Consider the following 72,089-nt stretch of genomic DNA (forward strand, 5'->3'; position numbering starts at 1 on the left):
CTTTGATAACCGACTCTAGCATTTTCCCCACCACCGATGTCAGACTAACCGGTCTATAATTCCCCAGTTTCTCTCTCCCTCCTTTTTTAAAAAGTGGGGTTACATTAGACACCCTCCAATCCTCAGGAACTAATCCAGAATCTAAGGAGTTTTGAAAAATTATCACTAATGCATCCACTATTTCTTGGGCTACTTCCTTAAGCACTCTGGGATGCAGACCATCTGGCCCTGGGGATTTATCTGCCTTTAATCCCTTCAATTTACCTAACACCACTTCCCTACTAACATGTATGTCCTTCAGTTCCTCCATCTCACTAGACCCTCGGTACCTTACTGTTTCCGGAAGATTATTTATGTCCTCCTTAGTGAAGACAGAACCAAAGTAGTTATTCAATTGGTCTGCCATGTCTTTGTTCCCTATGATCAATTCACTGTTTCTGACTGTAAAGGACCTGCATTTGTCTTGACCAATCTTTTTCTTTTCACGTATCTATAAAAGCTTTTACAGTCAGTTTTTATGTTCCCTGCCTGCTTTCTCTCATAATCTTTTTTCCCTTTCCTAATTAAGCCCTTTGTCCTCCTCTGCTGGTCTCTGAATTTCTCCCAGTCCTCAGGTGTGCCGCTTTTTTTTGCTAATTAATATGTTTCTTCTTTGGACTTGATACTATCCCTAATTTCCCTTGTCAGCCACGGGTGCACTACCTTCCCTGGTTTATTCTTTTGCCAAACTGGGATGAACTATTGTTGTAGTTCATCCATGCGATCTTTAAATGCTTGCCATTGCATATCCACCGTCAACCCTTTAAGTATCATTTGCTAGTCTATCTTAGCTAATTCACATCTCATACCTTCAAAGTTACCCTTCTTTAAGTTCAGAACCTTTGTTTCTGAATTAACTATGTCATGCTCCATCTTAATGAAGAATTCCACCATATTATGATCACTCTTACCCAAGGGGCCTCGCATGACAAGATTACTAACTAACCCTTCCTCATTGCTCAATACTCAACCTAGAATGGCCTGCTCTCTAGTTGGTTCCTCGACATGTTGGTTCAGAAAACCATCTCGCATACATTCCAAGAAATCTTCTTCCTCGGCACCCTTACCAATTTGGTTCACCCAATCTATATGTAGATTGAAGTCACCCATTATAACTACTGTTCCTTTATTGCACGCATTTCTAATTTCCTGTTTAATGCCATCCCCAACCTCACTACTACTATTAGGTGGCCTGTACACAACTGCCACCAGCGTTTTCTGCCCCTTAGTGTTATGCAGCTCTACCCATATCAATTCCACATCCTCCAGGCTAATGTCCTTCCTTTCTATTGCGTTAATCTCTTCTCTAACCAGCAATAGCCGGAGGTGGTAATGAGGATAAGCTCTCACTACCTGTAAAGTGCTTCCACATGGTTTGCGTCTCAAATAGCCTCTGTCAACCAAGTCCGGCTCCCGGCCTTCACGCGGCGGAACTGTTCCTACCAATGGGAGAAGGGGCAAAGGCGGGTCTCTGGCGCCTCAAAACCAGATACTTCAGGCAGGTGGGGCTCGTTAGTCCTGGTCGACTGCCCACCGAGGAGAAGGAAAACTCTGATTTTAAAACCTCCGCTGCCTTGTGGCCACACCCAATCATGGGAAAGGCTATGGGGGTAAACCCTGAGAAGAAATCCGAAGCCGGAGTCCCGTAGGCGGTCAATAGGGAGGACTTCATCAATCTATTGTCCGGCAACTCCTGCAGCCGAAGAGGCTACCATGTGTAACGATCTTCGTGCCAGCGGATCCTGACCTCCGAGGCCGACAGAGTGGGACTGTCTCCGTGCTAAGGCGTTTTCACCATAATATCTTTCACGCACAGGTCCTTGAGTTGTGCATCTTCGTCTCCTTTCTCTCTTCAGAAGCCCTCCGGCGATGGGAGAGCAGCGAACCAACAGGTGGAGGTGACCACTGAGTTGCAGTTGCAAACCTGCTCGTAGGCGGCCCTTGGACAGATGGTCATTCTCCTCTGAACCCGGGGCAGTAGGGGAGTCCGGCAGCATCCAGGGTGATTGGGCAGCCCTTTTTAGGACAGCGCTACCCACCCTGTAATCAGGGAGGGGCCTAGAAAAGGTGGCCTAAACATCGCCTGCCCTAGATCATCCGGTTAGTTAACCGCGACTGACGGATCACCCAATCATTGCGGTCGAAATCAAAATCAAAAGAAAAAGATTCTCCGTCTAGGAGCATGGAACATTCACACCTTAATGGATAAGGAAAACACTGCAAGACCTGAAAGGAGAACAGCTCTCATTGGTAAAGAACTTGCTAGCTACAACATTGACATCGCAGCGCTGAGCGAAACCAGGGTTGAGATGAGGGATCCATCTCTGAGCTTGCCAGTGGCTCGACTTCTTCTGGAGAGGAAGGGCGCAGAACGAAGACAGGATCCACGGAGTGGGCTTCACCATGAGGAGTACCCTGATGAAACAGCTCCCCGACCTGCCTGTTGGCATCAGCGAAAGATTGATGAAGCTATGTCTGCCCCTCAGCCAAAATCAACATGCAACTATTATTAGTGCCTATGCCCCCACCCTGACCAGCCCTACTGAAACCATAGAGCAGTTTTACGCCGACCTTGACTCCATCCTGCGCTCAGTGCCGGCCAGTGATGAGCTGATCTTGCTGGGAGATTTTAATGCCCGAGTCGGCCAAGACCATGATCAGTGGAGTGGAGTGCTCGGCAGACACAGAGTCAGGAAGATGAACAGCAGTGGCCTTCTGCTTCTCAGCAAATGTGAAGAGTATGACCTCACTATCGCAAACACAGTGTTCAGAATGGCCAACAAATTCAAGACAACATGGATGCACCCTAGATCCAAGCAATGGCATCTGATCGATTATGTCATTGTCCGTCAACGTGACATCCGAGATGTAGTCATCACACGAGCCATGCAAGGACAGAGTGTTGGACGGACCACGGACTCCTCCGCACCACCCTCAAGCTACACATTGTTCAATCTCACAAAAACCGTCCAAAGGCAGTATGGCCATCCTTTAACACCTCCAAACTTCAGCACCCTCCATGTCTACGCGAATTTCAAAATACTCTTAAAAAGAAACTATCAACAAACCAGCCACTCACGGGTAATCCAATCCAGAAATGGAGCCACTTCAAAAATGCTATAACTGAAACGGCAGAATCAACCCTAGGCCGCAGAAAGCGCACCCACCAAGATTGGTTCAAGGAGAATAGCACCATCATCGATGACCTACTCACCAAGAAGAACAAGGCATTCAAAGAATGGCAGGATGACCCGAACTCCACCTGCAAAAAGGACAGATTCAAATTCTATCAGGCACTCGCTCAAAGGGAAATCCGTATAATGCGCGACACATGGTGGAATAAGAAGGCGGATGAGGTTCAGCTCTATGCTAACACAAACAACACCAAGCAGTTCTTCAACGCCATCAAGTTTGTCTTTGGTCCCTCAAAGTCAAGCATAGCTCCTCTGCTTTCTGCAGATGGATCCTCGCTAATCAAGGACAAAATGGGCATCAACACCAGATGGAAGGAACACTTCAGTCAGCTCCTGAACCGCCCCTCCACTGTCGACCAGTCAGTACTCGACCAGATTCCCCAGAGCCCAGTCCATGAGCACCTCAACAACCCCCCCTCCCTGACGGAGGTCAGCACAGCCATCAAACAGATGAGCTGTGGCAAAGCACCAGGCAGGGATGACATTCCCGCAGAACTGTTCAAAGCCCTCAACCAGGAGTCACTCGAAGCATTCCAGGACGTACTGGTCAGTATCTGGGAAGAGGAAGTAATGCCACCCGACCTTCGGGATGCTGCAACAGTCACCCTATACAAAAACAAAGGCCCACACGCAGACCATGGGAACTACCGGGGCATCTCCCTACTTTCCATCGCCGGAAAAACCCTGGCTCGCATCATCCTCAATAGACTTATTTCAACAGTATCCGAAGGAAACCTCCCAGAATCGCAATGTGGGTTTCTGCCTAAACGCAGTACTGTGGATATGATCTTCACTGTTAGACAAATGCAGGAGAACTGCCTGGAGCAGAACATGAACTTGTACTTTGTCTTCATTGATCTGACTAAAGCGTTTGATACTGTCAACAGAGAAGCCTTGTGGATCATCCTCGGGAAACTTGGCTGCCCTCCAAAGTTCATCAACCTCATACGCCTCTTCCATGACAACATGACTGGAGAGATTCTCTCAGCTGACGAACCTAGCGAGAAATTTGACATCTCCAACGGCGTTAAACAGGGCTGTGTGCTTGCACCAGTACTTCTCAACCTTTTCTTCACTCAAGTACTAATGCATGCCGTCAAAGACCTAAACCTGGGCATTTATATCAAATACCGCCTGGACGGGTCACTCTTTGACCTACGTCGCCTTGCAGCACACACAAAGACCCTCCGAAAGCTGTTCATAGAAGCGCTCTTTGCAGATGACTGCGCACTCATGGCGCACCAAGAGGACCACCTACAAACAATGGTCGGCAGATTCTCCGCTGCATCTAAATTGTTCGGCTTGACAATCAGCCTCGGTAAAACAGAGATCCCCCTGCAGCCTGCACCTAACAGCGCCCCACCACAGCCATGCATCACCATCGATGACACACAACTACGGAACGTTGACAACTTCAAATACCTGGGGAGTACCATCTCCAGCGACAGTGCCCTCGATAAAGAAATCACGTCAAGGATCCAGAAAGCAAGCCAGGCACTCGGAAGGCTCCGGGTCAAAGTTCTGCAGCACAAAGACATTCGCCTCTCCACTAAACTGAAGGTTTACAATGCTGTTCTGGTCTCATCACTTTTATATGGCTGTGAAACCTGGACACTGTATCGCAGACACGTCAAACAGCTTGAACAATTCCACAATCGCACTCTGCGATCAATCATGCAAATCCACTGGCAAGACCATATCTCCAACCTGACAGTCCTGGACCGAGCCAATTCCACAGGCATTGAAGCCAAGGTTTTGAAGGCTCAGCTCAGATGAACCGGCCACGTGATCTACATGGATGAGTCCAGAATGCCACGTCAGATGTTCAACGGAGAACTGGAGCAGGGCAATCGTGCCCAAGGTCGCCCAAGGAAGAGGTACAAGGACAACCTCAAGTGGGCCAAACTCCAGCCCCGCGATCTTGAACACACTGCTGCTGATTGGTCCAAGTGGCACAATCTATGCTCCACGGCAGCAAACAACTTCCAAGCCAACTGGCACATGCAACGCCTCAAGGCAAACCAAGAGAGACACAGGAAGGCATCCGCTCCTGCCCCAACAGGCGGTGCTCCTTGTCCAATCTGCAACCGTATCTGCGCTTTGGACTTCGGCCTCAGAAGTCATATGCGTGCCCACAGACGTTGACTGCGCAACACATTCGCCTTCCTCAGACTTCGAGAGACTACTACTATTACTATTATGGTGATCTATTAGGATCACATTCCTCCAAGAGGACCACAATCTTTTTGTAGCGTTTGGAGGCTTGCGTGCCTCAGTGACTCAGTGAGCTATGTTGGCTGGAGTCAGGGCTCTGTGCTTTGACACCAAACAGGTCAAAGGGTTTACACAGAATGATATGTAATGCTTTGACAAACTTTTATAGATTCTATACTTCTATAGGTTCAAAATTCTATCGTGGAGAGTATCCTGACTGGTTACATTATGGCCTAGTATGGAAACACCAATGCCCAAGAACAGACTTGTCTACAAAAAGTGGCAGAAACAGCCCAGCCCATCACAGTTAAAGACCTCCCCACCACTGAGCACATTACAAGGAGCTCTGCCACAGGAAAGCAGATTCCATCATCAAGGAGCCCCCGCAACATTAGGCCACGCTCTCTTCACATCAGGAAGAAGGTAAAGGAGCCTTTAGGTCCCACATCACCAGGTTCAGGGTCAATTATTACCCTTCAACCATCAGGCTCTTGAACCAGAGGGGATAACTTTATTCAGCTTAATGCTGAACTGATTTCGCAACCTGTGAACTCACTTTCCTTTGACACCCTGTCTATTTAGAATCTATCAACTCTGCTTTAATTATAACCAATGACTTGGCTCCACTGCTGCCTGTGGCAATAAATTCCACAGATTCACCACCCTCTGGGTAAAGAAATTGTTCCTCGTCTCTGTTCTAAATGGATGTCCCTCTATCCTGAGGCTGTGCTCTCTGGTCCTAGACTCCCCTAATATAGGAAACATCCTCTCCACATCCACTCTATATGGGTATTTCAATATTAGGCATGTTTTCAATGAAATCCTCCTCACTCTTCTAAACTCTAGTGAGTACAAGCTCAAAGGCATCAAACACACCTCGTTTTTCATTCCCAGGATCATCGTCCTGAACCTCCTTGGTACCCTCTCCAAAGATAGCACATTATCTTAGATAATGGGCCCAAATTTGCTCACAATATTCTAAGTGTGGTCTGACCAATTTTGTAAGGCTGAGAGCTTCTGTCATGTCAGTCTTTGTGAATCACATTCAAAAGATTAATCTGCCCAGTAGCATAACGGTTAGCACAACGCAATTACAGCTCGGGGTGTCAAAGTTCAGAGTTCAATTCCGACATCATCTGTAAGGAGGTTGTACACCCTCCCCATTGAATGTGTGGGTTTCCTCTGGGTGCTCTGGCTTCTTCCCACAGTCCAAAGATGTATCGATTGGTAGGTTAATTGGTCAATGTAAATTGTTGTATGTATAGGCAGAAGTTAAATCGGGGATTGCTGGGCGGCAGGGCTTGAAGGGCCAGAAGGGTTTACTCTGCACTGTATCTCAATAGATAAATAAATAAATAATGTCACCGGCTCCACTGCTCCCCCCCCCCCCCCTTACACAGCATGGTACTATTTCCCTGATGGACAATAGCACCCCATGCAAACAACTCAAGTACGATTAATAGACACATCGAGCAGGACGATTCAAAGTGATTCCCTTGTCCTCCAAAAACAAAGAGATGGGAAGTGGAAGGAAGCAGGCAAGAGAGTACGAATAGGGGAAGAGCAGGTCCAACAGTTTTCGTGTGGCAGCCAAACCCAGATTCTATCTCTTTAAGGAATTCAGAGATCTTTTCAATGATGCAAAAACAACTATTGTTAACCCACTAAGTCCTATGAAACCACATTAAATATTCATGTACACGCTCTGCATCTGAATTATACACTCTGGCAGCATTTAACATTTTAAATATATGATTAATATCAGCTTCAACAGGAAATTAAACTTTTAAGAAAAGAAAAAAATCAATATGTAGATTAAAAGACAAAATTACAAACGTGGGTTTGAGATGATTAATTTTCTCTTGTGAATTCAAGAGTCTCCTGGCAGTCTCGTGTGTGTGTGTGTGTGTGTGTGTGTGTGTGTGTGTGTGTGTGTGTGTGTGTGTGTGTGTGTGTGTGTGTGTGAGTGTGAGTGTGTGTGTGTGTGTGTGTGTGTGTGTGTGTGTGAGTGAGTGTGTGTGTGTGTGTGTCTATGAGCTTGTGGTTATGTGTGTAGATGTGGAAGTCTGCATATGAGCATTTTCTGTGTGCATGTGCATATACAAATCTGTGATACGTGTGCGCATATATACACAGACTGTGTGTACATATGTGGAAATACCTGGCTATATGGAATTTTCTATTTGTATGTGCATGAACGAAATTGTGCATTGTGTGTGTGTGTGTGTGGGTGTGCATACAGTGCGCAAAGATGGAAACATCCGTACATATGGACATTTCTGTTTGTGTGTGCACACGTATGAGTCTGTGTGTGAGTGCGTGTGCATGTATGTGTGTTTGTGTGGGGTGTAAATGTGTATGTACAGTATGTGTGTGTGCAAATGTGGAAATATCTGTACATATGAACCTTTCTGTTTGTGTGTGCACCTGTACAAGACTGTGTATGTGTGTACGTTTGAGTGTGCATGCACACATATGCGAGTCTGTACGTCTGTGCAAATCTTACAAAACTATAATGTCACATTGCAAAATGTGGTCGGACGCTATCTAGTCTGCAAGTTAGCCACCACGGTAGCAAGCACTGGCTGTCAGCGGGATGATGGGTGAATGGTAAGGTCCGCCTGTAAAATAATTGAATTCTCATATCTGAGAGAAACAGAGTCTCGCAGACAATGAAACTGCTGAGTCCCGCACTGTTATTTCCCAATACCCTTTGCCATGTTACTTCGAGTCCAAATGTAAATTTCCGATTTTTTTCTCTCTCTCTCCCCGTGCCACACAACTCTTCAACATACAAGCGTCTGTGCGAGAATAGAGGCTGATAATAAGCAGCCAAATATCGCATTTATTACAATAGCAAATTGCCTGCTGATTCAGACTCAATGCCGCCTCTGTATTTTGCCAATCTGAATATGACTAAGGTTTAATTAAGTTTCTTGAACTCTGACCTTTCTTAAAGGAGAATTTGGCAGCTGTTTGGAGGGTGGAGCCCAGAAATGAGAACGGGCCATTCAGCCCATTGAGACTGTACTGTCATTCTGCAGATCTTAACCGATCGTATCTTTAATTTGATGTTAAATTCACAAGTTCATACATCAGCCTCAGATTGGAAATTTTTGATTGTTGCTGTACCTCATGCATCATAATCATAAAATCAAAAGGATTAGGAATAGAAATAGGCCTTTTGGCCCACCCTGTTCCTGCTGGCCGCTAATCCCATTCACCTGGACTGCGGTCTTCTCTGCCCTGCTATTCAAGTATTCACACAGATACTAAAGGTGCTGGACGTAAGTGATCCAGGACAGAGTCAGGCAAGAAAAGTCAGACTCAGAATCAGAATCAGATTTAGCATCATTGATACATGCTGTGAAATCCGTTGGTTCTCGGCAGCAGTACAGTGTAAAACATAATAATTAAAATATAAGCAACACACACAAAATGCTGGAGGAACTCAGCAGGTTAGGCAGCATCAATGGAAAAGAGTAAACAGCCGACGTTTCAGGAATAATCTCCAATTCCTGCTGAAGTGTCTCGGCCTGAAACATCGACTGTTTATTCTTTACCGAGAGACTGCCTGGCCCACTGAGTTGCTCCAGCATTTTGTGTGTGTTGCTTGGAGTTCCAGCATTGGCAGATTTTCTTTTGTTTGTGAACTAAAAAAATATAAATTACAATAAGAAGTATATATAAAAAAATGAAGTAGTGCAAAAGAGAGAGGAAAAATACTGGGTTCATTATCCATTCAGAAATCACATCACGGGGAGAAAGAAGCTATTCCTGAAGCATTGGGTATGTGTCTTCAAGCTCCTGGACTTCCTCCTCGATGGTAGCAATGGGAAGAGGGTCTGGCCTGGGTGGTGGGGATCAGGACAGGGGTCCTTAATGATGGATGCCACCTTTTGAAAGTGTCCTGGATGCTGGGGTGTCTAGTGCCCATGATGAAGCTGGCTGAGTTTACAACTTTCTGCAGCTTTTTCCGATCCTGTGCAGTGAGTGGCCTCTTCATATGGGATGGTGATGTGACCAGCTGGAATGATCTCCATGGTACACCTGTAGAAATACTCCAGAACGTGCTACCATCAAGGAGGAGGTACAGGAGCCTGAAGACACACTCAACGTTTCAGTAACAGCTTTTTCCCTCTGCCATCAGATTCCTCAATGGACAATAAACTCATGTACACTACCCTACCATTTCTTTTTCTTCTTTTGCTCTCTTTTTGCATTACTTATTTAATTTATATATTGCAGTATATATATTCTTATTGTGATTTGTAGTTTATTTATTATATATTGTACCGTCCTGCTGCTGCGAAACAACAAATTTCACAACATATGCCACGATCCAGTGAGTGTAAGGATAGGATGATTTGGCAGGTGGAACTGGTGCAGGGGACAGCGGTTCGGATTTAAGGATCATTGGAATCTCTTCTGTGGAATGTATGATCTGTACAAAAGGGATGTGTTAAACCAGAATATGAGGGATTCCAAGATCCTTACAGGCAAGGATTGCTAGAGCCGTTCCAGAGGGTTTAGACTAATTTGGCAGTGATAGTGTTGAGAATGAGGCAGCTGGTTTACAAACAGAGGCAGTGTGTAGTGAGACTCCTAGCAAGGAGAGGCTGATGACGGGGCAAAATTGCAGTCAAGGGGATGAGTTACAATGTAAAAGGCATTCAAAGTCAAAATGGGTGAATATAAGACTGAAGGTGTTATGTTTGAATTTATGCAGCATATGGAATAAGGTAGATGAACTTGTAGCACAGTTATAGCATATAAAAAGTATTCACCCACCTTGGAGGTTTTCATGTTTTCTTGTTTTACAACATTGAATCACAGTTGAATTAATTTGGCTGTTTTGATCACTGATCAGAAAAAGACTCTTTCATGTCAAAGTAAAAACAGATCTCTTCAAAGTGATCTAAATAAATCACAAATATAAAACATAAAATAATTGATTGCATAAGTATTCACCCCCTTTAATATGATACACCAAATCATCACTGGTGTAGCCAATTGGTTTTCGAAGTCACATAGTTAGTTAAATTGATTGTGCAGTCAAGGTGTTACAATTGATGGCAGCAAAAATACACCTGTAGCTGAAAGGTCCAACTGCAGGTGAGTCAGTATCCTGGCGAAAACTACATCATGAAGACAAAAGAACACTCCAAGCAACTCTGTGAAAAGTACAAGTCAGAAAATGGATACAAGAAAAATTCCAAGTCACTGATTCTCCTTTGGAGTACAGTTCAGTCAATCATCAAGATATGGAAAGAATATGGCACGCTGTAAATCTGCCTGGAGCAGGCTGTTCTCAAAAAACTGAGTGAGCGTGCAAGTGAGTGAGGCCACCAAAAAAACATAGAAAATAGGTGCAGGAGTAGGCTATTCGGCCCTTCGAGCCTGCACCGCCATTCAGTATGATCATGGCTGATTATCCAACTCAGAACCCTGCACCTGCTATCTCTCCATACCCCCTGATCCCTTTAGCCACAAGGGCCATATCAGTAGCACAGGGGCGCCGCAGGGAACCGTACTCTCTCCGGTCCTGTTCACCCTGTACACATCAGACTTCCAATATAACTCGGAGTCCTGCCATGTGCAGAAGTTCGCTGATGACACGGCCATAGTGGGGTGTGTCAGGAATGGACAGGAGGAGGAGTATAGGAAACTGATACAGGACTTTGTGATATGGTGCAACTCAAACTACCTGCGTCTCAATATCACCAAGACCAAGGAGATGGTGGTGGACTTTAGGAGATCTAGGCCTCATATGGAGCCAGTGATCATTAATGGAGAATGTGTGGAGCAGGTTAAGACCTACAAGTATCTGGGAGTACAGTTAGACGAGAAGCTAGACTGGACTGCCAACACAGATGCCTTGTGCAGGAAGGCACAGAGTCGACTGTACTTCCTAAGAAGGTTGGCGTCATTCAATGTCTGTAGTGAGATGCTGAAGATGTTCTATAGGTCAGTTGTGGAGAGCGCCCTCTTCTTTGTGGTGGCGTGTTGGGGAGGAAGCATTAAGAAGAGGGACGCCTCACGTCTTAATAAGCTGGTAAGGAAGGCGGGCTCTGTCGTGGGCAAAGTACTGGAGAGTTTAACATCGGTAGCTGAGCGAAGGGCGCTGAGTAGGCTACGGTCAATTATGGATAACTCTGAACATCCTCTACATAGCACCATCCAGAGACAGAGAAGCAGTTTCAGCGACAGGTTACTATCGATGCAATGCTCCTCAGACAGGATGAAGAGGTCAATACTCCCCAATGCCATTAGGCTTTACAATTCTACTGCCAGGACTTAAGAACTTTTTAAAAAGCTATTATTAATGCTTTTTGAGATAGTGATTTAGATGCATATCATATTTTTTACTGAGTTAAGTATTGTATGTAATTAGTTTTGCCACAACAAGTGTATGGGACATTGGAAAAAAAGTTGAATTTCCCCATGCTCCTAAAGTATCTATCTATCTATCTATCTATCTATCTATCTATCTATCTATCTATCTATCTATCTATCTATCTATCTATCTATCTATCTATCTATCTAACTTCCTCTTAAATATAGCCAATGAACCGGCCTCAACTGTTTCCTGTGGCAGAGAATTCCACAGATTCACCACTCTCTGTGTGAAGAAGTTTTTCCTCATCTCAGTCCTAAAAGGCTTCCCCATTATCCTTAAACTGTGACCCCTCGTTCTGGACTCCCCCAACATTGGAAACAATCTTCCTGCATCTAGCCTGTCCAATCCCTTTAGAATTTTATACGTTTCAATAAGATCCTCCCCTCAATCTTCTAAATTCCAGTGAGTATAAGCCTAGTCGATCCAGTCTTTCTTCATATGAAAGTCCTGCCATCCCAGGAATCAATCTGGTGAACCTTCTCTGTACTCCCTCTATGGCAAGAATGTCTTTCCTCAGATTAGGGGACCAAAACTGCACACAATATTCTAGGTGCGGTCTCACCAAGAAACCTATGACAGCTCTGGAGGTGTTACAAGCTTCAGTGGCTGAGATGGGAGAGTGTGCTTACAACACTGTCGCTTCCCCAGTCACACCTTTGTGGAAGAGTGGCAAAGGAAAGCCACTGTTAAAAAACACACACATGAAATCTCAGAGTTTGCCAGAAGGCTTATGGGAGACTCTGAAGTCAGCTGGAAGAAGGTTCTATGGTCTGATGAAATGAAAATTGAGCCTTATGGCCATCAGACTAAATGCTATGTTTGGCAAAAGCTGAGCACCATGCATCATCAAAAACACACCACCCCTACAGGTGGTGGCTGCATCGTGCTGTGGGGATGCTTCACTGCAGCAGGCCCTGGAAGGCTTGTGAAGGAGAGGGTAAAATAAATGCAGCAAAATCCAGGGAAATCTTTGAAAAAAATCTGATGCAGTCTGCAAGAGAACTGAGATTTGGGAGAAGATTTGTTTTCCAGCAAGACAATAACCCCAAGCATAAAGCCTAAGCTACACAGGAATGGCTTAAAAACAACAAAGTTAATGTCCTGGAGTGGCCAGTTCAGAGTCCAGATCTCAATCCAATTGAGAATTTGTGGCTAGACTTGAAAGGGTATGTTCACTCATGATCCCCATTCAATATGACAGAGCTTGAGCAGTTTTGTAAAGAAGAATGGGGAAAAATTGCAGAGTCCATTTGTGCAAAGCTGATAGAGATCTACCCACACAGATTCAAGGCTGTAATTGCTGTCAAAAGAGCATCTACTAAATACTGACTTGAAGCTGGTGAATACTTATGTAATCAGTTATGTTGTGTTTTATAGTTGTAATTAAGACCATAAGACAAAGGAGCAGAAGTCGGCCATTCGGCCCATCGAGTCTGCTCCGCCATTTCATCATGAGCTGATCCAATCTCCCCTTTAGTCCCATTCCCCCGCCTTCTCACCATAACCCTTGATGCCCTGACTACTCAGATACCTATCAATCTCTGTCTTAAATACACCCAATGACTTGGCCTCCACTGCTGCCCGTGGCAACAAATTCCATAGATTCACCACCCTCTGGCTAAAAAATTTATTTCGCATCTCTGTTCTGAATGGGCGCCCTGCAATCCTCAAGTCATGTCCTCTGGTACTAGACTCCCCCACCATGGGAAACAACTTCGCCACATCCACTCTGTCCATGCCTTTCAATATTCGAAATGTTTCTATGAGGACCCCCCTCATTCTTCTAAACTCCAAGGAGTACAGTCCAAGAGCGGTCAAACGTTCCTCATATGTTAACCCTCTCATTCCTGGAATCATTCTAGTGAATCTTCTCTGAACCCTCTCCAACGTCAGCACATCCTTTCTTAAATAAAGAGCCCAAAACTGCTCACAGTATTCCAAGTGAGGTCTTACCAGTGCCTTATAGAGCCTCAACATCACATCCCTGCTCCTATACTCTATTCCTCTAGAAATGGATGCCAACATTGCATTCGACTTCTTCACCACTGACTCAACCTGGAGGTTATCTTTAAGGGTATCCTGCACGAGGACTCCCAAGTCCCATTGCATCTTAGAACTTTGAATTCTCTCCCCATTTAGATAATAGTCTGCCCGTTTATTTCTTCTACCAAAGTGCATGACCATACACTTTCCGACATTGTAATTCATTTGCCACTTCTTTGCCCATTCCCCCAATCTATCCAAGTCTCTCTGCAGACTCTGTTTCCTCAGCACTACCGGCCTCTCCACCTACCTTTGTATCATCAGCAAACAGCCACAAAGCCATCTATTCCATAATCCAAATCGTTGATATACAATGTAAAAAGAAGTGGGTCCAACACGGACCCCTGTGGAACACCACTAGTAACCTGCCTGTCCTTCCTGATATCCTTACTGCTCACTACCTTAGATCTATTTCTGTTTTCATTCCAGTTCCCATCTCCCTGCCAAATTAGTTTAAACCCTCCCTAACAGCTCTATTAAACCTTCCCGCCAGGATATTGGTGCTCCTAGAATTCAAGTGTAACCTGTCCATTTTGTACAGGTCGCACCTGCCCCAAAAGAGGTCCTAATGATCCAGAAACTTGAATCCCTGCCTCCTGCTCCAATCCCTCAGCCACGCATTTATCCTCCACCTCATTCCATTCCTACTCTCACTGTCGCGTGGCACAGGCTGTAATCCCGAGGTTACTACCTTTGAGGTCCTTCTTCTCAACTGCCTTCCTAACTCCCTATATTCTCCTTTCAGGACCTCTTCCCTTTTCCTACCTATGCCATTGGTACCTATATGTACCACGACCTCTGGCTCCTCACCCTCCCACTTCAGGATATCTTGGACGTGATCAGAAACATCCCAGACCCTGGCACCAGGGAGGCAAACTACCATCCGGGTCTCCTGATCGCGTCCACAGAATCACCTGTCTGACCCCCTAACTATTGAGTCCCCTATTACTACTGCCTTCCTCTTCCTTTCCCTACCCTTCTGATCTACAGGGCCAGACTCTGTGCCAGAGGCAAGGCTACTGTTGCTTCCCCCAGGTAGGCTGCCCCCCAACAGTACTTCTTGTCAAGGGGTACAGCCACTGGGATACTCTCTAGTACCTGACTCTTCCCTTTCCCCCTCCTAACCGTGACCCACTTGTCTGCCTCCCGTGGCCCTGGTGTGACCACCTGCCTGTAACTCCTCTCTATCAACTCCTCGCTCTCCCTGACCAGACGAAGGTCATCGAGCTGCAGCTCCAGTTCCCTAACACGGTCCCTTAGGAGCTGCAGCTCGGCGCACCTGGCGCAGATGTGGACATCTGGGAGGCTAGGAGACCTCAGGACCTCCTACATCCGACACCGAGAACAACAAGCTGCCCTCACACTCATACTTCCCCTTTCCTCAAATAACAGGAAAAACTGAAACCTGAACCTACTTTGCCTTGCCCGCTTCTGCCTAAGCCTGTTGAGCCAAAGCCCTTAAGCCTACACTCTGCTCCTGGCTCACTCCGCTGCCCGCAAATGATGCTGCCCGCTGTATAAGGCTGTGTTCCTTTTAAATCTTCCCCGCTTCAGTGCCTGACGTCACCTGCCTGCGCAGTCCCACCTCTTAACTCCAATGAGAATAAGAAAAAATCAAAATGGCTCCCACCGCACTCCCGTTCTGATCCTCTGTCTTCCTTCTCCTAATTAATTTAGATCACTTTGAAGAGATCTGTTTTCACTTTGACAAGAAAGATCTGTTGATCAGTGTCAAAAGAGCCAAGTTAAATCTACTGTGATTCATTGTTGTTAAACAGTAAAACATGAAAACATCAAGGGGATGAATACTTTTTATAGGCACTGTACAGAGTGCCGTGTATGATCTTGTAGATATCACTGAATCATGGCTGAAAGAAGTTTATATCTGGGAGCTTAATGTCCAGAGATACATATTGTTTCGAAAGGACAGGCAGGGAGGCAGAGGGGGTGACATGGTTTTGGTGGTAAAAAATGAAATCAAATCATTAGAAAGAGGTGATATAGGGTCAGGAGGTGTTGAATTGTAGCGGGTAGGGGTAAGGAACTGCAGGGATAAAAAGACCCTGATGGGAGTTATTTACAGACCTCCAAACAGTAAAAAGGATGTCATCTACAAATTACAATGCGAGATAGAAAATGCATGCCAAAAGAACAATGTTATAATAGGCATGGGAGACTTTAATATGCAGGTGGATTGGGAAAAATAGGTTGGTGTTGGACTCCAAGAGGGTGAGTTTCCAGAATACCTATGAGACAGCTTTGTAGATAGATAGATAGATAGATAGATACTTTATTCATCCCCATGGGGAAATTCAACATTTTTTCCAATGTCCCATACACTTGTTGTAGCAAAACTAATTACATACAATACTTAACTCAGTAAAAATATGATATGCCTCTAAATCATTCTCTCAAAAAGCATAATAATAGCTTTTAAAAAGTTCTTAAGTAGTTTACTTAAATACATTAAATACAATCAACCCTGGCACTTTAACATATCTTACTCCTGGCGGTTGAATTGTAAAGCCTAATGGCATTGGGGAGTATTGACCTCTTCATCCTGTCTGAGGAGCATTGCATCGATAGCAACCTGTCGCTGAAACTGCTTCTCTGTCTCTGGATGGTGCTATGTAGAGGATGTTCAGGGTTTTCCATAATTGACCGTAGCCTACTCAGCGCCCTTCGCTCAGCTACCGATGTTATACTCTCCAGTACTTTGCCCACGACAGAGCCCGCCTTCCTTACCAGCTTATTAAGACGTGAGGCGTCCCTCTTCTTAATGCTGCCTCCCCAACACGCCACCACAAAGAAGAGGGCGCTCTCCACAACTGACCTATAGAACATCTTCTGCATCTCACTACAGACATTGAATGACGCCAACCTTCTAAGGAAGTACAGTCGACTCTGTGCCTTCCTGCACAAGACATCTGTGTTGGCAGTCCAGTCTAGCTTCTCGTCTAACTGTACTCCCAGATACTTGTAGGTCTTAACCTGCTCCACACATTCTCCATTAATGATCACTGGCTCCATATGAGGCCTAGATCTCCTAAAGTCCACCACCATCTCCTTGGTCTTGGTGATATTGAGACGCAGGTAGTTTGAGTTGCACCATATCACAAAGTCCTGTATCAGTTTCCTATACTCCTCCTCCTGTCCATTCCTGACACACCCCACTATGGCCGTGTCGTCAGCGAACTTCTGCACATGGCAGGACTCCGAGTTATATTGGAAGTCTGATGTGTACAGGGTGAACAGGACCAGAGAGAGTACAGTTCCCTGCGGCGCTCCTGTGCTGCTGACCACCGTGTCAGACCTACAGTCTCCCAACCGCACATACTGAGGTCTATCTGTCAAATAGTCCACTATCCAATCCACCATGTGAGAGTCTACTCCCATCTCTGTTAGTTTGTGCCTTAAGATCTTGGGCTGGATGGTGTTAAAGGCACTAGAGAAGTCCAGGAATGTAATCCTCACAGCACCACTGACCCCATCTAGGTGAGAGAGGGATTTGTGCAGCAAATACGTGATAGCATCCTCCACTCCCACCTTCTCCTTATACGCAAACTGAAGAGGATCCCGGGCGTGCCTGGTTTGTGGCCTCAGATTCTGTATTATCAGCCGCTCCATGGTCTTCATCACGTGCGACGTCAAGGCAACAGGTCTGAAGTCATTCAACTCCTTTGGTTGTGGTTTCTTCGGTACCGGGACAATACAGGATGTTTTCCACTGTCTTGGTACTCTTCTCTGCTCCAGGCTCATAGTTAAGCCCACTGACAGACAGGCTATTCTGGTTTGGGCATTGTGCAACGAACCAGAATTGATTAGAAAGCTTAAGGTAGAAGAAAGCTTAGAGACAAGTGATCATGATATGATAGAATTCAACCTGAAATTTGAGGAGAGTGAAAGTCAGATGTAACAGTATTACATTGGAGTAAAAGAAATTACAGAGCCTTGAGAGAGGATTTGACCAAAATCGATTGGAAAAGAACACTGGCAGTGATGGTGCAGAGTAGCAATGGCTGGGAATTCTGGAAGAAATTCAGAAGGCACAGAACGTATACATCCGAAAGAGGAAGAAGTATTCTAAAGGCAAGTTGACACAACTGTGGCTGACAAGATGAGTCAAAGCCAACATAAAAGCCAAAGAGAGGGCATATAATAGAGCAAAAAATAGTGGTAAGTTAGAGAATTCAGTTTTAAAAACCAAAAGAAGACAACTAATAAAGTCATTAAGAAATTAAAGATGGAATACAAAATTAAGCTAGTTAATAATATCAAAGAGTATACCAAAAGTTTCTTCAGATACATAAAGTGTAAAAGAAAGGTGAGAATAGATATTGGACTGCTGGAAAACAATGCTGGAGAGGTAATAATGTGGTACAAGGAAATGGTGGATGAACTGAATAAGTATTTTGCATCGGTCTTCACTGTGGAAGGTACTAGTAGTATGCTAGAAGTTTGAGAGTGTCAGGGATCAGAAGTAAATGAAGTTGCTATTACTAGAGAGAAATTTCTTGAGAAGCGGAAAGGTCTGAAAATAAATAACTCACTTGGACCAGATGGTGTACACCCCAGGGTTCTGAAAGAGGTGGCTGAAGAGATTGTGGAGGCATTAGTAATGATGTTTGAAGAATCACTAGATTCTAGAATGGTTCTGGAAGACTGGAAAATTGCAAATGTCATTCCACTCTTCAAGAAGGGAGAAAGGCAGATGAAAGGAAATTATAGACCAGTTAGTCTGACCTCAGTGGTTGGGAAGATGTTGGAGTCAATTGTTAATGATGTGATTTTTGGGGTACTTGGAGGCACATGATAAAATGGGGTGTAGTCAGCATGGTTTCCTTAAGGGAAAAGCCTGTCTGGCAAATCTGTTGGAATTCTTTGAAAAATTAGCAAGCAAGATAGACAAAGGAAAATTGGTGGATACTTTGTACTTGGATTTTCAGAAGGTCTTCGGCAAGGTGCTACACATGAGACTGCTTAACAAGTGAAGAGCCCATGGTATTACAGGAAAGATAAAGCAGTAAATGATTGTTAGGAGGCAAGAGCGGGAATAAAGGAAACCACTTCTGGTTGGCTGCTGGTGACTTTTGGTTTTCCACAGGGGTCTGTGTTGAGACTGCTGCATCTTACTTTATATGTCATCGACTTGGATGATGGAATTGATGGCTTTGTTGCAAAGTTTGCAGATGATAGGAAGATAAGTGATGGGACAGGTAGTTGTGAAGAAGTAGAGAGGCTACAGAAGGACTGAGACAGATTAGGACATATATGTCAAACTCAAGGCCCGCGGGCCAAATCCGGCCCGCGGTGGAATTATCTTTGGTCCGCGAGATAATATCTAATTACTATTAAAGCTGGCCCCAGTAATCGAAGCGCCTATGGCGTATGATATGGCTAATGCTGAGTTTATTCAGGTACCAGGTTTTCAGGGTTTTTAGTATTTATTCGGCAGTCTTGCTCGGCAGTCTTCTTCATAAGAAACGGAATTTGTAAAGTGAAACACTTTGTAGTTATAGCAGAGACTGAGACACATGAGAGCAGGCTGAGAAAACGGAGGCACCGAAAGCTGCGTTCGCACGCGTCCGACTGATCCGGCTCGCATGAAGCTGCATTTTGCTCAATCCGGCCCATGACCTAAAATGAGTTTGACACCCCTGGATTAGGAGAATGGGTAAAGAAGTGGCAGATGGAATATAGTGTGCAAAAGTGTATGCTCATACACTTTGGTAGAAGGAATAAAGGAGTGGACTATCTTCTAAATGGAGAGGAAATTCAATAATCTAAGGCACACAAGGACTCAGAATAGGGGGACATCTTTTTAGGACAGAGATGAGGAGGAATTTCTTTAGCCACAGAGTAGTGAATCTACAGAATTCATTGTCACTGATCAACCATTCTAGCTAGCCCCTCCATCCCCCTCTACCTTTTATTCTGCACTGTTAATAATTCAAACCACTGTTTATAATTCTATTTACATTGTAAATACATGCGTGTATTTCTGTATTTATGCACATTTTTATTCATATCTGCCCTCTTGTAACTCTAATTTTTATATAATTCCTTATACTTTATCATTGTTGAATGTTGTTGATTTTTGTTGCATGTAATACCCTTCCCAACACACCACAGCAAATTCCTCATACTCATAAATGTATGTGGTGAATATGGTACATCCTTGATCCTTTAGTGTTGTGATAGACCCTACCTTCCCACAGCCTCGGGTAGTACTGCGGAGAATGAAACCAGCAGGTGGGCGAGTTTCTAATCCTGCTTGACCTGCAGAGTTCCTCCAGTCGATTACTTCATGTTTCTCACAGGAAGTGCATTCCAAGCAACCTCCATGTAAGTTTCAGAATCAGGATCAAAGTTCAAAGTAAAGCAGCTCCACTCCCTCCTCCAAAAGCAAAACTTCCTGGTGACCAAACTTCTAAATTCTGATTCCCATTCCCTTTCTGACATATCGTTCCATGGCCTCCTCTTATACCAAGATGAAACCACCCTCAGGTTGGAGAAGCAACAACTTTATATTTTGTCTAAGAAGCCTCCAAAACAATGGCATGAATATCAAGTTCTCCTTCTGGTAAAGGAAGTTCTCTCCCCCTCCTTTTTATTCCCAACTCTAGCCTCTTACCTCTTCTCACCTGCCAATCACCTCCCCTGAATCCCCTCCTCCATTCCTTTCTCTTAAGGTCCACTCTCCTCTTTTATCAGATTCCTTTCTCTCCAGCCCTGTAGCCTTCCTACCCACCTGGCTTCACCTATCAGCTTCTAGCTATCATCCTTACCCTCCCACCACCTTTTTATTCTGGCATCCTTCCCCCTTCCTTTCCAGTCCTGAGGAAATGTCTTGGCCGAAATGTCGACTGTTTATTCATTTCCACAGGTACTACCTGACCTGCTGAGTTCCTCCAGCATTTTGTGTGTGTTGCTTTGGATTTCCAGCATCTGCAAAATTTCTCATGCAAATAATAATATAGAAACATTAAAAACCTACAGCACAATACAGGCCCCTCGGCCCACAAAGTTGTGCCGAACATGTCTCTACCTTAGAAATTACTAGGCTTACCTACAGCCCTCTATTTTACTCAGCTCCATGTACCTATCTAAAAGCCTCTTAAAAGACCCTATCATATCTGCCTCCACCACCGTTGCTGGCAGCCCATTCCACGCACTCACTACTCTCTGAGTAAAAAACTTACCCCTGACATCTCCTCTGTACCTACTCCTTAAACCTGTGTCCTCTTGTGGCAATCATTTCAGCCCTGGCAAAAATCCTCTGACTATCCACACGATCAATGCCTCAATATATATAAACTACACCCAATACTGCAACATCAGATGAAGTATTGGCACCCCATCTATGAACAGCCATAAAAGAACAACCACCATTATCAAAATACACCAAGGCATTTTCCAAGGCGTCTCTCTAAGTCCACTATGGTTCTGTCTAGCTTTAAACCTGCTCTCTAATTTACTGAATTGGGTGAAATTTGGGTATCATATCAGAAACAGTGAAATGAGCTGTACCTTAACACATCTCCTATACGTGGATGATTTGAAATTATACGCTCCTTCATCAGTTAAGCTAAAGCAATTAATTCCAAGAGTAGAACTACTTTTGGAAGATACAAACATGAACTTTGGACTGGTAAATGGAGAGCATTAAACATAAAGAAAGGTACAATAGAGCCCAAACAGACCTCAACAGTAAAAATATAACAAAAACATTTTAGCTATACCTAGATTAATGTATTCTTTTGACAGTAAAGATCTACACAACAGTCAGATAAAACTTCCAAGAATATATTTTCATCAATGAAAGCAGGAATCAGCATTCCGCACAAGCATATGCAATTCTGATAAGTACTATACTCTACTCAACTTAAATGAGAGCTCAACCCAGAAAAACAAAGTCATTAACTCTACTGAAGAGAACATTAATGAATGGAAAAGTATGACCCTCCATGGAAGACATTCCCACGATCTGAGCAGATCAGATGTCCACAAGGAAGTGTTGAACGTCTGGCTCAGAGTTGGAGACCTTTTCCCGGAAGTCGAAGGGTTTCTGGTGGCAATACAGGATCAAGTAACCTATAGCTTATTAGAGAGAGTGAGCAGGAGATAGAGAGGAGCTACAGGGAGTTAGTACCCCGAGGCTGCAGGAGTCAGATAAGTGGGTGACTGTCATGGAAGGGAAGGGAAGAGCTCAGATAGTAGAGAGCGCCCCCTGTGGCCATCCCCCTCAGTAATCGTTATCTTGACTTGGATGTGGTTGAGGGGGGGTGACCTGACACAGGACGACCACAGCGATCGGGTCTCTGGCGCTGAGCCTGGTTCCATGGTACAGAAGAGAAAGAGGAAGATGAGGAATGCGGTAGTCATAGGGGATTCCATAGTGAGGGGAACAGACAGGAGGTTCTGTCAGCCTGATAGAGATACCCGCATGGTGTGTTGCCTCCCAGGTGCTAGGGTATGGGATGTCTTGGATTGCGTGCAGAGTATTCTGAAGGGAGAGGGTGACCAGCCAGAAGTCTTGGTACACGTTGGTACCAATGACATAAGTAGAAAAAGGGAGGAGGTCCTGAAGAGAGAATTCAGGGAGTTAGGTAGGAAGCTGAAAGGCAGGACCTCTAGGGTAGTAATCTCAGGATTGCTGCCTGTGCCACGTGCTAACGAGCGCAAGAATAGCATGATCAGGCATATTAATGTGTGGCTGAGAGACTGGTGTAGGGGGCAGGGATTCAGATTCCTGAATCACTGGGGCCTCTTCTGGGGGAGGTACAAAAAGGACGGGTTACACCTGAACCCAAAGGGGTCCGATATCCCAGCGGGCACATTTAATAGAGCTGTTAGGGAGGGTTTAAACTAATTTGGCGGGGGGATGGGAACCGGAGTGATAGGGCTGAGGAAAGGGAAAACAGAAATAAACCAAAGATAGAGTGCAACAGAGATTATAGAAGGAACAGACAGGAGATGAGGCTTAATCAAAGCCAGTGGGATGAGTTACAGGGTAATAGAGACATGGTGCAGTTAAAACAGAAAGCAACAAATACTGGACTGAAAGTGTTGTATTTGAATGCACGCAGCATAAGGAATAAAGTGGACGATCTTGAAATTCAGCTACAGATTGACAATATAACGTTGTGACCATCTCTGAGACGTGGCTAAAGGATGACTACCATTGGGAGCTGAACGTTCAAGGATATACGGTGTATCGGGAAGATAGGTTAGTAGGCAGAGGGGGTGGTGTAGCTCTGTGTATAAGAAATAATATTACATCATTGGAAAGAGATGACATAGGATTGGAAGGTATAGAGTTTCTATGGGTTGAGTTAAGAAATGGCAAGAGTTAAAGGACCCTTATGGCAGTTGTATAGAGGCCTCCAAACAGCAGCTAGGATGTGGATTACAAATTACAGCAGGAGACAGAAAAGGTACGTCAGAAAGTCAATGTCATGATAAATCACTGGGGATTTTTAACATGAAAGTGGATTGGGAAAACCAGGTCAGTACTGGACCTCAAGAGAGAGAATTTGTAGAATGCTTTAGAATGTTTTTAGAACAGCTTGATGTTGAGCCCATTAGGGGATTGGCTGTGCTGGATTGGGTGTTGTGCAGTGATTCAGAGGTGATAAGAGAGCTTAACGTTAAGGAACCCTTGGGGAACAGTGATCACAATATGATTGAGCTCACATTGAAATTTGAAAGGGAAAAAATAAAATCCAATGTGTCGGTATTTCAGTGGAATAAAGGAAATTACAATGGCATGAGAGGGGATGACCTACAATGTATGTCAATGATTTGGACTATGGGATTAATGGATTTGTGGCTAAATTTGCCCATGATACAAAGATAGGTGGAGGACTGGGTAGTGTGGAGGAAACAGAGAGCCTGTAGAGAGACTTAAATAGTTTAGGGGAATGGACAAAGAAGTGGCAAATGAAATACAATGTTGGAAAGTGTACGGTCATGCACTTCGGTGCAAGAAATAAATGGGCAGACTATTATTTAGATGGGGAGAGAATTCAAAATGCAGAGATGCAAAGGGACTTGGAAGCCCTTGTGCAAGATACCCTAAAGGTTAACCACCAGGTTGAGTCGGTGGTGAAGAAGGCGAATGCAATGTTGGCATTCATTTCTAGAGGTATAGAATATAAGAGCAGGGATGTGATGTTGAGACTCTACAAGGCACTCGTGAGACCACACTTGGAGTATTGTGTGCAGTTTTGGGCTCCTTATTTTAGAAAGGATATTCTGACGTTGGAGAGGGTTCAGAGAAGATTCACGAGAATGATTCCAGGAATGTAAGGGTTACCGTATGAGGAACATCTGGCAGCTCTTGGGCTGTATTCCCTGGAGTTCAGGAGCATGGGGGGGATCTTATAGAAACATTCAGAATGTTAACAGGCCTGAACAGATTAGATATGGCAAAGTTATTTCCCATGGTAGGGGATTCTAGAACAAGAGGTTACGACTTCAGGATTGAAGGACGTCCTTTTAGAACTGAAACGCGGAGAAATTACTATAGTCAGAGGGTGGTAAATCTGTGGAATTTGTTGCCATGAGCAGCTGTAGAGGCCAAGTCATTGGGTATATTTAAGGCAGAGGTAGATAGGTTCTTGATTAGCCAGGGCATCAAAGGGTATGGGGTGAAAACAGGGGAGTGGGGGGTGACTGAAAGAATTGGATCAGCCCATGATTGAATGGCAGAGCATACTTCTGCTCTTATATCTTATGGTCTTATCAAGGTAGTTAACACAAAAAATTATCAGAAGTACTTAATAAAAGACCAAGATGTTAGACGGAGAAAATGCCAACAAAACCAGAAAAATCCAATACCTTGCAGGATCCTGCAGCGGTGTAACACTATTTGATTACTTACACAGGCACAATCAAGTGACAAACATCATTCCCCAAAATCTTGCTTTAAAATACAAACTCAAATTAAATCACACCTTACTATAAATACAAGCCTGATCTAGTTTTAGAGTCAGAATACCACAAATTATATTATGGCCAGTTCATTATTACAAATAGGACGACCATTCTGATATCATATTGCAGTAAAAACAAGCAAGAGCAACTTACTTAATAGATACAGCCAACCAAACACACATAACTTATAGAAAGCATTGAAAGACTGTGGAACATGAACAGGGTATACATTGTCCTGATAGTAATATCTACAACTGGTATCATCCCAAAGGCACTACACAACAACATTAAACAATTAGGCCTATACAGCAATATCTATGTAAAACTTCAGAAAGCCACAATACTACACACCAGTAGAATAGTTCAAAAGTTCCTAGAAGTTGACAAATGAGCATGCTTGGCTATGCCTTTACCTCAGGTTTTACGAGTTTGAGCTGAGAGGAAAAAAAATAAAAATAATAATAATGAATAAAAAGCAATAAATATTCAGAAAGTCATTTATAGGCTGTGGTTTAATATAACTGAATTTGTTTTGCGGCAGCAGTTCATTGCAGTATATAATAATTTTAAAACAATAAATTACAATAAGAAATATAAAACTTATTAAATTAAATAAGTAGTGGAAAAAGAGGGCTAAACAAATAGTGAGATCGTATTCATGGGTTCATTTTCTGTTTAGAAATCTTAGTGAAGAAGCTGTTTCTGAAAGATTGAGTGTGTGCCTTCATGATCCTGTACCTCCTCCTCCTCGATGGTAACAATGAGGAAACAACATGTCGTGGGTGACGGTGATCCTTAATGATGGATGCCACCTTTTTGAAACATTGCCAAAGCATGGAGGAACCTTCATAAACTCTCACAACCCCGATGACCCTGTGGTTTCAGTCTCTGAGGCTGTTGTGAGAGTATCCTTCAGGAGGGTGAACCCATGGAATGCTTCTGGCCCAGACGGGGTACCTGGCTGAGTACTGAAGACCTGTGCTGACCAACTGCGTGGAGTGTTCACCAATATCGTTAACTTCTCACTTGGGCATTCTGAAGTACCCAACTGCTTCAAGCAGGCTTCAATTATACTGGTGCCCAAGAAGAACAGAATAACCTGCCTCAGTGACTATTGTCCAGTAGCACTTACATCCACTGTGATGAAGTGTTTTAAGAGGTTGGGGATGAAACATTTTAACTCCTGCCTGAGAATTGACTTGGATCTGCTCCAAATGGCTTGCTGGAACAAGAGGTCCACAGCAGATGCCATCTCATTGGCCCTTCATCCAACCCTGGAACATCTGGACAGCGAAGATGCATACATCAGGATGCTCATTATCGACTGCAGCTCAGCAATCCGTACAACTATCCTCTCAAAATTAATCAATAAGCTTCAGGGCCTTGGCCTCAGTAACACCTGTGCAAGTCGATCCTCGATTTCCTCATTTGCAGATCCCAGTCAGTTCAGATTAGCAACATCTCCATCAGCATACATGCACCACAAGTATGCTTAGACCCTGCTCTACTCACTTCACAGTTATGACTGTGTGGCTAAGGACTGCTCCAATGCCATACTTACATTTGCTGATGACACCACTGTCATTGCTGAATTAAAGGTGGTGATGAATCACCATATGAGAGGTAGATTAAAAATCTGGCTGAGCAGTGCCACAACAGCAACCTCTCACTCAATGTTAGCAAGACCAAGCCATTGATTATTGATTTCAGGAGGAGGAAACCAGAGGTCCATGGGCCTGTCCTCATTAGAAGATCAGAGGTAAAAGGGGTCAACAGTTTTAAATTCCTCAGTGTTATCATTTCGGAGGACCTGTCATGGGCCCAGCACGTAAGAGCAATTACGAAGAAAGCATGGCAGCACTTCCACTTCCTTAGGAGTTTACAAACATTCGGCATGACATCTAGAACTTTAACCAACTTCTATAGATGTTTGGTGGCAAGTATGTTGACTGGTTAAATCATGACCTAGTATGGAAACACCAATGCCCCTGAGTGGAAAATCCTACAAAAAGTAGACGATATGGTCCAGTCCATCACAGCAATGTCCTCCCCACTACTGAGCAGATCTATACGGAGTGCTGTCGCAAGAAAACAGCATTCATCATCAGGGACCCCACCACCTAAGGCATGCTCTCCTCTTGCTGCTGCAATAAGGAAGAAGGTACAGGAGCCTCAGGACCCACACTACCAGGTTCAGGAACAGTTATCACCCTTCAACATCAAGCTCTTGAACCAGAGGGGATAACTTCACTCAGCTTCACTCGTCTCATCACTGAACTGTTCCCACTGAACTAGACTCATTTTCATTGATTCTTCATATCATGTTCTCCATATTTATTGCTTATTTTTATTTTATTTGCACAATTTGTTGTTTTTTGCACATTGGTTGTTTATCCTGTTGGGTGTGGTCTTTCACTTATTCTATTGTGTTTCTTGGATTTACCCACAAGAAAAGTTATCTCCGAGTTGTATATGCTGATATATATGTACTGTAATTATAAACTTACTTTGAGCTTTGAATATTGAACTTTTGAAGATGTCCTTGATGCTGGTGAGGCTAGTGCCCATGATGGAGCTGGCTGAGTTTACAACTTTCCAATCATTTTTCCAGCTTTTTCCGATCGTGTGCAGTGGCCCTTTCATACCAGATGGTGATGCAACCACTTTGAAAGCTCTGCATAGTACACCCGTAGAAAATTGTGAGAGTGTTTGGTGACAGACCAAATCTCCTCAAACTCCAAATGAAATCTAGCCATTTCTTGCTTTATATCTGCTGCTCTTTGTGTGTAAGAAATTAACATTGGCCACTGTCCTTAATAGTTTGCAGGTCAACAGTACATAACACAAGGTTGGAGTTTATTACCCATCCCTCACTGCCCTTGCAAAGGTAGTGGTAAACCACCATCTTGAACCCCTACAGGCCAGGTGGTTAAGATGCTCTGTCAGTGCTAACGCAGAATTCCAGGATTTAGACTCATCCACACCAAAGGAATAGCAATGAAATGTCAGGATAATGAGTGACCTGGAAGAGAAGCCTCAGGGGTGACATTCTTATCGAACATCAAGGACACCTGTCAGCTGATGGACCTCTCACTAAAGCTCATCAAGGGGTCAGCGGTGGAAAGGGCGAGCAGCTTCAAGTTCCTGGGTGGCAACATCTCTGAAATTATGAAGGAGGCACACCGTCGGCTCGATTTCATTAGGAGTTTGAGGAGACCTGGTATGTCATCAAAGACTAGCAAATTTTTACAGAGATACCTTGGAGAGCATTTTAACCGTCGCATCACTGTCTGGTATGGAAGGGACACTGCACAGGATCATAAAAAGCTGCAGAAAGTTGTAAACTCAGCCAGCTCTATCATGGGCACCAGACACCCCAGCATCAAAGACACCTTTAAAAGGCGATACCTAAAAATACAGCATCCTTCTCATTGCCACCATCAAGCAGGAGGTGCAAAAACCTGAAGATACACACTCACCATTTTAGGAACAGCTTCTTCTCCTCCATCAAATTTCTGAATGGACATTGAAGTCATGAAGACTACCAAGCAACACACACAAAATGCTGGAGGAACTCAGCAGGTCAGGCAGCATGTAGGAAAACAGTTGACGTTTCGGGCCAAGACCCTTCAGCAGGACTGGTGAAGGTTTTTGGGTTGAAAGGTCGAAACAGTCACTGTACATTTCTCCATAGATGCTGCCTGGCCTGCTGAGTTCCTCCAGCATTTTGTGTGTGTTGCTCGTATTTCCAGCTTCTGTAGATTTTCTCTTGTTTATCATGAAGACTACCTCTCTATTTTCCTTCTATTTTTGCACTACTTATTTATTTTTTATTGTACTGTATATCTGTTATTGAAATTAAGTGCAGATTTTATTTATTGTACTGTGCTGCTGCACAAAACAACAAATTTCATGATATGTAAGACGTCAATGGTAATCGAATAACACACACAAAATGCTGGAGGAACTCAGAATCAGATTTATTATGTGACGTGAAATTTGTTAACTTACATATTCTAGCAGAGAGAGAAAAAAATAGTAAAAAGTAAAATAAACCATAATAATAAATAAACAGGTAAATCAATTACGTGCATTGAATAGATATTAAAAAATGAGCGGAAACTGTATATTAAAAAAAGTGAGGTCATGTCCAAGGGTTCAATGTCTCGTTTAGGAATCGGATAGCAGAGGGGAAGAAGCTGTTCTTGAATCGCTGAGTGTGTGCCTTCAGGCTTCTGTACCTCCTACCTGATGGTGACAGTGAGAAAAGGGCATGCCCTGGGTGCTGGAGGACCTTAATCATGGACGCTGCCGTTCTGAGACACCGCTCCTCAGCAGGTCAGTCAGCATATATGGAAAAGAGTAAACGGTCAACATTTCAGGTTCATCAGGTCATCTCAGAAGTATTTCCCTCTGAGATATCCTCTGGCCTGAAGCAGACAATGGGATCACGTACCTGCCTGAAACAGGTTCTAATTGAGTGACAAGACAGGTCAGAGGAACTCCTCCTCCTGACCTGTTTAAGCCACAGCCATTGTGTGAAGTGTGAACTTGATCACACAGGATGAGCTGTAAAGCTAAACAGACTGACTGCTCGGCTGCAGAAGGAGGTGTGAAATACCACATTGTAAATACCACAGAATGTGGAAATGCCCAGAAAATGTGGCTCCATCAAGAAAATAACTGAATAATTAAAATCAAATGGATCTTAATCTCAGCCATATTCATTTTTAAAGTTGAAAGTTCAAAGTAAAACTTTATTTTTGGGGGGATATCACAGAGTAATAGGCCTGTGCTGCCCACTTGCACCCATGTGACGAATTAACCTATTAGCCCGTATGTCTTTTGGAATGTCAGAGGAGACAGGAGCACTCACCTAATCATGGGGAGAACGTGGAAACTCCTTACAGGCAGCGCAAGAATTGAACCCGGGTCACTGCTCTGCAAAGCATTATGCTAACACTTTCAATAACATGCCATAAATAAAAATTTATCATCAAATTATGTATGTTATCGCAAGAGATTCTGCAGATGATGAAAATACAGAGCAAAACACACAAAATTCTGGAGGAACTCAGCAGGTCAGGCAGCATCTATGGAGAGAATAAGCAGGCAATGATTTGGGCAGAGACTCTTCCTGCATTTTGTGTGTGATGCCCTGCCTTGAAATTTATTTTCTTGCAGGCATTTACAGGTAAATAAACAGCTACTGTAGAATTTATGAAAAACTACACACAAACAGATTGACGAATATCCAACATGCAAAACAGGACAAATTATGCAATTAAAAAACTAATACTGAGAACATGAGTTGTAGAGGCCTAGAAAATGAGACTGTAGATTGTACAATCAGTTCAGAGGTTGATGCTGAGTTGGAGGGACTTGAGGGGCAAGTTTTTTGACACAGAGGGCAATGAAACAAGTTGCCACAGTTATAACCTCTTGAAGCTACTGTATATCAGCAGTTAACATGGACAGGAAAGGTTTAGAGCAGGGGTTCCCAACCTGAGATCCATGGTCCCCTCATTTAATGGTAAAGGCCCATTTGGAAACTCCCCGTTTAGAGAGATAAGACCATAAGATATAGGAGCAGAAGCAGACCTTTATGGCATGTTACTGAAAGTGTTAGCTTCAATTCTTGCCACTGCCCGTAAGGAGTTTCCACGTTCTCCCCATGATTAGGTGAGTGCTCCTGTCTCCTCTGACATTCCAAAAGACATACGGGCTAATAGGTTAATTTGTCACATGGGTGCAAGTGGGCAGCACAGGCCTATTACTCTGTGATATCCCCCCAAAAATAAAGTTTTACTTTGAACTTTCAACTTTAAAAATGAATATGGCTGAGATTAAGATCCATTTGATTTTAATTATTCAGTTATTTTCTTGATGAAGACACATTTTCTGGGCATTTCCACATTCTCTGGTCATTTACAATGTGGTATTTCACACCTCCTTCTGCAGCCGAGCAGTCAGTCTGTTTAGCTTTACAGCTCATCCTGTGTGATCAAGTTCACACTTCACACAATGGCTGTGGCTTAAACAGGACAGGAGGAGGAGTTCCTCTGACCTGTCTTGTCACTCAATTAGCCATATAACAATTACAGCACGGAAACAGGCCATCTCAGCCCTTCTAGTCCATGCTGAACGCTTACTCTCACCTAGTCCCATCGGCCTGCACTCAGCCCATAACCCTCCATTCCTTTCCTGTCCATATACCTATCCAATGTTACTTTAAATGACAATACCAAACCTGCCTCTACCACTTCTACTGGAAGCTCATTCCACACAGCTACCACTCTCTGAGTAAAGAAATTCCACCCCCCCGTGTTACCCTTAAACTTTTGCCCTCTAACTCTCAACTCATGTCCTCTTGTTTGAATCTCTCCTACTCTCAATGGAAAAAGCCTATCCACATCAACTCGATCTATCCCCCTCATTATTTTAAATACCTCTATTAAGTCCCCCCTCAACCTTCTACGCTCCAAAGAATAAAGACCTAACTTGTTCAACCTTTCCCTGTAACTTAGGTGCTGAAACCCAGGTAACATTCTAGTAAATCTTCTCTGTACTCTATTTTGTTGATATCTTTCCTATAATTTGGTGACCAGAACTGTATACAATACTCCAAATTCAGCCTTACCAATGCCTTGTACAATTTTAACATTACATCCCTACTCCTATACTCAATGCTCTGATTTATAAAGGCTAGCATACCAAAAGCTTTCTTCACCACCTTATCCACATGAGATTCCACCTTCAGGGAACTATGCACCATTATTCCTAGATCACTGTGTTCTACTGCATTCTTCAATGTCCTACCATTTACCATGTATGTCCTATTTGGATAATTCCTACCAAAATGTAGCACCTTGTAGCGATGTGCTACACACAGCGCTGAAATAACGACACGCAGTCGGTAAGTCGTTTGGAGACTAGTTTATTCAAACTTCGCGGTGCTGGCATTTAAATCCCTATCGCCCGCCCTCTGCGGGCGGAAATGACATCAGAGATACATTACTAAAGTCTCTCCCCACGCGCTGGCTATTTGTGAGCCGGTTCGCCTGCGCAGAAAGTGGGTCGCCACAACCTCACACTTATCAGCATTAATCTCCATCTGCCATCGTTCAGCCCTCTTCTAACTGGCCTAAATCTCTCTGCAAGCTTTGAAAACCTACTTCATTATCCACAACACCACCTATCTTAGTATTATCTGCATATTTACTAATCCAATTACCACCCCATCATCTAGATCATTAATGTAAATGACAAACAACATTGGACCCAGTACAGATCCCTGAGGCACACCACTAGTCACCGGCCTCCAACCTGACAAACAGTTATCCACCACTACTCTCTGGCATCTCCCATCTAGCCACTGTTGAATCCATTTTACTACTTCAATATTAATACCTAACAATTGAACCTTCCTAACTAACCTTCCGTGCTGAACCTTGTCAAAGGCCTTACTGAAGTCCATATAGACAACATTCACTGCTTTACCCTCGTCAACTTTCTTTGTATCCTCTTCAAAAAATTCAATAAGATTTGTCAAACATGACCTTCCACGCACAAATCCATGCTGACTATTCTTAATCAGACCCTGTCTATTCAGATAATTATATATAATATCTCTAAGAATACTTTCCATTAATTTACCCACCATTGACGTCAAACTGACAGGCCTATAATTGCTAGGTTTACTCTTAGAACCCTTTTTAACCAATGGAACCACATGAGCAATACACCAATCCTCTGGCACCATCCCCTTTTCTAATGACATTTTAAATATTTCTGTCAGAACCCCTGATATTTCTACACCAACTTCCCTCAAGGTCCTAGGAAAATCCTGTCAGGACCTGGAGATTTATCCACTTTTATATTCCTTAAAAGTGCCACTACTTCCTCCTCTTTAATTGTCATAGTTTCCATAACTTCCTACCTGTTTCCCACACCTTAAACAATTCAATAGCCTTCTCCTTAGTGAATACTGAAGAAAAGAAATTGTTCAAAATCTCCCCCATCTCTTTCGGCTTCACACATAGCTGTCCACTCTGATTCTCTAAGTAACCAATTTTATCCCTCACTATCCTTTATAATTAGAACCTGTTTCAGGCAGGTACGTGATCCCATTGTCTGCTTCAGGTCAGAGGATATCTCAGAGGGAAATCCTTTCTGAGATGACCTGATCGAGTCTGCTCCGCCATTCCATCATGGTCTGATCCAATTCTTTCAGTCATCCTCACTCCTCTGCCTTCACCCCATACCCTTTGACGCCCTGGCTAATCAAGAACCTATCTATCTCTGCCTTAAATACACCCAATCATTTGGACTCTACAGCCACTCATGGTAACAAATTCCGCAGATTTACCACCTTCTGACTAAAGTAATTTCTCCACAACTCTGTTCTAAAAGGATGTCCTTCAATCCTGAAATTGTGCCCTCTTGTCCTAGAATCCCCTACCATGGGAAATAACTTTGCCATATCTTATCTGTTCAGGTCTTTTAACATTTGGAGTGTTTCTATGAGATCCCCCCCATGCTCCTGAACTCCAGGGAATACAGCCCAAGAGCTGCCAGACATTCCTCATATGGTAAGCCTTTCATTCCTGGAATCATTCTCGTGAATCTTCTCTGAACCCTCTCCAATGTTAGTACCGGTATATCCTTTCTAAAATAAAGAGCCCAAAACTGTACACAGTACTCCAAGTGTGGTCTCATGAGTGCCTTATAAAGCCTCAACATCACATCCCTGCTCTTATATAATATACCCCTAGAAATGAATACCAACATTGCATTCACCTTCTTCACAACTGGCTCAACCTGGATATTAACCTTTAGTGTATCTTGCACAAGGACTCCCAAGTCCCTTTGCATCTCTGCATTTTGAATACACTCCCCATCTAAATAATAGTTTGCCCATTTATTTCTTCCACCAAAGAGCATAACCATACACTTTCCAACATTGTATTTCACTTGCCACTTCTTTGCCCATTCTCCTAATCTATGTAAGTCTCACTGCAGGCTCTCTGTTTCCTCAACACTACCCATTCCTCCAGCTATCTTTGCATCATCGGTGAATTTAGCCGCAAATCCATTAATACCGTAGTCTAAATCATTGACATACATTGTAAAAAGCAGCGGTCCCAACACTGATCCCTGTGGAACTCCACTGGTAACCGGCAGCCAGCCAGAATAGGATCCTTTTATTTCCACTCTGACCAGCCAATGCTCCACCCATGCTAATAACTTCCATATAATTCCATGGGCTCTTATCTTGCTAAGCAGCCTCACGTGCAGCACCTTGTCAAAGGCCTTCTGAAAATCCAAGTATAGCACATCTACTTCATCTTCTTTGTTTACCCTGCTTGTAATTTCCTCAAAGAATTGCAGTAGGTTTATCAAGCAGGATTTTCCTTTCAGGAAACCATGCTGGCTTTGGGATATGGGTTAAAGGCAGGCAAATGGGATGCAATTGGAATCTGGTCAGTATAGATCAGTTGGGCTGAATGGCCTATTTCCATGCTGTATGATTCTCTGACTCTCAATCACAGTGTTGAAAGGTCTGCACCACCCTACAACAAGGGTCTTAACCTGAAATGTCGACTGTCTATCCATTTCCATAGATGCTGTCTGACCTGCTGAGTTCCTCCAGTATTTTGTGTGTGTTGCTTTGGATTTCCAGCATCTGCAGAGTTTATCATGCTTATGATTCACAGCTTGTCTGTCTCTTGCCTTCTCTGTCCAAGAGTTAACATTCCCATATCAGCTTCATCAGCACCCATACAACCAAGTATTAATTTATTTAGGCATACATCATAGAACCAGTCCTACTGCTCCTACGAGCCTCGCTGCCCAGCAACTTACCGATTAACCCTAGCCTAGTCACAGGACAATATACAATAACCAGTTACCCTACCTGGTATGTCTTTGGAAACAGAAGCACCTGAGGAAAACCCCATGCACTCATGAGAAGGATGTAGAAACTTTCTTAAAGAGGACACCAGAATTGATCTACGAACTCTGATGCCCTGAACTGTAATAGCGTTGTGCTAACCAATACACTGATGTGGCAAACCAGGTAGGAGGTTACTTATCCTTAATCAAGAGAAACTGGAAATGATATTCCAGATGTGACTAGATTTGTATTTGATTCAGTTACTGTGGGATTCTGCTTGTGAATTCTATGTCTCATTGAGTCATGACAAATGTCTTGCCTGCCTTTTTAACCACCCATCTATAAACCATAAGACATAGCGGTAGAATTAGGCCACTTGGCCCATCGAGTTAGCTCCACCATTCCATTGTAGCTGATTTATTTTCCCTCTCAACCACATTCTCCTGCCTTTCCCCCGTAACCTTTGATGATATGACTAATCAAGAATCTATCTTTAAATATACCCAATAACTTGGAGTCAATGGCAATGAATTCCACAAATTTGCTGCCCTCTGGCTGAAGAAATTCCTCCTCATCTTTGTTTTAAAATTATGTGCTTCTATTCTGAGGCTGTGCCCTCTGGTCCTAGACTCCTCCACTTTAGAAAGTACTGGGAGATGTTCTAAAGGCATGCAAGATTTTCCCCATATTCAATGTCCTGATTTCTACAATAAACATCTCTTGATCACTGCCTTCTTTTCAGATAATACCCCTGGATCGAGGGTGATTTCCAATCTACGACAGGCCGTGCTCTCTTTTTGCTATGACCATCAAGCAGGAGGTACAGGAACCTTAGGTCCCACACCACCAGGCTCAGGAATAGTTCAGGCTCCTGAACCAGTGTGGATAACTTCACTCTCCTGTACACTGAACTAATTCTACAAACCAGAAGCTCACCTTCAAGGATTCTTTACAACTCATATTCTCAGTATTTTCAAGTTCAAGTTCAAGATTACTATCACCTGACTGCACATATGTGTTCACATCCATTGCCAGCGATGACATTTTTGGATGGGTGTGTCAATGTCGTGGCTTGCACATGAGATTGATTAAAATGAGGGAGAGTTGTGCAGGTCATCAACCTCAATCTCTTGTCCTAGTTTATCTCCATCCAATGGCAAGATGAGAGTCAACGTGACTGGAGATAGTGGATGACTAGAGCAATCTACGTGTCTTGTCGTGTTCTTCATGCTCCACAACACATGCTGGGAAACGCCTTTCGCCCATTAAACTAACTGATGGTTTCCTCCACAAAGTCCAGTGAACCCAGTCTTCACATGCACTGGGTAGACAAGCCCAAAGTCACTGAGGGTTTATAAAGAAACCTAAAGCTACTCTCACCCAGCCTGTCAAAACCATTGCCTGGGGTATGGCCACCGTTGCATGCAAACAGCTTACTTGTAGCCTCAGGAGCAAGCTGAGTGCCAGGTGAGGACCAAAGGTGGAAGACCTACCTCAGAAGGTACGACAGGCCTTCACACTAGAGATGCTACCCCTCCTTGACACCCCATACAACCAAACAAAACCCTGTTCCTCTGGACCATTGTGCACCACCTAAACAATCACACACAGCACTTAAAACAAAATGTTCCCATAAATAGTTAATAATATATAATTTAAATGTATGTAGTATGCAGCACAGGTAAACAGTAAACAGACCAGTAAACAGTGTACAGTTCACTGTCCTAGTGATAAGACTCGGTGGTGGCAGGGTATTCATTAGACCATAGGACATAGGAGCAGAATTGAGTCATTTGTCCAACAAGTCGGCCCCTCCATTCAATTTTCCTCTTCAGCCTCACTGCCTGTCCTTCTCCCCGTAACCTTTGATACTGTATTCAATCAAGAATCCATCAATCTCCGCCTTAAATATACTGTACTCAATGACCTGGCCTCCACAGCTGCCTATGGTAACAAATTCCAAAATGCTTTTACATTAGCTTTGTCTTCCCTTGTCCGCCACAGTTTTTCTATTTTGCAATTTGAGTATTTCTTTGTTTTTGGAATATATCTATCCTGAACCTTCCCCATTTTTCCCAGAGTCTCAAACCATTGCTGCTCTGCTGTCAACCCTGCCAGGATCTCCTTCCAATTTACTATGGACAAATCCTCTCTCATACAACTCTAATTTCCTTAACTCCACTAAAATACTGCTATGTAAGACTTTCTCTCTATCAAATTTCAAGTTGAACTCAATCATTGTGATCACTATCTCTTCAGGGTTCCTTTACATTAAGCTCCCTAATCACCTCCAGTTCATTACATAACACCCAATCCAGTATAGTTGATCCCCTAGTAGGCTCAACAACAAACTGCTCTCAAAAGCCATCTCCTAGGCATTCAACAAATTTACTCTTTTGAGATCCACTACCAACCTAATTGTCCCAATCTACCTGCTTGTTAAAATCTCTCATGACTATCATAACATTTACCTTTTGACACACCTTTTCTTTTTCCCATTGTAATCTGTAGTCTCACATCTGAGGGAAGAAGCTGTTACGCAGTCTGGCAGTCCTAGTCCTGATGCTCCTGTACCTCCTTCCTGATGGTAGTGGGTCAAAGGGATAGTGGGATTAGTGGTGGGGATCCTCAATAATGCTTTGGGCGCTTGGTCTGCAATGCTCCAGGTAAATGTCACAAATAGGGGGAGGGAGACTTTGGTGATCCTCTCTACTATCCTTTATAGGGTCCGTCGCTGCTCCACCCATGAGCAACAAAACTCCCAAGTGGCCCAACATTTTAGTTCTGATTCTTATCCCCATTCTGACATGTCAGTCCGTGGTCTCTTCTTGGGCCAAGATGAGGTCACCCTCAGGGTGGAGGAGCAACAAATTATATTCATCTGGGTAGCCTTTAAGCTGATGTCTCGGATATCAATTTCTCCTTCCAGTAAAAAAAATTCCTTCCCCTGCCCTTCTTCTATTCCCCACTCTGAACTTTTCCCTCTTCTCACCTGCCCATCACCTTCCTCTGGTGCCCTTCCTCCTTCCTTTTCTCTTATGCTCTCCTATCAGATTCCTTCCTCTCCAGCTCTCTACCTTCCCACCCACTTGGTTTCTCCTCTCACCTTGTAGTTATCCTCCTTCCCTTCCCCCCACCCTTGTATTCCGGCGTCTTCCCCCTTCCTTTCCAGTCCTAATGAAGGGTCTTGGCCAAAAACGTCGACTGTTTACTCTTTTCCATAGTTGCTTCCTGACTTGATGAGTTCCTCCAGCATTTTGTGTGTGTTGCTTTGGATTTCCAGCATCTGCAGAATTTCTTGTGTTTATGTTGGCTCTCAGACAGAGTTAAAGTGGGGGGAGGGATGGATAGAGCAAAGAGAATATCTCAGCTAGGTAAGGTTAGAGTTGATGAGCGATTAAACAGTTGAGGAGAAAGAAAGAACACAAATTAAATAATGGAAGTTTATTGTCAAAATGTATACAAACATAGGTACAAATGGCAAGGAAATTAGCTTTTTGCAGCAACAGCAGCGAGTATTAGAAATTCAACAAAAATAACTTAGACTTCAGTTAACATAAATTACACATAAAAAAATAGCGAGACCAAGATAGAAACAGCGACAGAGAATACCCCTCTTATTAGTAGGATGTAATGCCAAGGCTTTATGAAGCATTGGTCAGATTTCTCTTGGAATATTGGTTTGTACCCATTATCTAAGAAAAGGGGAGAAATTTCTTTTGCTAGAGGGTGGTGAAACTGTGGAATTGATTGCCACAGTTGGTTGAGCAGGCAGAGTCATTGGGTTTATTTAAAGTGAAGGTTGATAGGTTCTTGGCTAGTCTTGATGTCAAAGGTTACAGGGAGAAGTCAGGAGAATGGGGTTGGGAGGTATAATAAATCCGGCATAATGGAATGGTAGAGTGGACTCAGTAGGCCTTATACCATTCGATAGGTTTCAATAAGGCCACCCCTCATTCTTCTGAAATTCTAGTTAATAAAGGCCCAGAGTCATCAAAAGCTCTTCTTATGACAAACCATATAACCATATAACAATTACAGCACGGAAACAGGCCATCTTGGCCCTTCTAGTCCGTGCCGAACGCTTACTCTCACCTAGTCCCAGTGGCCTGCACTCAGCCCATCACCCTCCATTCCTTTCCTGTCCATATACCTATCCATTTTTTTTAAATGACAAGATCGAACCTGCCTCTACCACTTCTACTGGAAGCTCGTTCCACACAGCTACTACTCTCTGAGTAAAGAAGTTCCCCCTTGTGTTACCCCTAAACTTTTGCCCCTTAACTCTCAACTCATGTCCTCTCGTTTGAATCTCCCTTACTCTCAATGGAAAAAGCCTATCCACGTCAACTCTATCTATCCCCCTCATAATTCTAAATACCTCTATCAAGTCCCCCCTCAACCTTCTATGCTCCAAAGAATAAAGACCTAACTTGTTCAACCTCTCTCTGTAACTTAGGTGCTGAAACCCAGGTAACATTCCATTTAATAATGCAATCATTTTTGTGAACCTGCTTTGAACCCTCTCCAGCTCAGCACATCCTTTGAGAGCTCTGGGTCTGCACTTGCTGGAATGCAGAAGGATGATGGCAAATCTCTTTGGAACCTTTTGAATGTTGAAAGGCCTAGAGTAGATGTGGAAAGGATGTTTCTCATGTTGAGAGAGTCTAGGAGAAGAGGGCACAGTCACAGGATAGAGTGGCAACATTTAAAACAGAGATGTGGACCAATTCCTTCAACTAGAGGCTGATGAATTTGAGGAATTTATTACCACAGGCAGCTGTGGAGGCCATGTCATTGGGTGTATTTAAGGCAAAGATTGATATGTTCTTGTTTGGACATGGCATCAAAGGTTACAGAGAGAAGGCTGGGGAGTGGGGCTGAGGAGGGCAAAAAAGGATCAGCCATGATTGAATGCCGGAGCAGATTTGTGCATCTTATCGTCTTAATGGTCTTATAACGAACTCAAAACTGCCCACAATACTCCAAGTGAGGCCTCACCAGTGCATTATAAAGTCCCAACATTAAATCCTTGTTTTTATATTCTAGTCCTCTTGAAATTAATGCTAATTTATTTATGCTAATCACATTATTAATGTGATTATTAATGCTAATCACATTTGCCTTCCTCACCACAGACTCAACCTGTAAGTTAACCATAGGGGAATCTTGCACAATGACTCTTAAGCCCCTATATGCCTCAGTTTTTTGTATTTTCTCTCCATTTAGGAAAATAAGTAACCCTTTCATTTCTTCTAACAAAGTGCATGACCATGCACTTCCCGACACAGTATTCCATCTGCCACTTCTTTGCCCATTCTCCTAATCTGTCTAAGTCCTTCTGTAGCCTCTCTACCTCCTCAAAACTACCTGCCCCTCCACCTATCTTTAGGAGATCTAGGCCTCATATGGAGCCAGTGATCATTAATGGAGAATGTGTGGAGCAGGTTAAGACCTACAAGTATCTGGGAGTACAGTTAGACGAGAAGCTAGACTGGACTGCCAACACAGATGCCTTGTGCAGGAAGGCACAGAGTCGACTGTACTTCCTAAGAAGGTTGGCGTCATTCAATGTCTGTAGTGAGATGCTGAAGATGTTCTATAGGTCAGTTGTGGAGAGCGCCCTCTTCTTTGTGGTGGCGTGTTGGGGAGGAAGCATTAAGAAGAGGGACGCCTCACGTCTTAATAAGCTGGTAAGGAAGGCGGGCTCTGTCGTGGGCAAAGTACTGGAGAGTTTAACATCGGTAGCTGAGCGAAGGGCGCTGAGTAGGCTACAGTCAATTATGGATAACTCTGAACATCCTCTACATAGCACCATCCAGAGACAGAGAAGCAGTTTCAGCGACAGGTTACTATCGATGCAATTCTCCTCAGACAGGATGAAGAGGTCAATACTCCCCAATGCCATTAGGCTTTACAATTCTACCGCCAGGACTTAAGAACTTTTTAAAAGCTATTATTAATGCTTTTTGAGATAATGATTTAGATGCATATCATATTTTTTACTGAGTTAAGTATTGTATGTAATTAGTTTTGCTACAACAAGTGTATGGGACATTGGAAAAAAGTTGAATTTCCCCATGGGGATGAATAAAGTATCTATCTATCTATCTATCTATATCATCTGCAAACTTGCAACAAAGCCATCAATTCCATCATCCAAATCATTGTGATATATAACAAAAAGAATCACTCCCAACATTCACCCTTGTGGGATGCCACTAATCACTGGCAGCCAACGAGAAAAGGCTCCCTTTATTCCCACTCTTTGTCTCCTGCCAATCAGCCACTGCTTTATCCATGCTAGAATCTTTCCTGTAATTCCAGGGGCTTGTAGCTTGTTAGGCAGCGTCACATATAGCACCTTGTCAAAGGCCTTCTGAAAATCCAAGTACGCAACATCCACTGATTCTCATTGATCTATTTTCTTGTTATTCCTTCAAAGAATTCCAACAGGTTTGTCAGGCAAGGTTTTTCCTTGAGGGAGATCATGCTAACTACGGCCTATTTTATCATATGCCTCCAAACACCCTGATACCTCTTCCTTAGTAGTCGGTTCCAATATCTTTCTCATCACTGAGGTCAGACTAAATGGCCTCCTTTCTCCTGCCTCTCTCCCTTCTTGAAGATTGGAGTGACATTTTAAATTTTCTAGTCTTTCAGAACCTTTCCAGAATCCAGTGCTTCTTGAAAGATCATTACTAATGCCTCCACGATCTGTTCAGCCACCTCTTTCAGAACCCTGGGGTGTACACTATTTGTGACTTAGAAACATAGAAACATAGAAAACCTACAGTACAATACAGGCCCTTCAGCCCACAAAGCTCTGCCAAACATGTCCTTACCTTAGAAGTTACCTAGTGTTACCAAAGCCCTCTATTTTTCTGAGCTCCATGTACCTGTCCAGGAGCCTCTTATCAGACCTTTCAGTTTCCCAAGAACTTTCTCCCTCATAATGGTAACTTCACACATTTCATGCCCCAACACCCAGAACTTCCACCTTACTGCTAACGTCTTCCACAGTGAAGACTGATGCAAAATACTTATTCAATTCATCTGCCAGTTCCTTGTCTCCCAATTATTGCCTCTCTAGCATTGTTTTCCAATGGTCAGATATCCACTCTCTCCTCTCTTTATGTATCTGAAGAAACTTTTGATATTCTCTTTAATATTACTGGCTAGCTTATGCATTCCATCTTTATCTTCTTAGTGAATTTTTAGTTACCTTATGTTGGTTTTAAAAAGCTTCCCAATAATGCAACTTCCTTTGCAGTGAAACCTTCTCTCAGTGATCCCTCTCCGTGATCTTTGCTGGTCTCAAACTCTTCGATTATGTACTCACCAAGATTTGTTACCACAGCCATGTATCCTTCTCCTTTTGGTTTCCTATAGTCCACTCGCCTCTCCTTTCAGATTCCTTCCTCTCTAGCCCTTTATCTTTCCCATCCACTCGACTTCACCTACCACCTTTGAGCCTATCCTTCTTCCCCTCCTCCCCACCTTTTTACTCTGGCAGCTTCCCCCTTTCGTTCCAATCCTGATGAAGGGTCTCAGTCCGAAACATCAGCTGCTTACTCACTTCCATAGATGCTGCCTGACCTGCTGAATTCCTGAAGCAATTTTTGTGTGTTGCTTTGGATATCCAGCATTTGCAAAATCTCCTGTGTTATGATCTCAGAATCTTTTGTGTCTTCATGAGAATAGATCCTGTCTCGAGGAGTCACTAATGTAATGACACATTTGGGAGGCTAGGACGGTATTCTTTGAAGAAAAGACAACTGAGAAGAGACCTGATGAGTATTTAAACTGACGAGGGCTCTGAACTGAATGGGGAGTGAGCAATCTTTCCAATTAGAGAGGAAAAGCTTTGTTAGAATCAGATTAAGATTAGCATTATTTATCATATGTTCATCAAAACATTCAGTCAATGTTAGAGCTCTAGAAAATTACAAGTTTGCTAGGAAAGAACTTAAGAATGAAATTAGGAAATCTAGAAGGAGGCATGCATGAGAAGGCTTCTTTGTGATTTTTATAAACGACCTGGATGAGGAAGTAAAAGGGTGGGTTAGTAAATTTGCTGAAGATACAAAGGTTGGAGGTGCTGTGGGTTGTCAGAGGTTACAGTGTGACATTGATAGGATGCAGACCTGGGCTGAGAAGTGAAAGATGGAGTTCAACCTAGTTAAGTGTGAAGTGGTTCATTTTGGTAGGTCAAATTTGAAGACAGAATGTAATATTAATGGCATGACTCTTGGCAGTGTGGAGGATCTGAGAGCTCTTGGGGTCCGTGTCCATAGGACACTCAAAGCTGCTGTGTGGGTTGACAGTGTTGTTAAGAAGGCGTTTGGTGTGTTGGCCTTCATCAAACGTGGGATTGATTTCAAGAGCCATGAGGTAATGTTACAGCTATATAAGACCTCAGTTAGACCCCATTAGGAGTACTGTGTTCAGTTCTGATCACCTCACTACAGGAAGGATGTGCACACTATAGAGAGAGTGCTGAGGAGTCTTACAAGGATATTGTCCAGATTAGAGAGTGTGACTTATAAGAATATGTTGAATGAACTTGGCCTTTTCTCCTTAGAGTGACGGAGGATGAGAGGTGACCTGACAGAGGTGCATAAGATGATGAGAGACATTGACTGTGTGGCTAGGCAGAGGCTTTATCCCAAGTCTGAAATGACTAACATGAGGGAGCATCGTTTTAAGCTGCTTGGAAGTAGGTACAGAGCGGTGTCAGGGGTAAGTTTTTCACACAGAAAGTGGAGTGCGTGGAATGCACTGCCAGCAATGGTTGTAGAGGCAGATAGAACAGGGTCTTTTAAGACACTCTTAGATAGGTACATGGAGCTTAGAAAAATAGAGGGTATGCAGTAGGGAAATTCTAGGCAGTTTCTACAGCAGGTTACATGGTCAGCACAACACTGTGGGCTGAAGGGCCTGTAATGTGCTGTAGATTTCAGTGTTCTATGAAATGTATCACTTACAACCAACACAGTTCGAGGATGTGCCAGGGGCAGCCCACAAGGGTCACCACGTTTGCGGCGCCAACATAGCAAAGCCCACGACTTACTGACCTTAAACCGTACATCTTTGGAATATGGGAGTGACCATGTGGTCATAGGGAGAACATACAAAATCCTTACAGACAGCGACGGAAATCGAATCCCAATCTTACACCCAGTGCTGTAAAGTTTTATGCTGACCATAGACTGAAGCTCACAGAGGCAAACCGAGCTACCAACACCCATGTTCTTGGCATCTGAGAGGAAAGCAACAAAGCCATGTTGTGAGTCAGCTGCTCCACCAGCTACAATACTGTGCCATTCCCCTGTCTAGGAAAACTGACCCCACCCCAGGACAGAATCTTAACTCCTATTTCAGCTTTGTCCTTTTCTGTAACTACACCAGCAGTTAGTACAACATTATTACAACCCCAGGGTTGGGGGGCATTTGGTGTTCAGTTCTAGCATCTTCGATAAGAAAGTTTGTACGTTCGTCCCATGTGTGCGTGAGTTTACTTTGGGTGCTCTGGTTTCGTCCAAAATCCAAAGATGTACCTGTTAGTTAATTAATTGGTCGTTGGAAATTGTTCTCGGATTAAGTTGGAGTGTTGCTGGACGGCACGTCTTGGTGGACTGGAAGGACCTGTGGCACACTCTATCTCTAAATAAATAAATACATGTCATTATGATCTTTGGCACAAACCTACCCTCCCACTAAATTTACTTCTATCTATGCAGATTAATTGCTGAAAACTAAATCCTGTTGGTCTGCAGTGTACTTTCTCTGTAAGAGAAACACTACATTCTGCATTCTGTTTTCCTTCACAGTACCTCGATGTATTTATGTACAGAATGATCTGCCTGAATAGAAGACAAACAAGTGGGTTGAGAAACAAAATATCCAGGATCTGCAGAATCTCTTGTTCTTATGATATCAGGAATCATTTCTTCACACAAGAAAGCGTGACTTTTGCACATCTATACTCACATCATTCTACAGATACCTAGAAAGCAGCATCTTAACAAACTACATCCCTGCTTTGTACGGAAACTGTCCTGTGCTGGACAAAAAAGCTCTATGATGGGTATTTAAAACTGCTCAATACATCACCGGCACAAGCCTACCCACCATCAAGGATATACATACAGAAAGGTGTAGGGAATGTCCAGTGACATTGTGAAGGATTCCACACACCCAGCTCATGGACTGTTTCAATGTCCAAAGTCAATTATTATCAAAGTATGTGTACTGCCTGTATGATCCACCTCCTTGCAGCCAGGCCATGTAGAACCCCAATAGAACCCATTAAAAACAAGAGACCGTCCAAGCACCCAGTGTGCAGAAAGAGAGAAAGAAAAAAAAATTGTGCAAACAATATTTAGAACTGAAGTTGACAATCACTGCAGCAGATTCAGAAGTCCACAGGAACTGATGCAGAAGGCAGTTCAACACAGAGTCGAGTAAACTCTGCTGAGCAGTGAGCTGAATGTCTCTTGCCTCCGATCCCGACATCCTGACCATTTCAATTTGGCCCCACTGTCATCAACAAGGAGGCTACGTAGCATCCACACCAGAAGGACTGGACTCAAAAACAGTTCCTTACCCCAAACAGTAAGGCTGGTCAACACCTCCACCCACTAACTTCACCACGACTTTAGCATTACCTTAACCAAGCATCACTTGAACATAAATCAATCATTATTATTGTGTTCTTTATCTTTTGTGTGTGTTTTTTTTGCTACATTAGTTCAGGATTTTAAATTATTTTGTTCCCCTTACACTTGTGTACTGGAAATGACATTAAACCATCTTGAATAGTGAAACTCCAAGGCTCTTCTATTAAAAACCTTGGGGTCAATTGAGCAAGTTTGGGCATTTATTGGGCAAGTTTACTTGGGCTAATAGGACCAAGGTGTACTGATGAAGAGATCAAGGTGATCAAACTGGAACAGATGCAGATGATTAAATGTCCACCTTCAATTTTCAATGTTTTGTACTTTTTACAAGTCACAAGTGATAGGGGAATGAAATGGATAGATCTAGCTGGCTGACTGACCATTTCATTCCTTCCATGATGCTGTCATTTAAAGGCTTTGTTCAAAGTTCCTGTGTCTTTATATACAACCATTTTCTTGTGGGCATTCACAGTAGATACAAAGAAACACAGTTGAATCAAAGAAAAGCTACATAAGCACCAAGACAGTCAAACAACTAATGTGCAAAAGAAGAGAAACTGTGCAAATAACAAAAAAAAACCCAAATAAATAAATAAGATTGAGAACATGAGTTGTAGAGTCCTTGAAAGTGAGTTGCGGAATAAGTTCAGTATTGAGTTAAGTTATCCATGCTGATTCAGGAGCCTAATGGTTGAAGGGTAACAATTTCCTGAACCTGGTGATGCAGGACCAGTGCTTCTTGTACCTCCTTCCTGATGGCAGCTGTGAGAAGAGAGCATGGCTTGGATGGTAGGGGTTGTTGTGATGGCTGATGATTTCTTGTGGCAGTGCTTCTTGTGGATCGCCTAAGGAGGTGAGGGCTTTACCTGTGATGGTATCTGCTGTATTCACTACTTTGTGTAGGATTTGCTGTTCCTGGGCATTGGTGTTTCCATGCCGGGCCATGATGAAACTGGTTAGGATGTTCTCCACTTGGAATTTTTTGGATCTGCAAGAATGTACTTCTAGCTTTTAAGAACTGAGGAGAAGTAAAAAAACTAATACAATAGATGAAACATGACCAACACAAACAAAATGTTGGAGGAACTCAGTAGGGCAAGCAGGTGAATTTTAGAAGCTCACTTATCTTCACATCCATTACAACCCCCATCCTCTCTCATCACTCTCCACCTCCCACACCCCACCCCCACCAACACTGGGAGATACAGATCACAATTTCTAAACCATTCTGATTAAAAAATAAATATTAATTCCCAAAGCACAAATCATGATTTTGCATCGCAATAGATGCACTCAGTAATGTAGGCTTCTCTTGTGGAATAATTGCATTTCAGAGAGAAAATGACATTATGATAACTGTTAAACTCACATCATTAAATATTGAACACACATTTCTGTTCCATTGGTATTATTCTCACAAAGGAACTGTGTTGGTATCAAGCTATACACTGGTTTCTCAAAGAATGAAAACCTCTACTGAAAAGCATTAATGTTCCACTTTGCAACCTTGAATCCCCAGTCACTGGTGCATTCACAGTGCTTGCGTAATCTTCATGGATTAACACTTTCAGCACTTGTTGAACCAAACAAGTTTCTAAGCCATAAGACGAAGGAGTAGAATTGGGCCACTTGCTCCACCATTTCATCATGCATTTGCCTTCCACCCCACCGACTCAGCCTGAAAATTAACCTTTAGAGAAATACAGCACAAGGACCCCATGTCCCTTTGCACCTCTGAGTTTTCAATTTTCTCCCGGTTTAGACAATAGTCTATACCTTTATTTCATCTACCGAAGTGCATGATCATACATTTCTCTACACTATATTCCATCTGCTACTCCTTTGCTCATTCTCCCTATCTATCTAGGTCCTTCTGTAGACTCCTTTCTTCCGTAACATGACCAGCACCTCCACCTATCTTCACATCATCTGCAAACATGGCCACAAAGCTGTCAAATTCTATCATACAAATCATTGACATATAATGTAAAAATAAATTGTCCCAACACCAACCCCTACAGAAGACCAGGGCAGAAAATTTAGAAATCAGATGAAAAGGGACTTGGGAGACCTCATGTAGGATTCCCTAAAGGTTACCCTGCAGGCTGAGTCAGTGGTGAGGAAGGCAAAATGTAATGTTCACGATCATTTCGAGAGGACGAGAATATAAAAACAAAATGCCATGCTGAGGCTTTATAAGGCATTTGTCAGTCTACACTTGGAATATTGTGAGCAGTTTGTGCCCCTTATCCAAGAAAAAGATGTGATGGCATTGGAGAGGGTTCAGACGAGGTTCATGAGAATGATCCTAGAACGAAAAATTTAACATATCATAATTCTATCTCCTTTACCATAGCATTGGAGAGAGATAGGAACAGGCAAGTTAGGAAAGCATTTAACTGGAGTAAGGGGAAATATGAGGCTATGAGGCAGGAACATGGAAGCATAAACTGGAAACAGATGTTCTCAGGGAAACGTACGGAAGAAATGTGGCAAATGTTCAGGGGGTACTTGCATAGATGCGTTTCAATGGGACAGGGAAAGGATGGTAAGGTACAGGAACTGTGGTGTACAAAGGCTGTTGTAAATCTAGTCAAGAAGAAAAGAAAAGTTTACGAAAGGTTCAAACAACTATGTAATGATAGAGATCTAGAAGATTATAAGACTAGCAGGAAGGAGTTTAAGAATGAAGTTAGGAGAGCCAGAAGGGGCCATGAAAAGGCCTTGGTGGACAGGATTAAGGAAAACCCCAAGGCATTCTACAAGTATGTGAAGAGCAAGAGGATAAGATGTAAGAGAATAGGAGCAATCAAGTGTGACAATGGAAAAGTGTGTATGGAACTGAAGGAGATAGCCAATGTACTTAATTTATACAGTATTTTCCTTCAGTGTTCACTATGGAAAAGGATCTTGGCAATTGTAGGGATGACTTGCAGTAGACTGAAAAGCTTGAGCATGTAGATATTAAGAAAGAGGATGTGCTGGAGCTTTTAGAAAGCATCAAGTTGGATAAGTCACCGGGACCGGATGAAATGTACCCCAGGATGTACAAGCGAGGGAGGAAATTGCTGAACCTCTGGCGATGATCTCTGCATCATCAATGGGGACGGGAGAAGTTCTGGAGGATTGGAGGGTTACGGATATTGTTCCCTTATTCAAGAAAAGGATAGCCCAGGAAATTATAGACCAGTGAGTCTTACTTCAGTGGTTGGTAAGTTGATGGAGAAGAGCCTGAGAGGCAGGATTTATGAACATTTAGAGAGGTATAATATGATTAGGGATAGTCAGCATGGCTTTGTCAAGGACAGGTCGTGCCTTATGAGCCTGATAGAATTTTTTGAGAATGTAACTAAACACATTGATGAAGGTAGAGCCATAGATGTAGTGTATATGGATTTCAGCAAGGCATTTGATAAGGTACCCCATGCAAGGCTTATTGAGAAAGTAAGGAGGCACGGGATCCAAGGGGATATTGCTTTGTGGATTCAGAACTGGCTTGGTCTCAGAAGGCAAAGAGTGATTGTAGATGGGTCATATTCTGCATGGAGGTCGGTGACCAGTGGTGTGTGTCAGGGATCTGTTCTGGGACCCTTACTCTTCGTGATTTTTATAAATGAGCTGGATGAGGAAGTGGAGGGGTGGGTTAGTAAATTTGCTGATGACACAAAGGTTGGGGGTTTTGTGGATAGTGAGGAGGGCTGTCAGATGTTACAGCGGGACATTGACAGGATGCAAAACTGGACTGAGAAGTGGCAGATGGAGTTCAACCAGAATATAGTATTAATGATAAGACTCTTGGCAGTGTGGAGGATCAGAGGGATCTTGGGGTCCGAGTCCATAGGACACTCAAAGCTGCTACACAGATTGATTCTGTGGTTAAGAAGGTATACGGTGCATTGGCCTTCATCAACCGTGGGTTTGAGTTTAAGAGCCTAGAGGTAATGTTGCAGCTATATCGGACCCTGGTCAGACCCACTTGGAGTACTGTGCTCAGTTCTGGTCGTCTCACTACAGGAAGGATGTGTAAACCATAGAAAGGGTGCAGAGGAGATTTACAAGGATGTTGCCTGGATTGGCGAGCATGCCTTATGAGAATAACCATATAAGCATATAACAATTACAGCACAGAAACAGGCCATCTCGGCCCTTCTAGTCCATGCCGAATAGGTTGAGTGAACTTGGCCTTTCCTCCTTGGAGCGACGGAGGATGAGAGGTGACCTGACAGAGGGGTACAAGATAATGAGAGGCATTGATTGTGTGGATAGTCAGAGGCTTTTTCCCAGGGCTGAAATGGTTAGCATGAGAGGGTATAGTTTTAAGGTGCTTGGAAGTAGGTACAGAGGAGATGTCAGGGGTAAAAGTTTTTTATGCAGAGAGTGGTGAGTGTGTGGAATGGGTTGCCGGCAGTGGTGGTGGAGGCGGAAATGATAGGGTCTTTTAAGAGACTTTTGGATAGGTACATGGAGCTTAGAAAAATAGAGGGCTATGGGTAAGACTAGGTAGTTCTAAGGTACATGTTCAGCACAGCGTTGTGGGTCGAAGGGCTTATATTGTGCTGTAGGTTTTCTATGTTTCTAAATGAGGAGTGCCTGATTGCTCTGTTTCTGTAATCACTGGAGTTTAGAAAAATGAGGGGATCTCAGTCCCCTCATTCAGATATTGAAAAAGTTAGATAGAGTGGATGTGAAGAGAATGTTTCCAATAGTAAATAGTTGAGGACCAGAGGGTACAGCCTCAGAATAGAAGGAATAGAAGCATGTCCATTTAGAACAGAAATGAGGAAGATTTTCTTTAGCCAGATGGTGTTTAATCTGTGGAATTCATTGCCAGAGATGGCCGTGGAAGCCAAGTTACTGGTTATATTTAAAACGGAGGTCAATTGTTCTTATTAGTCAGGGTAAAAAAGGTTATTGGGAGAAGGCAGGAGAATGGGGGTCGAGAGGGAAATGTGGAGCAGACTCTATAAGCCAAATGGCATAATTTTGATCCTGTCTTATGGTCTTAAGTCTCAAAAATAATTTTGATTTATTATTGTCACATGTACTGAGGTGTAATGAAAAGCTTATCTTGTATACCCTTTATAAAGATGAAATGTTTACACAATGCATTGAGGTAGAACATGGTAAAGCAATAACAGAATGCAGAACAAAGTGTTACAATTACAGAGAAAGAGCAGTACAGGTACACAATAAAGTAGATTAGATTGTGAGGTCAAGAATCCATCTTATCATAGTAATACAATGAGTCGAGTATGATGTTCTCCTAAGGGGTTGTCTATTGGTTGGCCTTCAAGTGTCTGTAGAGGCCAGTCCAAGACCCACATACTCCAGTGCAGCATGGGCATGAGTGAGTAGTGGCTGTGGTTATGGTATCTTATCGAACTTACAAGACAACTCAATATCCTAACAAATTTCTTCTTTATGAATGCTTGTGAAGGTATGAGGACAATCTCAAAGTGTCATTTGGCCCATTATATCTGTGCTGTCCTTCATCCATTGATAACAATCCCATTTACTAACACTTGTATCAATGCTTTCTCTGCCATGAATATCATTACTGCAAAACACCATGGGAAAGGTGGTTGTGAGAGGTATAAATATAGAAAATAGGACACTACAGCACTATCATGATGTTGTGACAACATTTTAACTTACTCTAAGATCAATGTAACTCTTCCCTCCCACATAACTTTCCATTTCACTCTCATCCATGTGCCAATGTTGCCAATGCTTCTGTGGCAAGATGGTCCATGCACTCACCACTCTCTGTATAAAAAAAACTTTGTTTGACATCCCCCCTGTAGTTTCCTGTAATCGCTTTAAAATTATGCCCTATATAAGTGTAGATCTATTGACACTCTTCCCTATTTTTGGCACCTTAAAAGCATGACAACAGAGAGTTGTGGGCACAGCCTAGTCCATCACAGGAACCAGTCTCCTCTCTGTTGAGTGCATCTACACTTCCTGGAGCCTCGGTGAAGTAGCTAGTACTTTCAAGGACCTCTCCACAGCAGACTTTCCCTATTCTAGTTAGGTAGAAGATACAAAATCTTGAGAGCATGATCCACTGGGCTTAAGGACAGCTGTTGTTATAATATTCTTATACACTAAAAGATAAACTCTTGATCTTCCAATCTATATCTTAGTGGCCATCATACTTTGTCTGTCTGCACTGCATTTTCTCTGCAACAATAACAGAAAATTCTGTTTCCTTTTCACTATCTCAAATTACTTATATACGAAATGATCCATCTGGGGTTCCTTAAGGTTATGATAGGTTGTCATTCCTTAAGGGGTGGTGGGTGGAGGTGTAGTAGGGGTAAGGTTGCAAAACCTATTAAATATTCTCAATGATGTGCATCGCAAATAGCCTCTGACAGACAAGTCCAGCTCCTGGCCTTCACATGTAGCTTAACTACTAAGCTTGGTGGGACCATTTCTACTGACAGGTGAAGGAACAAAGGTGGGTTAATGGCGCCTTAAAATCAATTTCTCCAGGCAGATGGGACTCGTCAGCCATGGTTGTCAATTCATTTGGATAAACAAAAATGCTGATCTTAAACCCCCCACTGCCTTGTGGCTGTACCTACTCATGGGAAAGGTTTGGGAGAAAAATCCAAAGCTGGAGACCCTAAGGCAGTTCCATATTGAGTTCAATGCTGATTGGCAGTTCCTGTGATGCTGCTGGTGCCAAACTGCATCAGTCTCTGCTGTTCCTTTGGATTAATCAGTTGTGTAGAGAGGGGGAGCCTGCTTTGCATATCATACTGTCCTGGCTTGTGTATGACACCTAGGACACAACTTCATGGTTGACCCCAACCAACAGAGGCTCACTATCTCAATGTACTTCTGTACAGACTGATCTGTTGGGGTGGCATACAACAAATAAGTTAGAACCTAATTATCCAAGGTCAAAGGGCAGCACAAGGTGAGGGGCTGAATGGCTTCCATCCATTCCTGTCTCCCTTTGATAAGATCTGGTGAGTCAAGTTAGCATTGCCTAAGTTCCCTCCTCATCAGATTGGTCACGTGAGACTGACGTGACCAATAAAATCACGATGGCAACCAGGAGAAGCTCAGTCAGAAATGGTCTCCATTCTTCATGGAATGTGTTGAAAGTCCTGGCAAAAATGTCCATAGTTAGTGTAAGTTCATTCCAGAGTCTTGAGGCCAAGAGGTGATAGGACAGAGGATTTTAAAATTATGAAAGGACACCAATAGTGTAGACAGTCAGAATCTTTTCCCTAGAGGAAGTCTTGACGAGAGGTCTCAGCCCAAAATGTCAACTGTTTATTCCCCTTCATAGATGCTGCCTGACCTGCTGAGTTCCTCCTAATTTTTGTGTATGTTGCTCTAGATTTCCAGCATCTGCAGAATCTCTAGCTTTTAAACATTAGAGCACATGCTTTTAAAGCTAGAGGAGGGAAGTTTAAAGGTGATGTAAGGGGATAGTCTTTTACACAGAGAGCTGTGGATGCTTGGAATGAGTTCCCAGGAGTAGGAGTGGAAACAAGTGGTTTGGTGGATTCAAGAGGACTTTAGACAGACACATGAACTTGAAGGGAAAGGAGGGATATGGATTTAGTACTAGTAATGCGATCACTCGAGTCAAGTATGAAGTTTTCCTAAGGAGATGTCTATTAATGGATTCTAAGGTGGCTGTAGAACAGACGTTCCTGTGGGGTCCACAGACCCCTCAGTTGATGGTAGGGGTCCATGGCATAACAAAAGGTTAGGAACCTCTACTGTAGAGGCTGTTCTGGTATCCACATATTCCAGGTATATTCAAGGTGGAGGTTGATAGATTCTTGATTAGTCAGGGCATGAAGTGGTACAGGGAGAAGACAGGAAATTGGAACTGAGAGGGTAATGGATCAGCCATGATGAAATGGTGGAGCAGACCTGAGGGGCCAAATGGCCTCATTCTCTCCTGTGTCCTGTGTTCTTATGGTGCAGTGTAGGCAAGCGTAAGTAGTGATTGTGGTTATCTGCCATGAGAGACAGGAGGAGACATCTAGGATAAAGTGGCCATCAGCACAACATCTTGGGCTGAATAGCCTATACTGTCCTGCTCTACGTTCTATGCTCTCGCTTCATGTTGAGGGTGTTAAGCACTGCCCAAAACATCAATATGATGATCTCCCAGCACAATTTCAAACACCACCAAGGAATGTTAATGTCCCAATTACCTCACTGGGATCTGGTGCATAAAGTGGCTTTTGCATTTCCTGCAGCTTCAAACCCATCACCACTTAAATGTTCCTGATTACTGGAATGTCTAAAACTCCAAGCTTAAGAGGCTGTTAGGCAGAGACATGAATATTCAAGAATGGAGGGAGACTGTACTGCAGAAGTGATTTAGCTGAAATCGGCATCTTGTTCAGCTCAGAGATCCCGGGAGGGAATTCTGTGCTGTAATATTCATGTTGTATGTTCTAATTCCGGTAATCCCACTCCCACTTTCTAGCTGCTTTTCTTAATGCTTTAGAACAGGGGTTCCCAATCTTGTTTTTGTGGCACGGACCCCTACCATTAACCAAGGGGTCTGTGGACCCCAGAACGGGTAACCTCTGCTTCAGAAGTAGCTGGACATTCCATAAGAATACGTACACAACGCTGGAAGAACTCAGTAGGTCAGGCAGCATCCGTGAGAAAAGAGTAGCCAACGTTTCATTCACCATTCCTGATGAAGGGTCTCGGCCTGAAACGTTGGCTACTCTTTTCTCACGGATGCTGCCTGACCTGCTGAGTTCTTCCAGCGTTGTGTAGTATTCTTTGATCCACAGCATCTGCAGTTGTATTTTTGTGCTTAGACATTCCATAAGCCATTTACTCAACGACTAACATGCACAGCACGCTGGAGGAAATCAGCAGGTCGGGCAGCATCTGTTGAAACGAGCAGTCAACGTTTTGGGCCGAGACCCTTCACCAGGACTCCATCTGCAGTGTACTTTGTGTTTACTACTCAAAGATTAGCTTTATTTGTCACATGTACTTTGCAATATTGAGATATACAGTGAAATGCATCGTTTGTGTCAAATCAAACCAGCGAGGATTGTGCGGAGGAGCCGACCAGTGTCATCGTGCTTCCAGCACCAACAGAGCATGTCCACAACTTATCAACCCTAACCCTGCTCATATGCCTTTGGAATGTGGGAGGAAATCAGATCACCTGGAGGAAACTGGCATGGTTACAGAGAGAACATACAAACTCCTAGCAGACAGTGTCGGTGGTACCTACATGTGGAGTTGTCTGAAGAGGGCAACAGCCATCCTCATGCCACAAAGCAACAAATTTCATGACATACGTCAGTAATAATTCAACCTGATTCTGATTCAAAGATCCTCACCACCTCGACCACACCGTCTTCTTGCAGCTACTTTTGGGCAGGAGGTATTGAAGCCTGAAGTCCCGCACGATCAGGTTCAAGTACAACTACTTCCCTTCGACCCTTTGCTCTTGAACCAAGTGGCAAGGCTCTCATCACTAGAGTTTAGGCAGACTTTGATTACTTTGCATTAGAAAAGACTTTATTTTGTTCTAATTGTGTTCTTTCTTGTAAAATGTGTGTATAATACATGTGGTGAATTTATAATTTCCTTGTGAATGCTGCTTATCTGAGGCTATGCACCTGTGATGCCTCACCATGCAAGTTTTTCATGGCACCTGTGCACTAATGCACTTGTGCAGATGACAGTCAACCCCACTTTGACTTCAAAAATCTATCAGAGATGCTACCGGCCATTACCAGTTTAAAAACTAGTCCCCTTTCACTTGACCGTGAATATATTATAATGGGTTACAAAACAAATTTTTCCACTGAGGTTATGTGAATCTACAGTCAGAGGTCTTGGGTAAGGATGAAAGGTGAAACGTTTAAGAGGAACATGAGAGGAAACTTCTTCACTCAGAGGGACAAGAGAGTGTGGCAGAAGCTCTCAGCACGTGGTGCATATGGGCTCAATTTCCGTGTTTAAGAAAACTTTGGATAGGTAAATGGATGGTAGAGGCATAGAGGGCTATGGTCCCTGTGCAGGTCAATGGGAGAAGGCTGCTTAAATGGTTTGGTATGGACTAGATGGGCTAAATGGCCTGTCTCGCTGCTATACTTTTCTATGACTCTATAAAGTTGGGCAGCATCATTGACAGCAGCATGTCCCATTGCAATGAACTTAATGCATTCTGTGCATGTTTTGAACTGAAGGATATGGGTATGTCACCACACCACAGTCTCCAGGGCACCTGAATCTACAGTCACCCTCACGCACTTAAGGTCAGTCTTCTGTTGGTAAACGCACAGAAAGCACTGGGCCCAGATGGTGTGCCTGGTCCTATCTTAGATCCTCTGTGTGGATCAGCTAGCAGGGGTATATGTAACTTTATTAAAACCAATATAACTTCTCTCTGCTTCAGGCTGTGATTCCCTCCTGCACTAAAACCATAATAATCTCAGTACCCACAAAAAAACATAGACCATTCAGAAATCTGATGGTGGAAAGAAATTTTCCTAAAACATTAAATGTGGTGTGTGTGCTTGTGTATGATAGAGAGGCTGGGGGGGGGGGGGGGGGAGAGGGAGGGGGAGGGGGAGAGAGTGTGTGTGTGTGTGTGTGAGTATACGAATGTGTGTGAGCGTGTCAGTGTGTGAGTATATGAGTATGTGTCTGTGAGTATATGTGTATCAGTGTGTGAGTATGAGTGTGTCCGTGTGTGTGTGTGAGTATGAGTGTGTGAGTGTGTCTGTCTGTGAGTATATGAGTGTGAGTGTGTCAGTGTGTGAGTATATGAGTATGTGAGTGTGCCTGTCTGAGAGTACGTGTGTGCGTGAGAGAGAGAGAGAGAGTTTGTGTGAACATGACTCATTATTCTGGAGCCTGGGTTGTGTGAGGCCCTAGTTGAATTTGGAAATGTTCTCCGGCACTTATCCTTATCCCCCATGGACACCTTTAAGGCGATGCCTCAAGAAGGCAGTGTCCATCATTAAGGAACTAAATCACCCAGGACATGCCCTCTTCTCATTGCTACCATCGAGGAGGAGGTACACACACACACACACAATGTTTCAGGAACAGCTTTTTTCCTTCTTCCATCAGATTTCTGAACGGACAATGAACCCATAAACACCACCGCACTGTTTGCTTTGCTCTCTTTTTGCACCACTTAATTTAACTTAATATATTTTTATTGTAATTTATAGTTCTTAATTATTATGTATTGCAATGTACTGCTGCCACAAAACAAGAAACTTCATACCATGTGTCAGTGATATTAAACCTGATTCTGATTCTGAATCTGATCTAAATCACTGTCTGAGGATAATGTGAGCAGGTTAAACGATGATCCACTCCACCACTCCCGGCATATACCCCTGCTTTGTACATCCAATCTGCGGTTATTATTCACACCGTAAATTATATAATAATCAGGAGGTGGCATCTGTCAGCCTCCTTTAACCTCGCTGGCTCCCTGGTGGTTCCATCCTGTCAGCTGGGAACGGCTGGTTTGCGTTGACCAGTTGATAACCAAGTGAGTGATTGCGCACCCCATTAATCAGACAATGGCTTCCTGCGCGTCGCCGGCTCGGTCCGAATATTAATGAGTAGCTGCCTGAGCTGAGATAAGGCCGGGAAAGGAGAGAGTGGGGAGGTGCGGCTGGGGAGGTGGAAGGGGGTTGTGTGGAGGCAGGGACCTGAGGGCGAGGGTACACTCCGACAGCAGGAAGGTGAGGTGTGGGCTTTTGCCTTCAGGAAGAAGGTACAGGAGCCTCAGGACCCACAACACCAGGTTCAGGAACACTTATTACACTTCAGCCATCAGGCCCCTGAACCAGAGGGGATAACTTCACCCACCACAACTCTGAACTGATTCTACGACCTACAGACTCACTTTAAGGACACTTTACAGCTGATGTTCTCAGCATTTTTTGCAGAAGATTCAAAAGTTAAGATTGTTTAATGTCATTTTCGGTACTCAAGTGTAAAGGAAAACAAAGTAATTGTTACTCTGGATCCGATGCAGCACAAAAAAAATTAGAAAAGATAAAGAACACAATAATAATAAAATATAATTAAACATACTGTGCATCAGATAGCTTGCATACCTAGAAGTGATGCTGGGTACAGTAGTGTCTGTACGTAAGGTGGCTCTGACAGTTAATGATAAAGTAGTGGTGGTTGGGGGTGTGGAGGGGTGGGTGAGTAGGTGGAGGTGTTGATCAGTCTTACTGCTTGGCGAAAGTAACAGTTTTTGAGTCTGGTGGTCCCAGCGTGGGTGCCACGCAGCCTCCTCCCTGATGGGTGTGGGACAAACAGTCCATGAGCAGGATGGGTTGGATCCTTCATGAAAGGTGCAAATGAGAGTCCTCTCACCCTCAGTGCTGCAGTACTCCAGTGAAATGACATGTATTTACACGGTGAATTAAACTCCCTCGCTCTCTATAGCACCGATTGTGTGTAAGTGATAAGCGTTACACACTCGTCTGTGTATACCAAGCCGACAGAGGGTTTGGGACCACTCCGAGCTGTATTTCTCAGATGAAATGCTCCATTCCATTTTGGTACTTGTAGGATTTTAGACTCGAGATGTTTTTCTTAATCGACCCATTCTCCCGTCCCTTGGTTTGGAGACTAACTCCAGATCTCCGTGATCACAGACCATTCCCTATTATCTCTGGGATTCTAGATGCACTTTGCAATCCCTAGGGTTATAGGCACACTATTACATAAAAACGTAGGAGCAAAATTAGGCTATTCAGCCCATCGTGTCTGCTCTGATATTCAATCATTGCTGATTTAATCATCCCTCCCAATGCCATTCTCCACTTCTCCCCATAACCTTTGACACCCTGACTAATCAAGATCCTATCACCCTCTAAATATACCAAACAAGTTAGCCTCTACAGCCATCCATGGCAATGAATTCCACACATTCATCACCATCTGGCTAAAGAAATTCCTCCTCATATCTGTTCTAAATGAATGTTTTTCTATTCTGAGGCTGTGTCCACAGAACATTCTATAGGAAACATCCTCTCCACACCCAGGCTGCCCAGTAGACACATATCCTTAATAATCCAATCATCCAGCACCTGGCCCAGAGCCTTCTGTTGAAAAGCACTCTCTCCCCCAATCCTTTGGCTTATCCATTCCTGCATCGCTTGGATAATAAAATCATTCCTGGTATTGGCATTTGGGCAGATCGGGCTCATCAGCTGCAGCTGCCAGCTCATCTAGAAGGAAAACCCTGATCTCAAACGTTCGCTGCCTTGTGGCTATACCCACTCATTGGGAAGGCTTTGGGAGTGAACTCCAAGGAAAAACCCAGAGGTGGACGGAGTCCTTTGAGACAGTCCTACACTCTGAGTTCCATGCTGGCCGGCAGCTCCTGCAGCACACCTGATGCCAAACCGTATCGGTCTCCACCATCCCTTTGGGTTGTTCGGCTGCGTGGAGAGCGGGAGCCTGTTACATGGGCACAGTTTGATCTTCATATCGTACTGCCCTGGCTTGCGTATCACGTAGAGAGCTGGGACACAACATCACGGCTGACCTTGACCAATGGAGAGCCTCGGATATTGGTCTATTATTGTCACAGTGAGCGAAAAGCTTTTGTTTGCAAACCATCCAGATGGACTGCTCCCTACTGCAGTCAGAATCAGGTTCAATATCACCGGCACGTCATGAAATTTGTTATGCGACACCAGCACATTGCAATACATAATAAAAATTGTGAATTACTATAAGTACTAATTAAACTAAATTAGTAATTAAATAAGCTAAAAAAGTAGTGAGGTAGTGTTCATGGGTTCAATGTCCATTCAGAAAGTTGATAGCAGAGGGGACGATATAGTTCTTAAAATGTTAAGTGTGTGTCCTCAGTCTCATGGACCTCCTCCTTGATGGTAACAATGAGTAGAGGGCAGTCCTGGGTGATGGGGACCCTTAAAGATGGATGCCAGCCTTTGGGGGCATCGCTCCTTGAAGGCGTCCTGGATGCTGGGGAGGCCAGTGCCCGTGATGGAGCTGACTGAGTTCCCAACGTTCTGCAGCTTCTTTTGATCCTGTGCAGCCCCCCACCCTCCATACCAGACAGTGATGCAGCCAGTTAGAATGAGCTCCATGATACCTCTGCAAGCGTTTTTGGTGACAAACCAAATCTCCTCAAACCCCTAATGAAATATAGCCGCTGTCTTTGTATTTGCATTGATATATTGGGTCCAGGGTAGATCATCAGAGATCTTGACATCTGTAATGTGTGGATCTATTTCTTTTAGAGCAATGACCCCCCCCCCCACCCCGCTTAGCACAATGTATGTGCAAGCGCTGTTTACACATGCGCATTGCCCTCTCACTGCAATGTGAATACACCATCTCCCATGTGCACGAATTTATTTAATTGAAATGTAGTTGTGCACAGACACAACAAATTGATGACTGCTATGAACCTGAATGTCAGAGAATATCACCAACCGCACCGACAGATATGGGACGAAACAGCGAGAGTTAAATAGCACAAGAAAGCTGAAGAACCCATGAGTAACAGAGAAAGACATGCCGAATTTAAAGTGAAAATATTGTGGCATTGGCTTCGGTCAGGAAAGTTGACGATTTTGATAGAGCTAATGAAGGCTGGGAGTCATATATCAAGATGGTTGAACTGTATTCAATGTGAACAATGTGGCGAAGCATAATAAAGTACCTACACTTCTTAGCTTAATGAGTGCAAAGACATACAGTCTCTTACATAACTTAGCAACCCCTGCAAAGCCAGCAAGATATGCGATGAAGTTGTTACTATTTTACAAGATCACTTGAGCCTTAAACCGCTGGTAATAGCTGAGAGGTTTAGCTTTTACAAACAGACCAGTCAAAAGATGAAAGCCTTTCTGAATACTTTGTAAAACTACACAGACTTTCCCAGTACTGTGAGTTTAGAGATGGACTTTCCTGATGCATTAAGGGACAGGCTTGCATGTGGCATGCACAGTCAAAGCACTTAAACAAGGCTATGGCAGAGAGAGACCTAACGTTAGAATGGGCATTGGCCATTGCAATATCATTAGAGACTGCAGCAAAGGACTACAGAACTACAGAAAAGGAGGTTAGAGTGTGAGATTCACAAAATGTTCCTGAACGGTGCAAAAAGCCAAAGATGTTATCGATGTGGCAAATCCTCCCAAGATGTAAATGACTGTTGGTTCAAATAAAAAGTCTGCAGAAAGTGTCACAGACAAGGTCACATAGACAGAATATGCAAGGCAGACAAAAAGCACGACCGAGTGAAAAGTCTTTGCTTTGACAAAGCAAATGCATGAAGTTACCAAATATAAAATTGAATTAGACAACAGACAGTCCAGCAAAGGTGAACTGTCATGTCTAGAACTGCATAGAACTGCACCCTCCTTTATAGCTGTGAAGCTTGGGTAGCCTACAGCTGTCACATCAAGTCCTGGGAGCGCTTCCACATAAGCTGCGTTCAGCTCATCCTGGGAATTACCTGGCGTGAGCGGGTGTCTCACACTGAAATACTTGTAAAGACCAACTGCAGAAGTATTGAGGCCATGATCACCCAGCGTCAGTTGCAGTGGCTGGGGCACGTGATAAGGATGCCCCCGTGTTGGCTACCCCGCAGAGTGTTATACAGCTGGCTACATCATGGTCGACACTCAACTGGAGGATCGAAGAAGTGCTATAAGGATCAGATGAAAAATGCTTTAAGGAAGTGCAAGATCAGACCCGAGGACCTGGAGGATGTTGCTGCTGACCGAATCACTTGGCGACAGCTGTGTAAGGATGGGGTTCGTATTCTAGAGATGGAAAGAACAACCAGAAGACAGCAGAAGAGAGCCAGGAGAAACGTAGCCATGGTTGCCATCACAATGACCACTACCACCATCAGTACCAGATGTACATGTCCTACCTGCAATAAAGCTTGTGGGTCCAGGATAGGACTGTGTAGTCATCAAAGATCTCACTTTTAAAGGAGTGGACATCGTCATCGGATTTCAATGGACAACCACAGTAGTGTTACTGAAGCAGAACAATATAACATGGATCACAATGGATGTATCTGGTGTAAAACAGAAAATGGAGCTAGATACAGGGTCAGCTTTGTCTATAATTTTAGAAGCTGATGACAACAGACAATATTTCTAAGATACTATTAGAGAAGACATCAGTGATGCTAAAGAGCTACACAGGTGAAAAAGTGTCTCCCAAAGGCAAACTGAAAGTGAAGGTGATGTGCAGAGGCCAAACACAGCAGTTAGAGCTTTATGTATTGAAAAGTGGAGGGCCAGCACTTTTCATATGTGAATGGTTGGGAAAAATCAAACTAGAATGGTACTAGTGAAAGCTCCCAGTGTGACATCAAGAGGCAACAGCAGCTCAAATGGTAGTACTAACCAGAGACTGGAATGGCTGCTTAATGCTAATGAGAAGATGTTTGTGAAGGGAAATGGTAAACTCAAAGGCATGAAGGCCAGAATTGAACTGAATGATGCAGCAATACCAAGATTCCATAAAGCGCGTCCAGTGCCTTACGCACTACGTCCTAAAGTGAATGCTGAACTGCAGAGCTTGGAGGCCTCTGGAATTCGCTCCAAGGTTGAGTCGAAGTGTTGGACCATACCGATTGTCCCCGTGATGAAGGAAGGAAAGGCCGGAGCCTTTCACATATGTGTGGATTTCAAAGTGAGCGTCGAACCAGTGCTACGTATTGTGCAATGCCCCCGCCACGAATCTTTGTCAGGCGAGGAGAGGTTTTCAAAGATTGACTTATCACAAGCTTATCTGCATATTGAGATTGAAGAGTCAAGCAGAAAGTTCTCCACGATCGTCACTCACAAGGGTCTGTTCCAGTATAATTGTCTCATCTTTGGCTTCGCATCAGCTCCAGCAGCTTGGCAAAGAACAATGGCCCAAGTGCTCCAAGATATCCCAGGAACACAATGTTACTTCGATGACATCATCATGACTGGCTAAAATGATGAAGAGCACCTCCAGAACCTTGGTAAAATGCTTACCAGGCTGACTGAGTTTGGCTGTGCACAAAGAGAGAGAAATGTGAGTTTTTAAAGAATGAAATCTCATATTGTGGACATGTCATTGACGAGCATGGCTTACGTAAGTCACAGGAGAAGACTGAAGCAGTTCTACAGGTACCCAAACTGGAAAATTGTGTCACAACTCAAGTCACACTTGGGCCTTGTAAACTACTACCACTAAACATTGCTGCAGTGCTGTATCCATTGACAGCACAATCACAGACAGGAGTAAAGTGAAAATGGTCAGAAAGATGTGAAAGAGGATTCAAGGAAACAAGGAGACTTATAACATCCGATGAATTGTTCACCCGTTATGACCCATCCCTGTCCATCAGACTGGCATGTGATGCCTCACTTTATGGCATTGGAGCTGTTTTGTCACACATTATGAAAGGCGGATCTGAACACCCGGTTGCATTTGCCTCAAGATCTCTGATGAGTGCAGAACGCAACCATGCCCAGATTGACCAAGAGGCCCTTGGTCTAGATGAGGAATAAAGAAGTTCCACCACTACCTCAAGGATGATAGTGACAGGTCACCAGCTCCTTGTATCTATTTTCAATCCCAGGAAGGGAACTCCAGTGATGTCTGCTACCCAGTTACAACATTGGGCACTATTGCTATGAGCCCACTCGTATGACATAGAGTTCAAGGGTACCAAACAACACAGCAACACTGACGGCTTGTCACCTCTTCCAGTACTGGCAACTGAAGAAGTCTTTATACTGTGACCCAGCAGAAGTGTCCCACACCGCATTGGTGGACCTGTTGCCAGTAACAAATTCCGAAATGCAAAGGGAAACAAGGAACTACGTGATATTATCGAAAGTCTATGACATCACCATGCAAGGATGGCCAGCTCATGGTAATCCTGTGTTTCCAGAGTTCTCAGCGAGGTGAAACCAACTGTCAGTGTGTCAAAGAACCCTGATTTGTGGATCTCGTGTTGTGGTTCCCTCTAAATTGGGCACCGACTGTTAGAGAATCTGCATGAAAGACACCTGGATACAGTCAAGATGAAGAGTCTTGCCCAGAGCTGTGTGTGGTGGCCAGGAATAGATAACAGTTTGACGTCTTGGCCAAAAACTGTTCAAGATGCCAAAAAGGTTCAAAATATACCCTTACAGGCACTGTTAAACCCATGGGAGTGGCCATCTTCACCATGACAAAGAGTACATATTGACTTTGCTGGGCCGTTCATGGACTCCACGCTTCTGATTGCTGTGGATGCTCATTTGAAGTGATCGAAGGTTGTATCAATGAAGACAACCACCTCAGCAAAGACTGTCTCTGCTCTAAGGACTATCTTCACCAGAAATGGCTTACCAGAACTAACTGTGAGTGACAATGGACCCCAGTACACGTCAGAAAAATTCCACCTGTTTATGAAGAAAAATGGCATTAGACATTTCAAGTCAGTTCACCACCACCCAGCAATGAATGGGGTAGCTGAAATGTTATCCGAACTTTGAAGAAGTCCATTAAGGTGATGGGCAAGGAGGAAATTTCGCTACAGCACAAGGTTAACAACTTCCTTTTTGTGTATCAGAACTCCGTTGGTGCAATGACAAATCAAACACGAAGACAGCGTCATGACACCGGAAACCATAAATGTTGTCTTAGACAAGACACCTACCAAACCTGATGCCACTTCACAGGTCCAGAGGTGCTATCCTGAAAGAAACAGAGCGCTATCAAAAAGACTGAATGTTTAGAACTATGAAGCTAGTTGTGGAATGTTACTGTGAAAGCATGCTTATTTGGAATATGGGTTCATGAAAGGGAAATGGAATGTTTTGTACATAGACAGTTTTATGTTGCATTAATCTAGAGGGTGAGGAAGTGTAATGTAAGGATCTATTTCTTTTAGTGCAATGACCACCCCCCTTAGCACTATGTATTGATCTGTGTCTGTGCATGCACATTGACTTGTCTATGCATGTGCATTGCTCTCTCTCACTGCAATGTGAATACACCAGGTGAAGCCATCTCCAGCATGTGTACTTTGATTTAATTGATAGTTGTGCACAGGCACAACAGTAAATTGAAATCGATCACCCTTTCCACTTCTGATCCCTCAATGAAGACTGGTGTGTGCTCTCTCGTCTCTCCCTTTCTGAAGTCCACAATCAGTTCTTTGGTCTTTCTGACGTTATGTGCAAGGTTGTTGCTGTGACACTGTAGTACAGGACACCCTGTGTAGTTCAGAGGAAAACAATAACAATCTGTAGAATCTACTGCTACAAAGGAAGTGCAATGCAAACGGAGTGCATAGATCACAATGAGAGATCAACTGTTCATCTTTATCATACAAAAGGTCTGTTTATGTGTCTGATTAGGGTGGGATAGAATATGTTCTTAAACCGGCTGGTGCAAGTTCACAAGTATTTGTATCTTCTGCCCAATGGGAGGAAGAAGAGAGAATGCCTGAGGTGTGTGGTGTCTTAAATTATGTTGGCTGATTTTCTGTGGTAAACGAAAAGTGCAGCAGAAATGTTTCTTCAGTCAGATGCTGATGTGAGTGTGGAACGAGCGCCCTATGAAAATGAAAATGGTAGATGAGGGTTCAGTTGCAACATGGAGAAGTTTGGATAGGTAGATGGATAGGATGTGTATGGAGAGCTATCGTCTAGGTGCAGGTAGGAGCAATTGGGAAGAAGACCAGGTCATCATGGACTAGATGGGTGAAAGGCCTGTTACTCTGCTGTAGTGCACTATACTCTACAACGATAGACAGAAGACTGCTGTTACAGCATCAGAGAGCACTACAGCACAGAAACAAGCTCTTCATACATGGAAGAGGGAAGCCAAGGAGTCTCAGAAGCTTCTCATTATTTGGTTCATTAGTGAGACCAACAGCAGGGGAGTTGCAATGCCTTGGTTGTGCGTGGACTAGGTCTCATGTTGCATTTTGCAGTGCCCAGGAGAGGAGACCCCCGAGGCAGTGTGGGAGAGAGCAGAGACCTCTGTGGGCGTGCTGAGTCCTGCTGAAGGCTCTTAGCAAGCAACGTCGATGTACTCCTTTCCATAGATGCTGCCTGGTGTTCCTCCAGCATTTTGAGAGTGTTGACTGGGTTTGGATGCTGGCTCTTCCCATTGGTGCTGCCCTCCAGTGTTCACTCAGTGGAAGGACACGATGGACCATAACAACATCCCATGAGCCATCTATACAGGCCGTGCCACTCACAGACTTGAGATACAGTCACAAAGCAATACGATATATTGTATGTCTATGTCTTTTTGCTATCATAACCATATGTGCTATACGCTATGTGCTGTTGGTAATGTGTTTCACATCTTGGCCCAGACGAACACTGTTGAATGATAAGTAAACTGAACTTGAACACTCAGTTCTGAGCTAACTCCCCACCACCTGCCCTATTTCCTTTAATATTTAGTTCAAGGATCCATTCAGATTTTAGATAGACATTGGAAAGCTCGAGTTATTTGGCAGGGGAGAGTTCCAAAGTTTAACTGCCTTGTCTGCAGGAGGAGCAATGCAACTTCACTGTCAAAAAAAGCACGCAGTCTTTTGAAGGAACTTAGCAGGCTAAGCAGCATCTGTCAAGGTTGAAAGTAAATTCATTATCAAGGAGCTGTATGAATGCTGCACATCATCATATAGTACCAGGCACTTTCAAGAAAATAAAGAAATACATGAAACCCTCTCTTACTGGGCATCTCTGGAAATGCAAAAATACAACTGCAGATGCTGTGGATCAAAGAATACGTTCACGACGCTGGAAGAACTCAGCAGGTCAGGCAGCATCCGTGAGAAAAGAGTCACGGTCTCTGGAAATGCCCCTCACTAAAAGCCACTGGATTCTGCGGCGAGAAGCCTACCTTTCTCTGGCTTTGTACATCTAGGGAGTACGGTCTATAACTTTGGTCCCACCAGATCCATGGGGTTAGGATGTCTCACCCACACAGTCCCGGTTTCTGTAAATGCTGTGTAATTTACTGCCCTGCAGTTGCCAGTCAGTATAAAATAACAGATCGCACTCAGCATACAATTATAAAGAGGAATATTTGTGAACATTAACTTAACCAAAGAGGCAGTAAAGAAAAGAAAGGAAATAAAACAAAAGGGTCCATTATAATTAAACAGTCAAATATGCACAGCTTGGAGCTCAAACCTTCCTAAAGCTGTATTCACCGATCCTCGGCAGACCACCGCGCCTGGGTTCCATCGAATTACGTTTTCTCACCGGATCAAATCCTACGACTGGTTCTCTCCAGCTGAACGAGACAAAGGCCTACCAATGGTGTCAGTCACAAAACCACTCCCCAGCCTTCTCTAGAACTTTATCCTTGTTCCACTCACCTGATTGGATGGCCCACATTCCTAAGCGTCCCTTAATTCCAACAGTAACCCAAACACAGCTTCTGCAGAAAGACCGTTACATGAAAACCCTACAACATTAGCAGTAAAACTGTCATCCTGTTTACCTATACAACCGATGGCTTCTACAGTTCAGGCCTCACCAGTACCAGCAGGTAAGCATGACTCCTCTTCGTGATCTTCTGGAGCATTCACCAAGAAAGCCTCAGCATCAGGCATTCTGGGAAATTTGGGGTTTCCTGTCACTCTAGCTACTTCTCCAGGCTGTAACACGACGGTTTTGGACTGGGTGTACCACACTGTTCCTCGTTTGTGCTCATCATCCAGCCTAGGACGCCACACACTTCCTCAAAAGCCGCTCTCAAAACAGGGTGAATCTTCAACTTTCTCCGTGCAGGTTCCCACTAGCCTCCTTACAACAGTAACAACAATTGAAGCTTCACCCTTCTCGACAGCCCGGAGTAGCCGACACTATTGTATGAAGGACCTCAGCTACTCCCACATCTGCCTCTAAAAAGTCCAGTTTCAATGACAAGTAACCGTCGTACAGATAGTCAGTATTAAGGCTCCGGGGCACTGAGAGGTGTCCATGGTAAATGCATCAGATACCTGCTGTCGATGGGTCTGTAAAGCAGAGCAGCCTGAGAACCTGTATCAAGTACGGCTCTAGCACAAATACTCTCAATCCCTAGGCCCCACTAAGCCCTCAGGAAGAGAGTTTTTCATTTTAGTGTCTTCCTTGATACATAGATTGGTACATGTTCCCCCCGAGACGTCAGGTTAGTCCCTCACCGGGTTTCTCTGGAGTTTCCCTGACTTCCCTTTATGCTTCAATAACTATGGGCTCACTTTCTGAAGGTTTTCCCTTCCTTCACACTCCCGTCTGAAGTGTCCTTCCTCACCACAGTTGCAACAGACAATACCGTTTGCTCCAAGGGACCCTGTTTAATAGCAGCCCTCTGCTTCGTACGTTCCCACAGTGGGTTCGGCTCCCTGTCAGCTTTGTCATGCTTGGTGACACCAGGATACCTCAGCTCTAAAATCTGCCACAAACTTCTGTAACCCCCCTGGGCGTGGGATATCAGGGATCACTTCAGCAACGGAGGCTGCTACCGAGGACTGAACCCTGCTGACGGAGGCCTCCTGCTCCTCCATTGCATTTTCCTCCTCTCTTACTTCTCTGATAGCTCAACAAAAGAGGGAGGGGCAGCTTTACGAGACATTCGGGTCCTGTGACTGAGCACCCTTTGCCACTTGGTCCATCCTTGACTGATTCACCTCGGCTATCAGGATGGTTCCTCTACGCTGCAAGCAACAGATGTTGGCAGAAAGTTTCTCCTCCTCCTCCTCATGAAACATGTTCCTAAACCCCCTGGGCTTCCTGTCATGCCAAAAAAATGTCTTATAGCACTTGCCTGTATCCTGCAGAAGTAGCTAAGGGGTTCTCTGCCTTTAAGGCACACACAACTTCAGCAGCTGGATCTTTTAGACTCTATACCTATCGCTGTCTTTTTACGTCATCAGAGCACTGTCATTCATTCAGCATCTGAGCGATCTGCTCCGCCCAACTCTTAAATTCCTCCTCCCCCTTCGGGGGTGGCCTTCACTCCCGAGAACATCCTTAGCCTAGATAACTTTGACTCTCTGCCAGTGAACTTTGCCATTTATCTGCCAGGCATGCAAGGGCTGATTCTAGCTCAGAATTTTCACCTCCTTCTGAAGGACTCATTAGACCTTCCACATCAGACCACTCCATCCCCTTGCTCCGGAGAATTGAGAGCAACTGGTCTTTAAAGTCTCCACCCTCAGCTATGGGAAACTTGGCTTCCAATTCGACACTCTCCCCTACACTCCCCTTTCCTTGGAAAATATGGACGGCCCATGCCCGCACCCACCCCCGGGACCCCAACGGTTACAGGCCGATCCACTCCCATTATGTCAGTGCTAGTCTGAACGAACTAGATGGTTCCCTTCATTTGGTCAAATTGCCACTCCACAATTGTAACTTTTCCTAATGATTTAACAGCGTTTAAAACCCTAATCAACAATTCATCTGGGCTGCAGATATTCACCCTGCTTAGAACACAAGCATTAGATACAGGTAATTTCTTTGAATTGCACCGAGCTAAACTCCATGCGGCATCCATAACCAAGTATCTTAACCACTTTCCTGGACAATGGTTTAACACAGGCTTAACCACAAACCCACTTGATCAATTCTTAGGGCAATTATACAGCATTCAACCATTTCAAACCCAGGACAACAGCCCCCACAATGCCCCCTTTTACTGGGTGTCTCTGGAAAAGTGGCTGGTTAGACCCCACTGACAGCCACTGGATTCCGTGATGAAAACCCACCTTTCTCGGTCTTCGTACATCTAGGGAGTATATGACTTTGGTTCCCTCAAATCTGTGGGGTTGGGATGTCTTGCACACCCAAACCCCAGTTTGTGTGTATGCTGTGTGATTTTCTTCCCTGCAGTTGCCAGTCTGTGTAAAATAACAGATCACACTCAGCATACAATTATGAAGAGGTATATCTGTGAATGAAGAACAAACCGAAGAAAAAAATACTCAAATGGCAAAATAGTACAGCCATGGCTGACAAGGGAAGTCAATGTAAAAGCAGAGGGCATACAACAAAGCAAAAATTAGTGGGAAGACAGAGAATTGGGAGCTTTTAAAACCCTACAGAGAGCAACTAAAATAATCATTAGGAGGGAAGAGATGAAATATGGAAGCAAGCTAGCAAACAGTATCAAAGTGGATAGCAAAATTATTTTCAAGTATGTTAAAAAATAAAAGAGATGAGAGTGGATATAGAACTGCTAGAAAATGAGGCCAGAGAAATAATAACTGAGGATGATGAGATGGCAGATGAACTAAATGAGTGTTTTGCATCAGCTTCACTGTGGAAGACGCTAACAGTGTGCCAGAAGTTAAAGGGTGTGTGGAAGAGAATTGAGTGCAGTTACTATTACAAGCGAGAAGGTGCTCAAAAGCTGAAAGACTGAAGGGTACATATGTCACCCAGACCAGATGAACTGTACACTAGGGTTCTGAAAGAGGTAAACATTGTGGAAGCATTAGTAATCATCTTTCAAAAATCATTGATCTCTGGCATAGTGCTAGAGGACTGAAAAATTGCTAATGTCAATCCAATCTTTAAGAAAGGAGCAAATAAGCAGAAAGGAAATTATAGACGACCAGTTAGCCTGATCTCAGTGGTTGGGAAGATGTTGGAGTCAATTGTTAAGATTGAGATTATGGAGTTCTTGATGAAACAGGACAGGATAGGACAAAGTCAGCATGGCTTCCTTCAGGGAAAATCTTGCCTGATGAACCTGTTGGAATTCTTTGAGGAGATTACATGTGGAATAGATAAAGGGGATGCAGAGGATGTTGTATATTTGGACTTTCAGAAGGTCTTTGAAAAGGTGCCACAATTGAGACTGCCCATCAAGTTAAGAGCCCATGGTATTACAGGAAAGTTACTGGCATGGTTGGATCATTGGCTGGTAGGAGGCAATGAGTGGGAATAAAAGGATCCTTTACTGGTTAGTTGCCAGTGACTAGTGGTGTTCCACAGGAGTCGGTGCTGGGACAACTTCTTTTTATGCTGTATATCAATGATTTAGATGATGGAATAGATGGCTTTGTTGCTAAGTTTGCAGATGATACGAAGATTGGTGGAGGGGCAGGTAGTGTTGAGGAAACAGGTAGGATGCAGAAAGACAGACTAGAAGAATGAACAAGAAAGTGGCAAATGAAATACAATATTGGAAAATGAATGATCATGCATTTTAGTAGTAGAAATAAATGTGCAGACTATTTTCTAAATGGGGAGAAAATTCAAAAATGTGAGATGCAGAGGAACTTGGGAGTCCTTGTACAGAACACCCTGAAGGTTAACTTGCAGGTAGAGTCGGTAGTGAGAAAGACAAATGCAATGTTAGCAGCCATTTCAAGACGTCCAGAATACAAGAGCAAGGATGTGATGCTGAGGCTTTATAAGGCACTGGTGAGGCTTCACCTTGAGTATTGCGAATAGTTCAGGGCTCCTTATCTAAAAGATGTGCTGGCATTGGAGAGGGTTCACAGGAGGTTCACAAGGATGATTTCAGGAATGAAAGGGTTATCATACGAGGGACATTTGATAGCTCTGGGTTTGTACTTGTTTAAATCTAGAAGGATGGGGGGGGGGGAATCTCATTGGAACCTTTCGAATGTTGAAAGGCCTAGATTCAGAGTAGACGTAGAAAGGATGTTTTCCACGGTCGGGGAGTCTAGAACAGGAGGGCACAGCCTCAGAATAGAGAGGTGTCCATTTAAAACAGATGGGGAGAATTTTTTTTTACCCATAGGATGGTGAATTTGTGGAATTTCTTACCACAGGCAGCTATAGAGGCCGTGTCATTGCATGTACTTAAGGCAAAGCTTGATATGTTCTTGATGGATACAGCATCAAAGATTATGGAGAGAAGGCTGGGAAGTAGGGCTGAGGTGGGGAAAGAAGGATCAGCAATGGTTGATGGAGCAGACTCAATAAGCCAAATGGCCTAATTCTGTTCCTGTGTTCTATGGTCTTACAGCCTTATCCAAGTGAATAAACAGTCAATGTTTCAGGTCAAGACCCTTCTTCAGGACGGGAAAGGAAGTGAGAAGATGCCAGAATAAAAAAGTGTGGGGAGGGGAAGCATGACTAGCTAGAAGGTGATAGGTGAAGCCACGTGGGTGGGAAAGGTAAGGGTCTGGAGAAGATGGAATTTAAAAGGAGAGCAGAGTGGACCATGGGGGAAAGGGAAGGAGGGACACCAGGGGATGTGATAGGCAGGTGAGGAGAAGAGGTAAGAGGCCAGAGAGGGGAATAGAAGAACAGAGATGAAGGAGGATAAAAAAATTACTGGAAGGGGAGATCAATGTTCATGCCATCAGGTTGGAGGCTAGCCAGATGGAATATTAGGTGTTGCTCCTGCAACCTGAGAGTGGCCTCTCAGAAAGTGGTGGAGGTGCTAAACAAATTTTCCCCTAAATTTTTGTCCGGCATTAGCAATGTAGAGGAGGCCACATGGAGAGCACCAGATACAAAAGACAAACCCAGAAGATTTGCAGGTCAAGTGTTGCCTTACCTGGAAGTACTGTTTGGGGCCCTGGATAGAGGTAAGGGAGGAGATGAATGGGTAGGTCCTGTTACACAGGAGCAAGAGAGGAGAACCCAAGTGCAGGACACTGGCACATCAACTCAGTTGGGGAGGCTGGCGTAGACCTGAACATAGAGCAGGAAACCAGAGGGATC

Source organism: Hemitrygon akajei, chromosome 10, assembly GCF_048418815.1.
Source record: "Hemitrygon akajei chromosome 10, sHemAka1.3, whole genome shotgun sequence".
NCBI classification, from domain to species: domain Eukaryota; kingdom Metazoa; phylum Chordata; class Chondrichthyes; order Myliobatiformes; family Dasyatidae; genus Hemitrygon; species Hemitrygon akajei.